This window comes from Dasypus novemcinctus, chromosome 18 (assembly GCF_030445035.2).
Source record: "Dasypus novemcinctus isolate mDasNov1 chromosome 18, mDasNov1.1.hap2, whole genome shotgun sequence".
NCBI lineage: Eukaryota > Metazoa > Chordata > Mammalia > Cingulata > Dasypodidae > Dasypus > Dasypus novemcinctus.
This window is the reverse complement of record NC_080690.1, coordinates 3,740,672-3,810,771: the sequence shown is the minus strand read 5'-3', so window position 1 is coordinate 3,810,771 and position 70,100 is coordinate 3,740,672. Positions and strand designations below refer to the sequence as shown.

Genomic DNA, 70,100 nt, shown 5'->3' with positions numbered 1-70,100 from the left:
TCCAAATCATTGTATGTATCGGGAGTTTGTTCCTTTTGAGTGTGTTGGAATCTATTGTGTGACTGTGCCACAACTGGTTTGTCCACTCACCCATCGATGAGCATTTGGGTTATTTCCAATTTTTGGTGATTATAAATAAAAAGCATTTGTATATAGTAATTAACGTGGCATATATATTTTTTTCTTTCTCCTGGGAAACACCTTGGAGTGGAATTGCTGGGTCAGACGGTAAGTTTATGTTCTCCTTTTCAAGAAAGTGCCAAAAAGTTTTCCAAAGTGGCTGTACCTTTTTGCATTCCCACCAGTTATGTAGGAGAGTTCCAGTGGCTCTGTCTCCCTGTCAGCACTTGGGATTGTCAAGCTATAAAATTTAAACCATTCTAATGACCATGAAGGGTATCTCATTGTGATTTTAATTGGTATTTCCCCAATGATCAATGATGCTTTATGTGCTTATTTGCCATAAAATCTATCTTCTTTGATAAATTATCTGTTCAGATTATCTGCACATTTTTAAAAAATTAGATTGTTTGTTTTCATATTATTGAGTTGCAAGAGTTCTTTACATTTTCTGGATACAAGTTCTTTGTCAGATAATATATGTTTTGCAACTATTTTCTGTGGCTTACATTTTTCTTCACAATGTCATTTGAAGAACAGAATTTTAAAAGTTTTGATGAAGTCTGGTTTTAATTTCTCTCTTATATTTTGCTCTTTTTGGAGTCCTCTTTAGGAAATCTTTGCCTAACCCAGGTCACTCAGATTTTCTTCTGTTTTTTTTTTGCTTTTGAGTTGCCTTGGCATCTTTGTTGAAAATCAATTGCCCATATATTTAGTCCATTTCTAGACTATTCTGTTCTGATTTTACTAGAAAACATAGAATTATAAAATAACATATTTATCTGGGATGCTGATTAAAATATTTTCATTCCCTCTGAGGACTGTTGTCTATTTTTTGTGCAGGTTTATAGTGTCCTTTGGCCAAAAGCATTAACTGGACCAAATTTAAATATTGTAACTTATGGGAACAAATATCAAAATGGTCTAATCCCTTCTGAGAATAAGATATAACAATCTGAAATACATACCTAGCATCTATTTCTGCATTTCTTTATTTTAGGCATCTCCCAGGTCAATGAGTATCCAAGAGAACCTCTGACAGAAACTTATAAAGTGTAAGTGCTGGCTTCAAATGCAGCTCTCTGCGTCTTTGCGCCTGAGCACCATTTCCCAGTTTCCAGGAAGAGTTTTAAATCCTCTTGGTGGCCCAATGTCAGGCATGAATTTACCTTGAATTTCTACTTTTTTACAAAGCATCACATCAATTCACAGACAGTTCAGACAATTCATCCATAGGCAGCTAATTTCTTGTTTCATGATGTGTCTCCCCCATCACATCCCCATGGTGGGGGGCGCACCCGGCGATGTGCAGGAGCCAGCCGAGAGGGCCAGCAGGACGAGCTGTGGGTGATCGGACTGCGAGATGTCCCTATGGGTCAGCGGTGCAGCAGGAAGGAACCTGAGCCTTGAGGGCTGGAAAAGGAGGAAGGGTGTGGCAGGTGAAAGTAATGCAATGAAGAAGCGATCAAAGAGTGGGAGAGCAGCGCTCTCGGGGACCGTGACAGAGTAAGATGGCGGGACAGGGGCTGGGGAGGCTGCGTGGGTCCTGCTTGGGGTCTGGGGAGTTCTGTGGGCAGTGGGAGTCACGGGAGTTTAAGCAACCCTGGGCGTGGGGCATCGGTGCCCTGCTCTCATTTCGTACCCGTGGAAGCCGGCGCTCCGAGCCCATGGCGCCCGATGGCCGCACTAGCCGTGGCGGACTCTGAACGCAGTCTCTGGTCCTCGCTGAAATGGGGAGGGATGTGCATGCCCATCTACCTTCTTCAGTTTACAGAGGGAAACTGAGGTCCAGATGGGAAAGAGAAGATGCTCCAGAGGCTTTGCAAACTGCTCTGAGCTAAAAATGAGACCTCCATTTTGTATAATTAATTGTGATCTAAACCAGAACTGTTCAGTGGAAATATAAGGAGAGCCATCCATGGCATTTTAAGTTTTCTAGTAGCTGAGTTAAAAAGTAAAAAGAAACAGGTAAAATTAATTGTAATACTATATATATATATTTTTTTAATTTCTTTTTTTGTCTTTATTTTTTTAATGTTACATTAAAAAAATATGAGGTCCCCATATACCCCCCACCCCCCTCACCCCACTCCTCCCCCCAAAACAACAACATCCTCCATCATCATGGGACATTCATTGCACTTGGGTGAATACATCTCTGAGCACCGCTGCACCTCATGGTCAATGATCCACACCATAGCCCACACTCTCCCACAGTCCACCCAGTGGGCCATGGGAGAACCTACAATGTCTGGTAACTGTCCTTGCAGCACCACCCAGGACAACTCAAATCACTGAAAATGCCCCCACATCTCATCTTTTCCTCCCACTCCCTACCCCCAGCAGCCACCATGGCCACTTTCTCCACACCAATGCCACATTTTCTTCGATTACTAATCACAATAGTTCATGAATAGAGTATCAGTAAGTCCACTCTAATCCATACCCTATTCCTCCATCCTGTGGACCTTGGAATGGCCATGTCCACTCCACACCTATATCAAGAGGGGGCTTAGATTCCACATGGATGCTGGATGCAATCCTCCTGCTTTCAGTTGTAGGCACTCTTGGCTCCATGGTGTGGTGGTTGACCTTCTTCACCTCCATGTTAGCTGAGTGGGGTAAAGTTTTATTATAATTTTGTTGCAAGGGAAAAGGTTTCTAATAGGTGAAATAAAAAATTTATTCTTGCTATGGAAAAAGAGAATGGGTAGATAATTACTGGGGACTCTGGGCCCAGCACCATGTGGGCAGGCCTGGGCGCCTCGCGCTCTGGGTCCCAAGCCCACAGGGGGCACCACCCCTGACTGCTCAGAGCCCCGCCGCACCCTGGCACTGCCGTCCACAGCCACCCAAGTTCTCCCCTTGCGTCTTCCTGGTCCCCGTGGAGCAGCCTCCAAGAGACTTGGGGGATGGGGCTGCGTCCCCCCTCGCGGGCTCTGCCCTCCAGAGGAGGGCCAGCCCGGGAAGAGACAGGGGGCCTCAGGGGTCACAGGGACCCTCGCAGGCCTCCCGCGCCCTCCTCCCAGCACGAGGCGGGCTGCGCTGCACCGCCCAGCTGCCCTCAGGTGCCGTCACATGACTGTCACTGGCCAGTGACCCGTGGGAGGAAGTGATGTCAGCCCGGCCCCGGGTGCTGTGGGAGCTGTCCCCACCAGGTGGGCAGTGGCAGCTCGGGGGGCCGCGTGCGGAGGCAGGATGGCATGGAGCGACCCGCTCACCTTTGACCCTCGGGAGCTCCCCTGAGCCATAGATCTTCTTGTTTGAAGTCCCGTTCGGTCGGGGGTTGTTTGTGACCACAGAATAAGCTGGGTCATCCTGACCCACACATCTGCTTTTGAGAAAGAATCAAATGTAGCAGGTGAAAGGATGCAAGGATGCCAGGGGAGTAAAAGGTATAAAAGCACTTGTGGGGAAGCGGACGTGGCTCAAGTGAGAGAGCTTCCGCCCACCACATGGGAGGACCTGGGTGCAGTCCCTGGTGCCTCCTGGTGAAAAAGAAGAGAAAGCAGGCCTGGGTGGCAAGCCAGTGCCTGCACGAGTGCTCACGTGGTGAGCCAGTGCCCGTGCATTGACTCCTGCAGCAAGATGATGATGCATCAAAAGAGAGACAAGGGGAGAGTCAAGGTGAAGCGCAGCAGGAACCAGGAACTGAGGTGGCGCAATTGACAGGGAACCTCTCTCCCCATCAGGGGTCTCCAGGATTGAAACCCAGTGAATCCTAGAGGAGAGAAATGAGAAGAGAAGACAACACAGACAGCAAAAACAGCAGGGCGGGAGGAGGGGAAGGGGGGAAATAAATAAATAAAATTTAAAAAAAGCATTCATGTGCAAAACCATAGTTGATTATCATACGTATAGAAACACAGATATTTTTCCATCGTATCTGTTCTAGCATATGTTTATGTTCTTGTAGATGATACATATACACCAGGCAGCGTGGCCTTGTCCAGGCCTTCCCACTTGTTTGTGTTTTAAAGGCCAGTGGGAAAAGGGAAAACCTAGGGGAAGAGGGAATGACACTTTAACTTTGTAACAAGGTTATTAAAAATGCCATCTACCATGTAATAGCATCATTATTCATAAAAGAAAGGATATTTTATCTCCCCAGATTATGAAGACTAGCTCCGACTGTCTTTCGTCCTGGAGCCTCCATTTGAAACTCACGGAAAGGACGTAGGGTTGAAACCAGACAGTCTCAAGTTGAAGTACAGTTTCTCTCCTTCTTCATTAAATTATTCTTTCTGAGCCTTCATGCTCTTATCCGACAGGTTTTAATCCCATCCCATTTATGAGTTGAAGCTGCTTGCATCTATTTTTTAGGTGAGGCAGAATATGTAACTTAAGGTCTGTCCTTTTTAAGTGTACCATTCAGTGGTATTAATTATATTCACAATATTGTGCAACTATCACCGCTGTCTATTTGGAAACATTTTCATCACTCCAAAAGCAGAAACACGGTACCCGTTAAGGAATCGGCCCCATTGCTCTCTCCCCCTGTTCCTGGTGACCTCAAATCAACTTTATGTGTCTGTGAATTTGCTTGTTCTGGATATTTTATATCTTGGAATCATACGCTGTCCTTTTGTGTATAGCTGATTTCACATAGCACAGGTTCATCCATGTTGTAGCATGTAAGAACTTAATGTTTTTTATGTCGAGTAATATTCCATTGTATGGCTAGACCACATTTTGCTTATTCACTCATCCACCGCTGGGCACTTAGGGCGATCCCACCTTTTGGATCTGTGAATAATGCTATGAACATGGGTGTGCCAGTGTCTGAATCCATCTTTCCAATTCTTTTGGTTATATACCTTAAGAATGAGATTGCGGGGTCCTATGATAATTCTGTGTTTAATTTTTTGAGGAATCCAAATGTCAGTTTGCTCAGCTTTGACCCACCAGGGTTGTGTACAGGAAAGGAGAGTGGCGCTCTGGGCCTGCCCCTCTGGCGGCCAATCTGCCCCCACAACCTCCCAGAAATGAAGGCGGCTGGTGGGCTGGGGCCCGGCTGAGGCATGAGCAGTGCCCCCTGCTCTTTTCTGTCCCGCGGAGGATCGGGCACGTGCCGGTGTCTCCGATTCTCCATCTTGTCTTGCTTACCCCTCCCTTAGCTCCACTCTTTTTCAGATGCATACTTTTGAACGCTCTCTTCCTTGAGTTCTTTGAGATCTTTCCCGTTTACCTAAAGAAAATCAGCCTCCTCCTTTTCAATCTGCTACTGAATAGAAACCCTTCATAAAATCCTTTGTCAGACTGATAAGCTAAGAGTGGTAATGATAGCGTGAAAGCTTTCCTTAGCTTTAGTGCTTTAGCCCTGCTGGGAGGAGACCCTAGAGAGAAGAGCCAACCAGTGACTACAATCATGGATACTCTGTTTTGTTTTTTTTAAGAGACATTTTGGGTTTACAGAATAATCTTGCCTAAAATACAGAATCCCCATATACCCACCCTATTACTAAGACCTTGGTGTGATGCATTTGTTACAATTGATGAAAGTACATTTTTATAATTGTACTATTAACTATAGCCCATGGTTTAACTTAGAATTCACTGTGTTGTGCAGTTCCACGGATTTTAAAAAAAATTATTCTAGTAACATATATACAACCTGAAATTTCCCCTTTTCAATGATGTAATTCAGTGCTGTGAATCACATGCACAGTTTTGTGCTGTCTTTACCACCATCCATTACCAAAGCTTTTCCATCGTCCCAAATAGAAGCTCTACCTTTTAAGTCGTAATTCCCTATTCTCTATCCCATCCCCATCCCTTGGTAATTTATATTATAGATTCTGACTCTGTGAGTTGGCTTATTTGAATTGTTTCATGTCAGTGAGGTCATATAATATTTGTCTTTTTGTTTCTGGCTCATTTCACTCAACATGATGTCTTTGGGGTTCATCCATGTTGTTGCAGGTAACAGAATTTCATTTTTTAAATGGCTGAATACTTATTCCATGGTATGTATGTATCACCTTTTGTTTATCTATTTATTGCTGGACAGACACTTTCGTTGCTTCCATCTTTTGGAAACTGTGAATAATGTCGCTATGGACATTGGTGTGCAAATATCTGCTTGAGTCTCTGTCCTCAATTCTTTTGAATATCTATCTACCTGTAAGAGGGACTGCCATGTTATATAGTAATGCTATGCTTAGCTTTCAGAGGAACTGCCAAACTGTCTTCCACATTGGCTGCACCATTTTACATCCCAACCAGCAATGAATGAGTATTCCTATTTCTCCACATCCTCTACAATAATTGTAATTTTCCATTTTTAAATGCCAGCCATTCTAGCGGGTTTGAAGTGGCATCTCATTGTGCTTTTGATTTGCATTTTCCTAATGGCTAATGATGTTGAACATCTTTTCATATGCTTTTTGGTCATTTGTATATCTTCTTTGGAGAAAAGTCTATTCAAGTCTTTGGCCCATTTTTAAACTGGGTTGTTTGTCTTTTTGTTGCTGAGTTGAAGGATTTATTTATATATTCTGCACTTTTGCCATGTTTTGATTACTGTGGTTTTGCAAAAAATTTTAAGATAGGGAAGTGTGAGTCCTTCAACTTCATTCTTCTTTTTGACGTTGGCCTTGGCTGTTCAGGGCCCCTTATCTTTCCATAAAAATTGGATAATTGGCTTTTCCATTTTTGCAGAGAAGGCTATTGGAATTTTGACTGGGATTGTGTTGAAACTATAAATCACTTTGGGTAAGATTGACGTCTTGACAGTATTTAATCTTCCAATCCATGAACACGTGTTCTTCCATTGATTTAGGTTTTCTTTTATTTCTTTTAGCAGTGTTTTTGTTGTTTTCTGTGTACAAGTCCTGTTATATCATTGGCTAGACTTATTTCTAGAGACTTGATTCTTTTAGATGCTATTGTAAATAGAATTTTTTCTTGAGTTCTTGCAGTTGTCCGTTACTAGGGTAGAGGAACACTGCTGGCTTTGGGGTGTTGATCTTGTACCTCACTGCTTTGCTTAATTCATTTCTTAGCCCTGGGAGCTCTGCTGTGGATTTTTCAGGAGTTTTCTGTATATGGGATAATGCCATCTGCAAATAGGGAAACTTTTACTGCTTCATTTCCAGTTTGGATGCCTTTTATTTCTTTTTCTTGCTTAATTGCTCTGGCTAGAGCTTCCAATACAATGTTGAATAATAGCTGTGACATTGACAGACACTCTTGAAAGGTGCAGATGTCCACTTGAAATCTTGACAAAATGACTGTGTACTTGCTTATCTTCCTCTAATTACATATTTTTTTCAAGTATTAGCAATTCAATAAATACTTGTGTTAGGCAGAATAAAGTCCTCCCCCCACCCCAAATGTCCATGTCCTAATCCCTGGAACCTGTGCATCTGTTACGTTGCATGGAGAAGGGGATTTAAGGTTGCAGATGGAACCAAGGTTGCACATCAGCTGACCTTATGATAGGGAATGTTTTAGTTTGCCAGAGGTGCTCAAAGCAGATAGAATAAAATGAGTTGGCTTTTAATGCTGGGGATTTATTAACTCTCAAGCTTACTGTTTGAGGCCGAGAAAAATGTCCAATTCGAGGCATCAGGAAGGCGAAGTTTTCTTCCTGAAGACTGACTGCTGTGATCCTGGATTCTTCTGACCCATGGCAAAGCGCGTGACACCATTTGCTCCCGGGCTTTGCTGCCTCCAGCTTCTTGCTTCCATGGCTTTCTCTCTTTGTCTGAATTTCATTCTCTTATAAAGGACTCCAGGAAGAGGCTTAAGACCCAGCCTGAATGAGGTGGGTCCCATCTTTAGGTCCTGCTCACCAAAAGATCCTGCTTCTAAGCGGTTCACACCCACCAAAGTGGATGGACTTTAAAAACATACTGTTCTGGGGTCCACACAGCTTCAAACCATCCCAGGGAGGTTGTCCTGGATTATCCATATGGACCCAATTAATCACAAGGGTCCTTAAACTGGAAGAGGGAGGGAGAGGAGAAAGATGTTGTGACTGTGGGAGGGGGCCAGAGAGAGACAATGTGGACTTTGAAGATGGAAGAAGCGGCCATGAGCCAAGGGGCACAGGCAGCCGCCAGAAGCTGGGAAACCAGGCACAGACTCACCCCTCGAGCCTCTGGAAGGACCTGACCTTGCCAACACCTTGTAGCCCAGTGGGACCCATGTCGGACTTCCAAACTCCAGAACTGTAAGACAATACGTTTGTGTTGCTTTAAGCCACTAAATTTCTGTTAATTTTCTATAGCAGTAACAGAAAATAATCTAATATTTAACCATTCCTTACTCATTTTTTTTTTCTGTTTTGTTTGGTAGGATGGCAGAAGAAATTGCATTCCAAACTTAGGTTCTCTTTTTGACTAGATGATATACCTATCATCTCAAAGATTGAGTTTACGGTTATAAAGCAACTGAAACAGAATTTTTTGGATGTAACCTATGATTATGGGCTTTCCAATTTTGAACAGAATTTTTATGGAATAGATTTTCTCTACCTAAATCTGTGTGATAATATGCCCTATTATAAACATCACTACACTTCGCTGCATACCAGTGAATTCACTGAATGTCAAAGAAAAGATGTTTAGATGCCAAAGAGAAGAGCTGTGTTCTCTTATTACCGAGGACAGGCCCCACTGGAGGTTTTTAATGTAAAATCGGAAGTGATTTTGTCTCAACTTGAGAGCATTTGCTAACCATTAAACTTATTAAAAAACAAATCACAAACAAACAAAAATTAAAAATAAAACCACACCACACCACACCAAACCAAACCAACTGCTTTATGAGATAGCAGATTTCTCAATACTGGAATAATGCGAAGAGGCCGTCGAGGGGATTCTTGCAGGGGTGGGAAATCGTGTTAGGTCACCTCTGTGGTTCTTTCCAACACAAACATGGTTTGATTTCACAATCTCATATACCTTGGAACTGCTGCTCAGTTTTCTTGATCTGATGGCCCAATTCCCATCCCAGCTGCTCGATTCTTCTGAAGAAATAGATCATGCAAAATTAGAACTGGAAGAGTCCTTCGAAATTCAATTTGCTCTTTTTACCGAAATGAAAATAAAGCCAAGGCGAGCTGATTTGTCGATGGCAGGAACAAAGCAGGACCTGACGTCCCTGGCTTTCTGGCTGCTTAATTGTCCGGGTCAGCCCCGGCAGTGTGTCCACCCTCTAGACTGTGATTATTTTCCTTTTCTTTGCCAGTCTTGCCATTCGTGTGGGAGCGCGAGGGAAAACGGGGCCAACCATCGCCCCCAATTCCTCGGCCTTCCCTTGATGGCACAGCTGAGCCCAGGCGTTGCCTGGTTTCCATTCTTCCAACACCCACTTCTGGTGGAGATGTGGGAGTGCGTTTGGGTCTGGGCCTCCGGTTTCTGTGTAAAACCCAGGAAGTTTTCCAACCTTTGAACTGAGATTTGCTGGGCCATGATCACAACTCAGTAAAAATGATGCAGGTTGAGCCCAGGAAGTGGGCAGGAAAGAGAAAAACGGTTGATTGTTAGGGTGGTGGTTGGGGACACTTGCTTTCTTCCTTTAACATTTTTCAGTGTTGGTGTGCTACTAATTTTTTTTTAACTCTTTGTTTTGAAATAATTTCAAATTTAAGGACAGTTTCAAAAATAATACAAACCCCACACAGAGAACTGCAGTATACCCCTACCCAGATACCCAGATGTACCAACTTTTAACATTTTGCTACATTTGCTGCAGCATTCTTTCTATCTGTCTGTCTGTCCACCCATCTGTCCACACACCCATCCATCCATCTGTTCTTCCATCCATCCATCCATTCACCCACTTACTACCTACCTGTTTTCTAAACATTTATGAGTAGGTTGTATACATCATGTTCCTTGAACACTTAATACTAACATATACACTTACTAAGAGCAACGATATTCATTTGTATAACCACCTTAGGTTCAGTTATTCAAGTTCAAGGACTTTAACTTTGACATAAACCTTACAGTCTATATTCCAGTAATGTCCTTTTGGACATGTTCTCCTCCATTGCAACAACTCCAGTCCAGGGTTGTTGATTGCATTTAGTTGTTACTGTCTCTTTAACCTCTCTCTCTTTCAAATTGTGGAAACATATATACAATATGAACTTTTCTACCTCAGCCACTCCCAAGTGTGCACTTCAGTGGGATTAATCACACACACACCACCCGTTACCAGAACTTTCCCATCTCCCCAAACAGAAATGTGCCATTAATTTTTAATTAATGGAAAACTCCTGTGAGAAATATAGACAAACTGTTTATGAGTTCTACTATTTATCTTTTAGGTCAGAAAAATGGTGCTTGAGAGAAGAAGGCTGAACAGCTGTTTCATCTGTTAGCTGTGAGTGAAACAAAGAAAATAAAAGTGGAATTACTTAATGTTGTTTTGGAAGTATTAGTCATGGTAATTAGAAAAGGGAAGTCAGACATCTCAAACCTGGAAAAGAACAGTGACTATTTATAGATGATGTAAGCATATGTATCATTATATTAATTAATAACGGATCCTAATAACCATAAGGGATGCCCACGATTGGCCAGTTACAGAAGATGTACTCTAAAATCAAAATCTTTCTTTTAAACCAAAATTGATAATTAGAAAATTGTAATGGAAAAAATACTTCACTCACAATAGCAATAAAACACATAAAAAACCTAGGAAAAATTTTTACAAAAAAATGTGCAGCACCAATAATAAAAAAATAGAAAATATTCTACTGAAAGTTCAGCATAAAAGACAACTTATCCTGGGGAGAAAGACTCCTGAAACTATGTCAATTCTCTATAAATTAATCTATAAATTCAACCATGGATCTGTTCTCTGTCCCTGTGGTTTTGTCATTTCAAGAATATCATGTAGGGAAGCGGACTTGGCCCAATGGATAGGGCGTCCTTCTACCACATGGGAGGTCCGTGGTTCAAGCCCCGGGCCTCCTTGACCCGTGTGGAGCTGGCCCATGCGCAGTGCTGATGCATGCAAGGAGTGCCCTGCCACGCAGGGGTGTCCCCCGCGTTGGGGAGCCCCACGCGCAAGGAGTGCACCCCGTAAGGAGAGCCGCCCAGCGCTAAAGAAAGTGCAGCCTGCCCAGGAATGGTGCCGCCCACACGGAGAGCTGACACAACAAGATGACACAACAACAAAGAGACACAGATTCCCGTGCCGCTGACAACAGCAGAAGCGGACAAGAACACGCAGCAAAATGGACACAGAGAACAGACAGCTGGGGAGGGGGGAAGGGGAGAGAAGTAAATAAAATAAATCTTAAAAAAAAAAAAAGAATATCATGTAAATAGAATCATACATAATGCAATCGTTTGTACCTAGCTGCTTTCGCTTAGTTTAATGCATTTGAGATTCATCCACGCTGTTGCATGTAACAGTAGCTTGCTCCTTGTTATCGCTGAGTAGTATTCCAGTGTAGGCATGCACACAGTTTATCTGTGCATCCACTGAAGGACATTTGAGTTGTTTCTAGTATTTGGCAATTACGAATAAAGTTGCTATGATTTTTGGGTACAGATTTCTGTGTAGCCATAAGTTCTTATATCTCTAGGATGAGAATGGACATCATTGCCTTATTCTTTTTTTTTTTTTCTTTGCCTTATTCTTGAACTTAGAAGTAAAGCATTCAGTCTTTCAACACTAAGTGTGATGTTAGCCGCAGGTTTCTTGTAGATATCCTTTTCAGGTCAGGTAAATTTCCTTCTATTCCTACTTTGCCAAGAGTTTTTCTTTTATTTTAATTTTTTTTATCACGAATGATTGTTAAATTTATTCAAATGCATTTTCTGCATCTACTCTGCATCGAGATAATAACGTACTTTCTATTGTGTATTACAGTGAATTACATTGACTGATTTTCAGATGTTGAACCTTGCATTCTGGGTATAAACTCTACTTGGTTCACGCTGTATTATCCTTCTTGCTGGCTTTGATTTAGTAATATTTTTTGTTGGACTTTTGCATCTGTGTTGAAGAGGGATAGTGGTCTGTAGTTTTCCTTTATTGTATGGTACTTGTCTGGTTTGGGTATTAGGGTAATGTTGGATTCATAAGATGACTTGTTCTGGAAGAGATAGTTTAGAATTTGTACTGTTCCTTCATTATATGCTTGGTAGAATTTGTCACGGAAACCATAGAAGAACCCAGAGTTTCCTTTCTTGGAAAGCTTTTAAAACTAGATATTCAATTTAAAAAAATAGGTACACATCAATTCAAGTTATCTATTTCTTCTTGCGTGAGGTTTGGTAAGAAAGAATTGGTCAATTTCATCTAAGTTGTTGAATTTATGACAGAGTTGTTCATAGTGGTCTCTTATTGTCCTTTCAGTATCTTTGGGATCTATAGTAGTGTCCCTTATTTCATTCCTCATCTTGGTCATTTTTACCTTTTCTTTTCTTTTCTTGGTCAGTTGATTAGAAATTTATCAATTTTACTGACATTTTCAAAGACCTAGCTATTGGTTTCATTGAAATTCTCTATTGCTTTTTTTTGTTTTCAATTTCATTGATACCTGTTATTATCTTTATTATTTCCTTATTCTTGCTTTGGGCTTAATTTGCTCTTCTTTTTCTAGTTTCTTAAAGTGGAAGCTTAGATGGATTATTTGAAAACTTCCTTCTTTTCTAATATAAGCACTAATGCCATACACTTCCTCTAAGGACTGCTTCAGTTGCATCTCACAAATTTTGATATGCTGTATTTTCATTTTCATTTGGTTAAAATGTTTTCCAATTTCCCTTATGACTTACTTTTTGACCCAGGGATTATGTAGAAGTATGTTGCTTAGTTTCCAAATATTTGGGGATTTTCCAAATATTTTTCTGTTACTGATTTCTAGTTCAATTACGTTATGGTCAGAGAATACATTTTTTGTGATTTCACTTATTTAGCCATTTTCAAGGCTTGTTACATGGCTCAGGATTTGGTCCTCAGTCCTTAAAGTGCCCCGTGCACTTGAAAATGTGTGTTTGCTATTGTGGGTGGAGGGCTCAGTGCACGTCAACGATGCCAAGTTAGTTTTGGTGCCCGTCACCTCTTCCCCATTCTTTTAAAAAACATTTTATTTACTTATTTATTTATTTATCTATTTATTTATTCATTCATTCATTCATTTATTTATTTATCTCTCTCCCCTTCACCCCTCCCCCTCCCCCAGTTGTCTGCTTTCTGTGTCCATTCGCTGTGTGTTCTTCTGTGTCTGCTTGTATTCTTGTCAGCGACACTGGGAATCTGTCTCTTTTTGTTGTGTCATCTTGCTGAGTCAGCTCTCCGTGTGTGCAGTGCCACTCCTGGGCAGGCTGTGCTTTTGTCGCATGGGGTGACTCTCCTTACGGGGTGCACTCCTTGCATGTGGGGCTCTCCTACGCGGGGGACACCCCTGCGTGGCATGGCACTCCTTGCACGCAGCAGCACTGCGCGTGGGCCAGCTCCACCCAGGAGGCCCGGGGTTTGAACCTTGGACCTCCCATGTGGTAGGTGGATGTTCTATCCATTGAGCCAAATCCTCTTCCCTTCCCCATTCTTGACGACTTTCTATCTACTTGTTTTGTCAATTCTGAGACAGCGAGTGTTGAAGTATCTGAATATAAATCTTGAATTTGTCTCTCCTTTTGGTTCTGTCATTTTGTTCTTCCTGTATTTTTGAAGTTCTGTTGTTAGGTATGTAAACATTTAGGATCATTGTTTTCTTGATGAACTGACCCTCTTTTATCTTTACATATTAGCCCTCTTTCCCCTGGGTAATTTTCTTTGTTCTGAAACCACTTTGTCTAATATTAAGGTAGCCACTCTATCTTTCCCTCTTTTTTTCTCAGAAAGATGACTTTATTGAGATACAATTTCTTTGCTATACACCCGTTTAAAGTGTACAATTCATTTTTCTTTGTATCATTACAATAAATTTTATGACACTTTTGGCTCCCCTGAAAGAAATTCTCTACCTATTAACAGACAATCCCATTCTCATCCTATCCCCAGTCCTGAGCAATCACTAATCTACTTTCTGTTTCTATAAATTGGCCTATTCTGGACACTTTATATAAATGGAATCATACAATATGTGGTCCTTGGTGTGGCTTCTTTCACTTGGCATCGTGTTTTCAAGGGTCACCCATGTAAAACTTCTAATTACTGAATAATAGTCCACTGTTTGGAGAGACCACATTTTGTTCATTCATTCATTGGTTGATGGACATTGGGTTGTTTCTACTCTTTGGCTTTTATGAATAGTGCTGCTATGCACATTCATGGACAAGTTTTTGTGTGGATGTATGTTTTCATTTCTTCTGGGGATGGGTCTAGGAGTGGAATTGCTATGTTACGTGGTAACCCTGTATTTAACTTTATTAGTTGCTTTCTGCACATAAGTGTTTTCATGATGTACTTTTTCCTATCTTTTAACTTTTAACTATTACATTTATATTTAAAGTGGTTTTCTTGTAGCATTATAGTTGTATACTGTTCTTTATCCAATCTGACAATGTCCATCTTTTAATTTGTGTTTTGACTAGTTACATTTTTTAAAAAAGATTTATTTATTTCTCCCCCCTTCAACTCCCTTCCCCACCCCACCCCCCCGGACCCTTTGGAGTGGGAGAGAGGCGATCATTCTCTTGTACCACCTCAGCGCCCTGATCTGCTGCATCTCTTGCTATCTCTCCTCTGTGTCTCTTTTTGTTGCATCATCTTGGCTGTGCTAGCTCTCTGCATGGGCCAGCATTCCTGCATGGGGCAGCACTCCTGCGTGGGGTAGTACTCTGTGCAGGCCAGCACTCCACACAGGCCATCACTCTGCATGGGCCAGCTCACCACACAGGCTAGCTTGCCTTCACCAGGAGGCCCTGGGCATCGAACCCTGGACCTCCTATATCATAGACAGGAGCCCAATTGCTTGAGCCACATCCGCTTCCCTTGACTATTTATTTTTAATATATTTATTGATATAGTTGAATTATGTGTACATTATTATTAATATTTTTCCATTTGTCCCTCTTTTTCTTTCCCTATAACCTTCTGTTGGATTGCTTGAATATATATTTAATATTCCATGTTAATATGTCTATTGGCTTTTTTTTTAAAGGTGAATAGACTTTAATATTTGGTCCAATTGTAAGGTAAAACACTGTAAGAGGATTATCTAATACATAAAATAAAGGTGTGAACATTGAAGAAAATGCAGAAAATACTTTGAATTATTAAAGAAAATAGAAATATGCTACCCATTTTTGATAGCTTTGTGGTCTTCTAAGCTAATCTTATGTATGTGTGTGTACATATTACATATATATATAATTTTGTCATCATTTTCTATTTCTCTTTTGAAGCTTTTGTGTTCTACTCATCACTGTAACTTTTTTTATCCTCCCCCTGCCCCCCATGGCTTTTTGGTGTGCTCTCTGTGTCCATTCGCTGTGTGTTCTTCTGTGTCTGTATTTATTTATTTTATTTCCCCTCCCCCCTTGTGGCTTGCTTGCTGTCTGCTCTCTGTGTCCATTCGCTGTGTGCTCTTCTGTGTTCTCGCTTGTCTCCCTTCTTTTTGTTGCGTCACCTTGTTGAGTTGGCTCTCCGTGGCATCTGCTGGCTGGGCAGCTCTCTGCAGCGTGTAGGCGAGCCTGCCTTCACAAGGAGGCCCCGGGACACGAATCCCGGGCCTCCCATATGGTAGACGGGAGCTCATCTGATTGAGCCACAGCCACTTCCCATCACTACAACTTTTTAAAAATTCCCTTGGCATTTAAATTTGGGAGACAAATGTTTTCTTGGCCCATAAGTGTATTAGTCATGGTTCTCTAGGGAAACAACAGAAATGTTTGCCAATATGAGATTTTATAAGAGTCCCTCACATGGCCGGGGGGATGCACAAGTCCAGGTTCCACAGGCAGGCTGCAAACCAGGGGCTCTGATGAAAGTCCAATGAAGGTCCTTGATGAGTTTCCAGGAGATGTTGCCTGTCCAAAGACTACCTGGGAAATTCTCTCTGAATGCTGAAATCACTTCCTCCTCCTTTTTTTTTTTTAGCTAAAATTTTTTGATTGTCTTGAGCAATCACTCTTTTTGTTACACTCCAGATTGATGTCCAGAAGCCTCCTGCTTTGTGGGTTCCCAAAACAGCTCACTCTGGCAGGACTTTGTTCCTGCTTAGCCAGTGTTCTGTAGGATGGATGATGAGGGGCACTTACTCTGACATCATCTGGCCCTGCCTCTCTGTCCATGACTATATTTCTTTGTGTAATTTCTAGTGGTTGCTCTAGGGATTCCAATATACATACCTAATTTTTCACAGTCTACTTAGGGTTAATATTTTACCCCTTCAAGTAAAATATAGAAAACTTATGGTCATATATAATCCTTTACCTTCCCCCTCCATGGCTATGTAAAAGTATCGAATCTGCATATATTGAAAACCCCAGCAGATGTTACCATTTTTGCTTTCAGCAGTCATTCACACTTTAAGAAGTTAAGAGAAAACTAGTGTGTGATATTTACCCCAATATTTACCATTTCTGTTGTTCTTTACTTATTCCTCAAGTTCCAAGTTTACCTCTGTCACCATTTCCCTTCCACCTGAATAATTTCTTTGGCATCTTTTTTAGAGAAGGTGTACTGGTGGTGAATTATCTTAGTTCTGCTTCATCTGAGAATGACTTTATTTCGCATTTATTTCTGAAGGATATATTTTACTGGATTCAGAATTCTGGGTTGCTCTTTCCTTCAGCACTTTAAAGTGCAGGTCCACTGTCTTCTGGCCTCCAGTGAGTCTGATGAGAAATCCGTGTCATTCAAACCATTGTTCTCCATGGGCGATGTGTTGTGCTTCTCTGACTGCTTTCCATGATTTTCTCTGAATCTTGGTTTTCAGTAGTATGATTATGATATGTCAGGGTATGGATTTCTTTGGGTGTATCCGGTTAGGGATTTATTATACTTTCTGGATATGTGGGTAAATTTATGGTTTTTTTTTTTTTAACCAAACTTGGGATGTTTTCAGTCATTATTTCTTTGAATGATGCTCTGATTTATTTCTCCTGCCCTTCTGGGACCTCAGTGGCAGCCCCACAGGCTCCTGTGGTTCTGTTTATTTGTTTCAATGTTTTTTTCCTCTCTGTTGTTCAGCTTAGGTCCTCTCTGTTGATCTGTTTTCAAGTTTACCAACTCTAACTCTGTCATCTCTGATCTACTATGGAGCCCCTCCAGTGATTTTCAAAAATTTCTGTTATTGAAGTTTTCTGTTTTAAGATTTCTCCTGACTTCTTTCTATGGCTTCTCTTTCTTTGCGGAGGTCTTCTTTGTTCCCATTTGTTTTTTTGTCTTCTCCCTTACTTCCTGGGGCATGGTCACGAGAGCCACTTTAAGGTCTTTGATGGTTCCGGCTTCTGGGTCAGGTTGGGCGAAGTCTATTGATTGTCCTTTCCCTTGGGAGTTGTGGAGATTTTCTTGATTCTTTGTGTGCTAAGTCATTTTGGATTGCATGTTGGATATTTTGAATATTATGTTATGAGACTCTGCTTCCTGTTCCATTCTTCCGGAGGATATTTGTTTTTCTGTTTTAGCAGATTACCACCTGGTTATGCTCAGCCGCTAAGAACGGGCCTGCCTCCTGCACGCTGCGGTTCCAGCGTCTGCCTCATTTCCAAGCCTCTGCAGTGTTGTCTGGCCACCTAGTGGCCAGCCTGGGGTGTGGTTAGTGGTTTACACGGCAGGGCAGCTCTGCAAGCCTTGGCGTTGTTTCGGGTCAGCCCTGCACCTGTGCAGCTTTGGGGGTGGGCCCAGGACTTCACACACAGATTTAAAGGGTCCCTTTCTCCAGCTCCCTCCTCTCCGAGATTCCCGCCAGACTCTCCTGCTCCCAAGGACCTTTCCCCGGTGTTCTGGTTGGAAAGCTGGGGTTTTAGCTTCCCTGCACGGTGACACAATTCCTGCAGCTGGGTCTGCCTTGGGGCAGGGGAAAAAAAGAGAGAAAATAACGAGAATTCCGTCCACAATCCTGGTCTACCAGGCTCTTTCCTGTTCGCCTGGTCAGAGAGGAGTTTCTGAGCCTGAGTTGTCTGCATTTCTGCCACCGCCACCCCCTCTGGGGAGAAGTTTCGTGACTGGGCCTTGCCCTGGATCAGGGCCAGGACAGTGGAGAGAAAGAAAACGGAAGGGGATTTCCTTCCCTCGGTCCCCGAGGAGCCCCCTTCCTGCCCCCTGGCCAGAAAAAGAGGGTTTCTCCTGGAGTCACCTCGGTCACGCCTGCTGTGAAGCGCCCCCCCACCAGCCGTGCTTTGACTTTTTATCTCCTTCCCCACTTCACCTGCTGCAATTTACTTTCCCGAGTCCTCAGGGAGTCGCTTCTCGAGGACTCCTTGGCCGTCAGCAGGGGGAGAGCGAGCGCAGAGCGGGCTGCCTCCACCACAGCTGGGTGGGAGGTGGCGGGACACGTGGTCCAACGCGGCAGGAATTCAGGTGGTGTGGACAGGAGCACAGGAGAGCCTCCTCTACCCAGTCGAGCTGCTAGGGGGAGGCTGTGGGAGACACAGAAGCCTTTTCCGGGTTTGAGCTGGGGCAGCTGGCTGGCCTTTGGGGTGAGCAGGCGGATCCACAACTTACCCCAGAAGAAATTCAGAAGGGAGTGGGGTGGTTCCATGTAAAACACAAACCCTGAACTTCCTAAGGAAAATTTGGGTGAACTTTTATAATCTTGGGGTGGAAGAGTCAGTAATGAGCGTGACAGGAAATCTAGAAGCGCAAGAGACAAGACTGATGGGTACGATTCCAAAAAATAAAAGTTCTGTTTAGTGAAACTAAAGAAAACGCCACTAGCAAAGTTAAAAAGACAAACTGAGAAAGCATGTTTGCAATATATAATAAGGAATGAACGAAGCTATTCTAAAGCCCTATAAATTAATAAAGGAATAGATACATATTCTAATAATGAGCGAAGCACATCCAACAGGGAATTCAAATAAGAAGAAATAAAATGACCTGTGTTTATAGGATTTGAGAAAATGTTCAACCTCACTGCTACTCAGAAAAATGCAAATAGCGACAACAATTTATTAGGTTTTGTAGATTTTATTGGCAAAGATGAAAACAATGTGACAATGTGACTGTTGGCAGGAGCCTGGAATGATGGCACGTTGACGAGAGCATAAAATTCCACGAAGTTTTTGGACAGCAGTTTGGAAATGTGTTCAAAACTTTCAGGGGCATTTTCTTTGACAGGTAATCCTGGACCTAGAAATTTATCATAGGAGGTAACTAGACAAGTTCCCAAAGTTGTATGAGTAAGGATGATTATATCTAACATTGTTTTTAAATAAGAAAAATGGAAACAATTGAAATGTCCAACAGTAGGGGATTGGTCAAATAAATTATGGTTTATCCCCACACTGGGAATTAACCAACCTTTAAAAAGGATAATATATGTATGTGTTCTCATTAACATGGCATGACCTCCACAACATCTTGCTGAGTAAAAAAAGAGCAAATACTTTATTAAGGTAAACCTGTAGCTGCCTGTCTGTTTATCCATCTATCTATCCATCCATCCCTGTCATCTGTCGATACTGATTTATATCATTTCTCTGTCTATCCAGTATCTATCTCTCTATCTGTATCTCTCTAGTCACCTATCATCTCTCTACTTACCTATCTGCCAATCTAACAACCTAGTTTATATCTCCAACCATTGGAATAACAAGGAGTTTGGAGAAATGTTAACTAAATATTGATGGCAGTTTTATTGGGTGGTTGAATTTCAGGGAATTTTTTTTTTAACTTGTGCTTTTCTATATTCTGAATTTCCTACAGGTATATGTATTTTTTATATAAAAAGGAAAACCAACTTTAATAGAGGGCTGCTTTTTAAATAAATCAATAGTGAAGAGCGGGGAGACGAAAAAAGTGACTGAAAACGAGCACTTGACAGGATTACATGGAAATTGTCTTTATAATCTTTCTCAATTTGTCAACATTTTTTTTTCAGAACAGGTTAACCTTTAATTCTCCAGGAAGGGAAATGCATTTACATTCAAATTCATGTATTTTGTTTCTGCACGAGTTCAAGCAAATATCACTTTCATTTTTCCCCCACCCTACATTCCTTGGTTAGCTGGAATTGGAAAGTTATTATTTTCATAAGATTAAAACTTATCATTTAAAGAGTACAGACAATTGACCTTTAAAAGGTATGAGTCAGAGAAAGCAGCCTTGGGTGGGGGTGGAGGAAGGGGGGTCCAGGGAGTAACCCTCCACCTTTTATTCTGAATAGAGGATGTGCTCAGGCATAGCCACACAGAGGCACCCATTTGAATTACTGGCAAGGAAAAGTTTTAATCAGAATGAAAACGTCAAAGTTTCCACGGCAGAGCTCTAACTTTTATAACCGATTATTTCAGGAGCACTACAGCCTCTTGGTACAGCGTTTGGAACGGGAGTGGGGCACTTTCTCTCTTTCGACCCGGAGTCACCCTTGCTTGGTCGTGTGACGGGGCTCAGAGGAAGCACATTCTCCCGGGTCACCCTCGGCCCGTCGCAGGATGGACAGAGCGAGCCCGGCCCCGTGCTGGAGCCGCCGTGTGGGTCAGTGAAGCCGGCGTCTTCGGAGCAAGTTGCTTTGAGAAGTAACGAAGAGTGACACGTGCTACCAAAGACAAGCTGAGGACGGGTATCAAAGCGTGACCCCAGAGACCCCCCCTGCCACGACACTGTCAGCCTCTGCCCACCGCCCGCCAGAACGTCCTGGGCTGGATGAGGCTGGAAGTCCGAAACCCTGGTCTCGGCCGGGCTTGCTGTCCCCCGGGGCCTGGTGGTGTGGCGCTGGCTCGCGGCCGCCAGGGGGTCCTTGGCTCGTGCCTCCGCCTCCCAGCGCCCGGCCCTGCTCTCCCGTTTCCCCGGACGGGGACAGGTGGCCGCGGCTCCTCGGCGTGGCTCCAGGTCCTTCTCTGCTTTTTTAGGATGCCAGTCACGTGTGCAAGCCCTCCCCCCTCCCCGGGGCCTTGGGCCTCGCCGACGCTCCGAGCAGCGTCTTCGGAGAACCCTGTTTCCAGGAATGTGACTTCACATTATATATCCTGCCATAAACTACTGAATGGACTAGGGGAGAGTGAGCTACAGGGTAAACTGTTACCCACGTGGTGCAGCAGTGCCCCAAAATGTGCTCACCAAGTGCAATGACTGTGCCACAGAGATGGGGGAGGTTGTTGGTGTGGGAGGAGTGGGGTGGGGGAGTGGGGGGTATGCGGGAACCTCCTATGTTTTTTAATGTAGCATTTTTTGTGTGTGATATATATATCTTCAAAAAAATACAATTTACAAAATGATGGGGTGGGGGGGGTGGGGAGTGGGTTATATGGGAACCTATTATGTTTTTGTTTTCTTCTTCCCTTTTTTCCGGTTCCTTTTTTTTTCTTTTCTCTATTTTTTAAAAAATGTTACGTTTAAAAAATAAAGAGGTCCCCATATACCCCCCAGACCCCCACCCCACTCCTCCCACATCCACAGCCCCTTTCATCATCGTGGCACATTCATTGCATTTGGCGAGTACATTTTGGAGCACTGCTGCGCCGCATGGATAATGGTTTACACTGTAGTTTTAATGTAATGTTCTTTGCGATCTATTAACTTTAATTTAAAAAGCGTAAAAAAAAAAAAGACTGCTCCTTTCACCGGGGGCACAGGTCAACCGGCCACCGCGGGCTCGGCGGTGATGATGGCCGCTCTTCTGAGTCTATGGGACGAGTTCGGAACCCAGTGTCCTCCACCCAATCACCAGCGACTTGTTCAGGGCCTAACGTTTGTAAAGAAGGAAGGCCCCGTAGCCGTCAGCTGAAAGGGGATGCTCAGAGTGGCAGCGGCAGGTGCGCGCTGGCTGCTGGCAGCAGGGCAGGTGGCCCCATCCCTGCCGCCCCCGCGTGGGCCGGGGCTGGCAGCTGCCGAGGGCCTGTGCCCTTCTGCTCCTGGCCGGGCTCATGGGCCCTGGTGGACCTGCAGTAGCGGCCACAGCCGCGCCTTAGCTCTTCGCGGGAATCCAGGGGCTCAGGGCTTAGGGGCGCGTTTACAGGAAAGGAGCTTGTTTTGGGGGCCTCTCCCTTCTTTTCTTTGATGCTTCCTGAGGTGTCGTGGAGGGGCCTCTCGTATTCTCAGGGGAGACCCCGCATTTCAGAATTTCCGCACAGGCCGCCTGATCGCTGTGGGACAGGCCTGGCTTCCCGGGGAGCACAGCCAGTGCCCGGGGCCCAGCTTGGGGGTGCCCGCGCAGCCCAGAGGGGGCCCCGTGGGCGGGCTTGGTCCCCGCGGGCAGGACCCCTGCTGGAAACGCACACCCGCGCCGTCCTTTGGGACCGGGACCGGCGCCGCTGGACCGGCGCCGCTGGTTGTATGCGGAAACGCTGTTCTCTTTGTCAGGTCCCATCCACAGGCGTCAGAGGCTGGTCGGGGACATAGCTTTCCCGGGGCACCGTCCCCACTCAGAGGCCGGGACCCGGGAGCACTTACGGAGCCGAGCCCTGTGGTCGGTGCCCTGCGCCGCGGAAGCTCCGGCCTCAGGGTGGAAGAGGAGGCGAGCTTTCTCTCCTGAAGGCCTCTCCGCGGGGCTGAGTCCTGGTGGTGACCGTCAAGCGCAGCTTTTAACCCTCCAAAGCCTGCTCAGGAAGCCCCCGGGCGGACAGCGGCCCCCGAAGCCCCCAAGCGGACAGTGGCCCCCGAAGCCCCTGAGCAGAGAACGTCCCCAATAGCCCCTGTGCAGACAGTTGTCCCTGGAATTATCCTGGGCAGACAGCGTGCCCCAAAACCTCTGAGCACACAGCGTTCCCCAGAACCCTGCGCAGACAGCGTCCCTCATAAGTTCCTGCGCAGACAGTGCCCCCCCAAGCCCCTGCGCAGACAGCGTCCCGTGTCCCCTCCAGTGAGCCGCGCTCCGGCCTTTCGGCAGCAGGAAAGCCCCGGCGCGCTGGGCTGAGGCGGGTGGGCCCCGGGCCCTGCAGGCCGCCTGGAGCAGCCGCCCACGTCCCCTGCCCGCCTTCCCCTTCTCCCGGGACCCGAAGCCACCGCTCCGCCAGGTTTCGCCCGAGTTCCGCAGTTTCCACCCACTTTCAGCCACATGACTGGAGCCCCGGGGCGCTCGGGCCTGAGCTCGTCGCCGCCTCCTCCCGGTCGCCCCCGGGCCTGGCTGCCGGCCGGCCTGACACACCCACCGAGGGGCGAGCAACCAGAGTGCCCGGGGTGACATAATTTCTAAATTTCCTCAAGTAAAAACCAAAAGAGAGAAGTGGGAAACCTCGGATGAAAACCGTGCCGTTCGACAGCTTGCGATGTGTGGAGAGCAGCGTTTTGGCGATTTTAATTTTCATGTTCACGTCTAAGTTTTCTGAAACAGCGCGGCAGTTAAGAAGGTTAACCACCTGCTCAGCTTCGACGGGCTCCGTTCCTAGACCCGCGGCTTCTCTCCCCCTCTTCGTGGAGCTAGAATTCACACCCCCCAAGCCCACCCTGCGGTGGACAGCGGGGCGGGTTCCGCTCTGTCCACAAGGGTGACCCAGGAGGTAGCGGGGTGCTTAGGTGTTGCAGAGGCAAAGAGTTTGCACATCTCTCCCCATGTGGAATTTGCGTAGGGTTTATTAAGGTGTACTGTATCGAAACCACATTTTTTGAAAAATTGAGGATATGAAAAATTAATGTTTTCTGGTTAGGGTCCACTAGGTTTCAGAGAGGTACATGTGAGGATGAGAAGGGCCCGAGGCTGTGTGGAGCTGGACAACAGAGGGGGCCCCCCCGCCAGGAGTGGCCACGGTCTCTTGGGAAAGCCCCGGTGTCCAGGGTCAGGAGAACAGCCGCCCACAGACGCTTCTCTGCAGGACACGTGCGTCGTCCTCTCCCAGGACAGCCGACTCCCACCGGCTCCCTTCCTGTGGGCTGCCCGGGGGCCCCCCAGGCAGCACATGACTCAGGGCCCCCTTCCCGGTCCCCTGCTAGGAGAAGCTCCTCTGTCCCCAGCCCATGTGCCCCACGCGCCGTCTCGGGGACGTGCTCCGGGTGCCTGTGGCGCCCTGCTCCGCGGAAGGCGCAGGCACGTGGGTTCCAAGGAGAGAACTCCCTGCCCTTCCCCGCCTTGGGGGTCCCCGGCATCTCTATGACCCTGCGTGGGTCTCTTCCTGTTCCACCTGGGAAGGGCCGCTCTCAGCCCCTCTCCGACGCAGCTGCCTCAGGAAGTCCGCCCTGATCTTCCCTCGAGGGTGACCTCCCCGTGCTGGGGCTGGTCCTGTGCTCCCCAGCAGTGGTCCTGGGGTTCTCATCGTCCCCGTCCTGCCCGGCCGAGGCGTCTCAGCCACGCGGCGTGTGAAACGCGGGGCGCCTGGGAGCAGCATCCCTGCAGGGCTGGGGGGCTCGAGCCCATGGCCATGGGCGCTGTGAGAGGATGCACCCCTCTCCCCGAGCGGCCCAGCCTGGCCGTGCCGACGTCCGCCCAGTCCCAGCGTCCCTGCACCTGCCTGAGCCGCCCGAGGGGAGGCTGTGCCCCTGGGGATGTAGCACCCTGCCTTCTCCACGGCACCAGGTGCCCAGATCGAGGGCCACATCTGCCTTCCAGCCTTGCCCTGATCTCCCTGTGTGCTTGCCCTGCTCTGTCCCTGCAGCGCCCTGGGTGCTGCTGCTGGCTGCGCGTGCCGGCCCGCCCGCTCCCCTCCTGGCTCCGGAGGCGGCCCCTCTGCCTTCCGGCTTCTGGTTTTACCTGCTCTGACTCTGGCTCCCGGGCACCCCCTGCCTGAACGCTCCGGGGGTCTGGCTGCTGGGCGCCCCGGCTCAGCTGTGCTCACCGGTTCCCAGGACCCTCCCCATCCTGGGACCCTTAGGGCCGGGCGTCGGTAGGGGGTCTTTCCTGCCCCCGCCCTGAGGAGTTCACCTGTCTGCCTCTGCGTTCGTTTCCCGGGTGTGTGCTCGTGTGAGCGCCCACGGGAGCCGCATACCCGGGTTCCGCCTCACAGTGCCGGCTGGGGTCTCCTCACTGGCCTCTGTCGACTTCTTCCCGGAGCGGATGGGCCATCGTGAATTCAGCGTGTATCGTTCCCATCCCGTGTTATTTCTGTTTCTACGTGTGTGTGACTCCATAAACAACACGTCATCCTGTTCATGTTTTAAAACCTCATCTGAGTGACATGGCATTGCATGTGTTTATTCCATTGCTTGTGGTTTTGATTAAAAGTTGCTTTTCAGGGTTATTTATGTCGGTGCTTGTGCCTCTAGTCCCTTCATTTGACCTGCAGTGAGGTGTCCTGTTGCTACGACACCCTTTATCCTCCACCCCTTGACGTGTGTCAGTGTTGCTTCCCAAGCTTCACCATAGCAGACACTGAAAGACTCATTTTTAGGTCTTTGCTGAGCAAAAGTGTGAGAGTTTCTCCACAGTCCTTGCGTGGACATAGAGTATGAGCATCTTCAACTTTCTTAAAACATTGCTCAAGTTTTTTGAGGTGAGTATCTCAATTTTCAGTCCACCAGCACGTTTGATCATTCTTCTTTCTCTGTTTTCTTGACAGTGCTTGGTATTGTTAGACATTTTTTTTTTGGAGATTTTTGCTGATATGAGGAATAGGAAGTTATACCTCATTGTCTTGACTGGCGTTTTCCTGATTACTACTGTAGGTGAGCTCTTTTTTGCACGCACATTGGCTGTTTGACTTTTTCTTTTCAATGATTATCCATTCAGATCTTTTAATACATAGATTTATTCTTGAGATAGGATTCACATCCCATACAATTCATCAATTTAAATTACACAATCCAGTGGTTTTTTAGCGTGCTCACCGCATTGTTCAGCCACCACCTCAGTCCATGTGAGAACATCTCTGTCACCCTAAAAGAAGCTCAGCACTCATTAGCGGTCTCCCCCATCGCCCTCCAAACCGCCAGCCCTAGGTAACCACTAATCTCCCTACTCTGTCTACCAACGTTGGACATCTCACATAAATGGCCTCATGCAATGTGTGGTCCTCCGTGCCTGGCTTCTTTCACTCAAGGGTCAGCACGTTACAGCATGTATCAGGACCTGATTCCTTTCTTGGCTGAATAGTGTTCCGTTGTATGGATATGCCCTTCTTCGTTTATCCATTCAACAGTTAAAGACGTTTGGGTTGTTCACACTTTTTGGCCATTATGAACAGTGCTACTATGAACATCCGATGACATTTTTTGCATAAACGTGTGTTTTCATCTCTCCTGTATACTCAGGAGTGGAATTGCTGGGTCATACGGGAACTGGGTTCTGTTTGTGTTCTGTGCATTTTTTTTTTGTATTTAGTTGTTTGCCTGTCTCTTACCAGTTTTAAAGGAATTCCTTATACTTTCTGGATAATACTCTGTACTGCTTGCTGCAAGTAGTTTTGTTTACTGTTTCTTTTTTCATGGTATAGAAGTGTTAAATGGATCAACCATTTTCTGTGTTTCCTTTTTTATGTAAGAAACCCTTCCCTACCCTGAGGTTACATTGTTATTTCCCTATTTTCTTCTGTTTTTTTTTTTAATTTTTATTAAAGTTAATAGATGACATAGAACGTTACATTAAAAAAAACATGAGGTTCCCATATAAAGCACACCCCACCACCCCACCCCCACCATTTTTGTAAATTGTATTTCTTTGAAAATACATATTTCACAAAAAAAGTTATAGAAGAGGTTCTCCCAGTAAGAACCAGGAAGGAATGAGGGTCCAACAGTGAACCCCTGATACTAATGACTATGCTTGTGAGCCTATACACCTGAAATAAGAACAAGGCCTAGAGCAGCATTGTGCCTGGGAGTTTCCTCCTGACAGCCTTCATGTTGCTCAAATGTGGCCAGTCTCGAAGCCAAACTCAGCATGTAGATGCAGTGCATTCCCCCCAGTGTGGGACATGACACCCGGGGATGAGCCTCCCTGGCACCGCGGGATCACTGCCAGGTACCAGCTGATGATGCAACTAGAAAATGACCTTGAGGGAAACGGACTTGGCCCAGTGGTTAGGGCGTCCGTCTACCACATGGGAGGTCTGCAGTTCAAACCCTGGGCCTCCTTGACCCGTGTGGAGCTGGCCCATGCGCAGTGCTGATACACGCAAGGAGTGCTGTGCCACGCAGGGGTGTCACCCGTGTAGGGGAGCCCCACCCGCAAGGAGTGCGCCCCGTAAGGAGAGCCCCCCAGCGCGAATAGAAAGTGCAGCCTGCCCAGGAATGGCGCCGCACACACGTAGAGCTGACACAATAAGACGATGCAACAAAAACAGACACAGATTCCCATGCCACGGACAAAGAAGATGCAGCAAATAGACACAGAGAACAGACAACTGGGGTCAGGGGGAGGGGAGAGAAATAAATAAATAAATCTTTAAAAAAAAAAAAAAGAAAGAAAATGACCTTGAATTAAAGGTTCAACATGGACCAGCAGAATATCCCTGTCTACATATAATAACAGGAGTTTAAAATGCTGTTTGAAAAAAAAAAACAAAAACAAACAAACAAACAAACAAAATAAAATGCTGTTTGACCTAATGTAAGGGGGAAATGGAAAGGAGAAATGAGTTTATATGGCTATGAGTCTCTAAAAAAGAGTCTGGAGGTTGTTGGAAGGATTGCCCTCATGCACACCTGAGCAGAGTCTCGGACAGATAAAGTAGATACAACCCCAGGTATTGGTTCTTTTGAGGGCTAAAGAGACCCACGGGTTCTATGGTCATGGCAGATGGGGTTCACTGCCATGTCAATCGGCCCTTCTTTGGAGCTGGTGTTTCTGTGTGATGGAACTGGACTCAGATGGGATCTCTTTTCACAAGCCTTTCATGCTACTTTACTGGAATTGTAGTTGGTGCTGGGGTTTAAGATATATCTAGGGGATTTGAATCTCTGGACTGACAATATGATAGCCACGCCCTGAACCTCAACAGACTTCAACTCCTACACTCTGATTTATTGGACTTACCCCACTCAGCTAACATGGAGTTGAAGAATATCAACCACCACACCATGGAGCCTAGAGTGCCTACAACTGAAAGCAGGAGGAGTGCATCCAGTATCCATGTGGAATCTAAGCCCCCTCTTGACATAGAAGTGCAATGGACACAACCAATCCAATGTCCACAGAGAAAACGTGGCATTGGTGTGGGAAAAGTGGCCATGGTGGCTGCTGGGTGTGGGGAATGGGAGGAAGAGATGAGATGTGGAGGTGTTTTCGGGACTTGGAGTTGTCCTGGGTGGTGCTTCATGGACAATTACGGGACATTGTAGATTCCCCCAGGGCCCACTGGATGGAATGTGGGAGAGTATGGGCTATGATGTGGACCATTGACCATGAGGTGCAGCGATGCCCAGAGATGTACTTACAAATGCAATGGATGTGTCATGATGATGGGAGAGAGTGTTGCTGTGGGGGGAGTGGGGGGTGGGGGCGGTGGGGTTGAATGGGACTTCATATTTTTTGAATGTAATATTAAAAAAAAAAATGAATAAAAAAAAAAAAGTTCCCGTATACCCCCCATCCCCCACCCCACTCCTCCCACACCAACAACCTCCCCCATCATTGTGGCACACTCATTGCACTCGGCGAATACATTTTGGAGCACTGCTGCACCACGTGGATAATAGTTTACTCTGTAGTTCACACTCTTCCCCGGTACATTCAGTGGGTTATGGCAGGATATAGAATATCTATGGGGTTTTAAATGTTGCTCTTTACAATTAGATCTTTAATCTAGTTGAATTTTGTTTTATGTTTGTTGTAAAGCATAGAACTAATTTTCTTTTATTTTCACTCTGGATAATTGACATTCCTCTACCACTTATTAATCAGTCTGCCTTTCCCTAATAATTATTATTATTTTTATAAGATTTATTTTATTTATCTTCCCCTGCCTCGTTGTTTGCCGTCACTGTCTGCTCTCTGTGTCCATTTGCTGTGTGCTCTGTGCCTGCTCGTCTTCTCTTTAGGAGGCACCAGCAACCGAACCTGGGAGCCCTCATGTGAGAGAGAGGCGCTCAATCACCTGAGCCACCTAAGCCCCCTGGTTTGTTGTGTCTCTCTTTGTCTCTCCTCTTTTGTGTCTCTTTGCTTGCATCATCTTGTTGCGTCAGCTCACCGCACCTGTCTTCTCCAGGAGGCACCAGGAACTGAACCTGGGACCTCCCATGTGGTAGGCGGAAGCCCGATCACTTGAGCCACATCCGCTTCCCTCCCCAGTGATTATTAATGGATCCCCTGTCACACACTGAGTTTCTAGGCTGACCATGTGGTTCCATTCATTTCAGTCTCTAATCTTGTGTTGCTGTCACACTCACTTAATTCCAACTTTAGCTTTGTTCTAAGTCTGGACATCTGGGAGGGCAGTTACTCCACACTCTTCTTCAAAATCGACTTGGCTATTCTTGGGATGTTGTGTTTTCCAGTCCGTGAACACAGTGTCGTCTCTATTCAGCCATGTTTTCTTTTGTAACTTCCAACAATGTTTTGCAGTTTTCCCCATCAAGTATTGACTATCTCTTAGTAGACTGATTTCCAGATATCTAGCAAAAGATTTTTGCCATAGGTTTTTGTGAGATGCCTTTCATCAAATTAAGGACTTAAGATGACCATAGTGTGTTAGTTTCCCCACCGCTATGACAAATACCACACAATGGAATGGCTTGAACAACAGGAATTTATTGGTTCCTGGTTTTGGAGACCAGAAGTCCAAGTCAAGGCATTGGCTAGAGGGCTTCTTCCTGGCAGGCAGTCCCTGCGCTCTTTGGCTTTCCCGTCACATGGCGGTGTCCTCTCCTTTCTCTTCTGGGTTCCACTGGCTTCTTCCTGGCAGGCAGTCCCTGCACTCTTTGGCTTTCCCGTCACATGGCGGTGTCCTCTCCTTTCTCTTCTGGGTTCCACTGGCTTCTTCCTGGCAGGCAGTCCCTGGGTTCTTTGGATTTCCCATCACATGGCAGTGTCCTCTCCTTTCTCTTCCAGGTTCCACTGGCTTTCGGCTCCTGCCGTGGCTTTCTTTCTCTAGTTCTCAAATTCTTCTGCTGGTTCAGGTGGGTCACACCTTAGCTAAAGTAACACCTTCAAGAGGTCCTGTTCACAGAGCATTCACACCTCAGGGATGTGGATTAAGATTAAGGACCTGTGGCTGCTGGGGTACAGGGTTCAACCTACCCCAAGGATTTTAATCAAGAAGGAAAGCTCCAGAGGCTGAACCCACCTCTGAGTCACTTTCAGTCTTGCTCACCAAATTTTCTGGTTAATAGCACGATAAACCTAAGAGGCTCTCTCCCAGGGGTGGGGGCCATGGAGCATGCCTCAGATCTCTGGGTACATAATTCAATCTGCCACATGTGGATTTCCTCCTTTAGTCTGTGAATGTGGTATATCACATGCATAGATTTTCTAATGATAAAAATCTTGTGTTCTTGGGGCAAACCCAACTTGGTCATGATTTAGAAGCTGCAGTGCCAATTTGATTTGCTGATAGTTTAAGGTTTTGGGATCTATGAGATTGGTTTATAATATTCTTTTTAAAGTATTTTTTTTAAAGATTTATTTTTTATTTATTCCTCTCCCCTCCCCCCATTATCTGCTCTCTGTGTCCATTTGCTGTGTGTTCTTCTGTGTCTGCTTGCATTCTTGTCAGCGGCACTGGGAATCTTTGTCTCTATTTGTGCATCATCTTACCGTACCAGCTCTCCGTGTGTATGGCGCCACTCCTGGGCAGGATGCACTTCTTTCATGCAGGGCGGCTTTCCTTACGGGGTGCATTTCTTGCGCATGGAGCTCCCCTACGTGGGGGACACCCCTGCATGGCATGGCACTCCTTGCGTGCATCAGCACTGAGTGTGGGCCAGCTCACCACATGGGTCAGGAGGGTTTGAACCCTGGACCTCTTATATGGTAGGCGGACGCTCTATCAGTTGAGCCAAATCTGCTTCCCTATAATTTTCTTTCTTTGAACATACTTGTTTGGGTGTGGTATCAAGTTTCTGAAAACCTAAGTGAATGAGATGCACACTCATCTTTCTACAGTCCAGATTCAAGGAAGTTGTAGATGCCACTGCAGGAAATGCGAGGGGAGTAGTGGATTGATAAGAACGCAGCCATAAATTCACACACGAGGTTAATCATTCAAGGGTATTTATGCATCAAACAGTAATAATCCCAGCCAGGCAACAAAGGAGGAAATAAAAGTATAAACAGTTTTTAGGGAAAACATCTAGCAGTCGAGCTTAAGAGGGTGACGGAGCAGGGACCAGGTGCTGCGGGGGAAGTTTCAGGGTGATGAGCCGCATGTGTGGAGTGAGCTAGGCAGATTTTCAACGTACTGGAATCTGAGGAGGAGTCCCTGGAAATCATCCTGCAAAGGATAATCCCAGGACCTTAGGGTCCCAGCAGCGACCCAAGAACTGGAGCTGACCCAGGAAAGAGATGGCAACATCACACGAGTTTGATACGAACTTAATGGGGAAACCCCTTCTGGGAGCCGAGGGTGCAGTGGGGATCAGGCACACGTGTCTCTAGCTGCCTCGCAGCCGATGATGCATCTATTTGCATGAGTGGGTGCCAGGAGAGAAAATGAAGAGCGCGGAACACGACGGCGGCCAACAGGAAGGAAGTGACTAACTCGTCCTAATGCGGAAAGACGTTTCGACCATTTGTGTCCTGTGCCTCGCTTTCCCCAGCCCCCAAGTTCCTGTTGGCTTGCTTTTAGTTTGTGGAACGACCCTGCCTGGAGAGATTATGTAGACTCACGGGCTTTGGGGTCTGGAAGTGCTTACTCCTACGAGCCTTTCGTTTCCTAAGGAGGAAATGGAGGCACGTGCCCCCCGCCGCTCCTGGCTGCAGAGCAACGCACAGCGGTGGACAGAGCCTGGGACTTGACGTCAAAGGCGCCAGCCCCCCGAGCCCCGGTTTTCCCATCTGATAAGTGGGGGTCATCATACCGTTTCTGAGTTACAAGGTTGTTCTGACAACCGAGTGAGAAATTTTAAGTGAGCGTCTTTTGTCAAAGACAAAGCAACTGCAAATTCAAGTTGCTATTTCCATCTCAGTCCAGATCACCTGGCCAAGTGGTTCTCTCAGTTTCCTGCACTGAGGCTTAGGACGCGGTGCTGGGAGCCGCAGGTGCCTCGCTGATCTCTGCTGCTGGCTCGTCTTGGCACCCTGCTCCACTGTGCGTTCTGTGGCACGTGGCAGCGCCTGGGGGTTCTGGCAAAGAAACAGCACGGGCTTAGCTGCTTCTCTCTGGGAAGATTTCATTGCAGACCCACTAGGCAACAAAATTGAACTAGAATCCCAGAGTGATTAAATTGGAAGGGATGTGGATGGGGGATTAAATAGTGCACTTTCCCAAATTACATAGGCCACGCCGCAAACATTTGTTGCGGGTGATCACGCGGTCGCTCCTTTCATGCTTTCCGGGAGAGGCAACTCACCATCTCCCCAGGTACCTATTTTTACGTTTAGGAAGATGATTACTAAAGGGACTGACGTAAGCCAGGGGCACATACCCTGCCTGCTGGCCCTGCACCACCTATGCCACCAAAGTCTGAAATGAAGATTATTCCTTGATTGCTCTCCATTTAACAAAGATGCAGGGTTGTTTGTAAGTACTGGTGTAAAGATGGAGTTCTTGGAGACTTAAAATTAAGTATTGCTTTTATGTGTATACTTATTTTTATTGTGGCAAAATCCACAAAGCGTAAGTTGAATATTTTAACTATTAAAAAATAGTGGCATTGGGAAGCGGCTGTGACTCAATCAGCTGGGCTCCCATCGATCACATGGGAGGCCCTGGTTCGCGTCCCGGGGCCTCCTTGTGAAGGCAGGCTTGCCCACGCGCCGTGGACAGCCGTTGACCTGCAAGTGCGAGGAGAGTCGACTCAGCAAGGTGACACAACAAAAAGGGAGACAAGTAAAAACAGAAGAGCTTGCAGCGAATGGACACAGAGAACAGACAACAAGCAATCCGCAAGGTGGGGGGAATAAATAAAAATAAAAAAATGTACACAGAAGAACACACAGCGAATAGACACAGAACAGACAGCAAGCAAGTGGTAAGGGAGGGGGGAACAAAAAAAATTGCGGCATTTAGTACATTTATCGTCACCACTAATAATTCAGGAACATTTTCATCACCCCATTAGCAGTCACCTCCCGTTCTCTCTACCGCCCAGTCCCTGGCAGCCACCTAGCTGCTGTCTGGCTCCGTGGATTTGCCTACCGTGGCTGTTTCGTGTAAGTGGACTCATTCAACGTTGTGGCCTTCGGGGCCATGCTTTTTGCTCCTCGCATTGTGTGAGGTCCACGTATATTACGGGGTGTGTCGTACCCCACTCCTTTTTCAGGTTGAGTGATACTCCCTTGCAGGCATAGGCCACATTTGGCCTAGCCATCATCCGTCGAGGATCTGGGGTGTTTCTAGCTTTTTGGCAATAGCGAATAGAGCTACTGGAAACATCAGTGCACAGGCTTTTGCTTGGCAGACTGTTACATTCATTTCTTCGAATATATATTAATACCTAAAAGTGGAAATGCTTGGTATTCTATGGTAATTCTGTGTTTAGCTTACTGAACAACTGCCAGGTGATTTTCCACAGTGGCTACATCATTCTACGTTCCCACCAGCAGTGTGTTGGGTGTTGAGTTTCTCCACATCCTTGCCAACACTTACTTTCCATTTTTATTTCATAGCTATCCTAATGACACCTCATGGTTTTGATTTGCATTTCTCTTATGACTAATGATGTTGAGCATCTTTTCATGTGTGTGTTGTCTAATTGTATATCTTTCTTGGAGAAATGTCTCTTTACCCATTTTCAAATTGGGCTGTCTTTATTTATTGAGTTGTAAGCATCCGAGTTCTTTATATATTTTGGATCCTAGACCCTTATCCGATATTTGATTTGCAAATATTTTCTCTCCTTCTGTGGTTTGCCTTTTCAGTTTCTTGATAGTGCCTTTTGATGCAGAAAAGTTTTTAATTTTGATGGAGTCCAGTTTATCTATTTTTTCTTTTCTTTTATTGCTTATGGTTTCAGTGTCATGAATCTGATAAACCACTGCCACACCCAAGAGGATGGAGATTTAACCCCTAGGTTTTCTTCTCAGGCTGCAGTGTTGGCTCTTATTTTTCGAGCTGATTTTTGTAGATGGTGTGGGGCGGCGGTGCACCTTTATTCTTTTGCACGTGAACCTCCAGTGTTCCCAGCACCACTTGGTGAAGAGCCTGTTCTTTCCCCGTCAAGTGGCTCAGGATAATTACCATGCTCAACCTTTGTGGTTTTAGTTGAATGTAAATAATTATTGTTGCACTAATTTCTTTTCCTGTGCTTCATCCAGACATCTTCTATAGATGGATTTGCTGTATGTCTGCACAGGTAGCTTGGAGATGGATATAGACAACTTTGTTCTGGATTATTTGGCATTGCTTATTTAGTAAGCACCCTGGGCCCCATCCCAAATGCACTGAATCAATTGGGGGGGGGGGTTCCTCCTGGAATCAATGTCTTTGTAAGTGCCCCAGGTGTTTCTTATGTATATTCGATTTTTAAAAGTATTCATCTTCTTTACCTAGCAGAATTTATATTTTTGGTAAACTGGTATCTTGTAGCAATAGCCTCAAATATTATAGGTATTTTTGATTTGTGCTTAGCACCTACCTATGCTCTGAAGGGCTGTACTTTTCCGGGACTGTTTCCAGGTCTTCCACTGGTAATAAATATGAATAAAATTTACATCTGAAAGACAAAGGAAATTACTGAATGCTTAATGCAATTGTATTTCTTTACATTTTTAAATGCTGTGACATCCCTTGGAGGATGGTTTTGATTTAGATTTATAGCTCACTTGAAACATTCACTAAACGAATGAACAAATGAACTTAAAAGTAATGAATTAAAATATAAACAGATTATCTCATCTCAGCTTTTTACTAGTTATTCTTCCAGAGTTGGGAAATAGATTGGGGCAACATTAGCAGCTAGTAAGTTATCATATAAACCCACCTTGAACAAATAGAGCTAACTGACTCAGTAAAAAAGAAATTACTGCTAAGCAGATGGGGACAAAGTTCATGTCTCTACCGCAGACATATTTTTCCTAGTTTCTGAATATTTCTGTTGCCAAGGCCCTGGAATCAGCCCCAATTCACTACTCCAAAGAAGTCTCACTTTTACTGGAGGGCAGCCTCTTACATGGAACGGTAACACGCACATGTATATGGTAGTACCCCATATATACACACACATGCACGCACACATGTGCACACACACATGCGTATCCGGTGTATCTAATTGCCAGATAATCTGTGGCCATTCATTCCGTGATGAACGGATGTGCCTTTTCCTTATCTGCCAGTATAAACTGTCAACTTTCAAATACTAAGTGGGCTCCCAGGTGAGTCACATACGTTCCTGCATCTGTGGGCCTAGGGCTGCCCGTGCGTGGTGGGTCTTGAGTCATGGTCTAGAGAAAATACATTAGGAGCCTGTGGTTGAGCCGATGCCTTTGCCAGGTACCCTTGTTGTGTTCTTTGTTTTTTTTCAAACTTTTAATTTTATTCATTTATTTTTAACTTTTCATTTTGAAATACTTCTAAACTTTTCAAAAGTTATAAAAATAATACAACCCCCATTGAGAGAAATCCAGCATCCCCCTGGCCATCCCTTTGCTCTTGTATATCGTTAGGTGACATGTTGTCCTGTGGCTATCCCACCGCCTGCTCATCCATCCTCCTGCTGATTTGACCTTTGGGCTCTTCCCTCTTTGGGCTTGTAGGAACGAAGTGGGTATTCAGTGGACTGCATGCCCTCATTTCTTTTGGAGCTATGTCTAGGAGTGGAAGCCGGGCCTGGAATGGGCTTAGGTTTCTCCTGTGCTTTCCAAAGCGGCTGTGCTGATCTGTATTCCTGACAGCTGCCTCGGGAAGTCTTTAGCATCTGCACCTTTCCCAACATTTTGTCTTGTTGATCTTCTCCATCATGGCCATTCTGCTGGGGTGTGTCCTTCAGTTATGTTCTTTGGCGCAATCCCTGTTCAATCCATTTTCTTTTTTTCCAATATTACAGTGTTTATTGATAGAGGCAAGAATATAAAACTAGAATGTGCCTGGATAAATAAAGTAGACCACGTTTCAAGGCTGTGATGAAAGGGACCAATTCACATTTCCACTGTTTGTTTTGTGCCTACAAAAACCACTCCAGCGACACCAGTGGTCTTTCAAATCTGCTTAGTTTTGTGCAAGGAAGTCAGGTTTCTTTTAAAAGGACTTGTCCCTCTCTCAGTACGTGCATGGGTAAAGCTGTGCTGCACCCGAACGGTGGAGGATTAAGCAGCGATCAAAACAAACCAGCCATCAAGGGGGAAGAGACGTGAGGAGGCTTGAAGGCGCGGTGCTGGGTGGAAGAGGCCTTCTGAGCAGGCTGCACCCTGGCTGGAGCCCAGGCCATTCTGGGGGCCTCGAGACTGTCTCGTATGAGACTGTCACGGCGGGTACTGACAGTACGCACTTGTCAAAACCCACACGACTGTCTACACCAAGACACCACACTAACGCAAGAAGTTAATAAGAGGGGAAATCTGGGGTGGGTGCGGGAGCTTCTGGACGATCTGCTCCGTTCATGTATAAACCCAACGCTTTAAAAAATTGTCCATTAATGATAATAATAAAAAGAGACTTATACACCTGCCCAGGCTCGAGCTCAAGGATGTTAAGCCCTGGGATGACAGCCAAAGGGCATTTCTACTGTCTTCACTGTGGCTACTGAGTTTTCTAAGATAAAGTATATAGACAGTACCAGGCAGCAAGGAATCTCCACGCTGTAGGATTGGGGATATGCCGTTACTATCTGCTGGTAATATGATGAGACAGTTCTTACTGATTTGTAGGAGTTCTTTTATACTCTGGATGTGAATCCTTCTTTGAATACATGTGTTGAAAATATCTTCTCCCAGTCTTGACTTGCTTTTGCACTCTTATTTACTTATTTATTTATTTTACAGATCCATTCAGAGTGTACAATCAGTGGTATTTGATATGATCAGCTTTTTGGCCTTTGCAATCTTTTTTTTTTTTTAAGATTTATTTATTTATTTCCCCCTTCCACTCCTCCCACCCTGCTGTTTTTGCTGTCTGTGTTGTCTTCTCTTCTCATTTTCTCTCCTCTAGGATTCATCAGGATTTGATCCTGGAGACCTCTGATGGGGAGAGAGGTTCCCTGCCAATCGTGCCACCTCAGTTCCTGGTTTCTGCTGCACTTCACCTTGACTCTCTCCTTATCTCTCTTTTTCATGTGTCGTCATCTTGCTGCGTGACTCACTTGCACGGGGCACTGGCTCACCATGCGGGCACTAGCGCAGGCACTCGTGCAGGTGTTGGTTCATCACGCGGGCAAGCACATGGGCACCGGCTTGATGTGCGGGCACTAGCGCAGGCACTCGTGCAGGCATTGGTTCATCACGCGGGCACGCGCACGGGTACCGGCTTGATGTGTGGGCACGCTTTCTCTTTTTTTCACTAGGAGGCCCCAGGGATCGAACCCAGGTCCTCCCATATGGTAGGCGGAAGCTCTATCAGTTGAGCCATGTCCGCTTCCCCCTTTGCCCTCTTAATAGCATATTTTGATGAATGCATGTTCTTAATTTTAATGAAGTTCAATTTATCTGTATTCTTCTATGGGTTGTGCTTTCTGTGGCCTGTTTAAGAATCTTTGTCTACCCCTTTCTTGCTTTCTCATCTGTTAGATTTTCTCATAACAAATATCTGGTTTTGTCTGCTTTGCATTTCTGACCTCCAGCTTGACCCGTCTGCAGCAGAGCTCTGGCTTCTTTGGAGCCTGACTCACGTCTCCTACGAGGCGATCTGGCCTGACCGCCTGCCCCTTCCTGTGTCCCTGGCGCATCTGCCCAGTCTTCTCAGCTCTCCGCATGAGGACTCGCCTTGCAGCTCACCCAGGTCTTCCTCTGCTTTGGAGCTGCTCTTCTTGGGGAAGAGGCTGAATGAGATTGCGCTCATCCGGTCTTAAGCAGAAAACAATTTAGACTCGACTGGACACGACACTCAGGACCAATCCCATTAGACTGGCCATTTGTTAATAATTTGTGGAAAGATGCAATCTGTAAAACTTCCAAAAACTCGCACGCGTCTTATCCTTGTATTTATCCTTGGAGGGCACTGAAATCTAACTCTGGAACTCGAGACGCGGGAGGAGCACATCGGGATGCAGTCGGCTGACAAAGAGCACGCTGGGACTGGGCGATTTGGGGAGCTGGTCAGATGAAGAAGGTGGCCCTGGACGAGAAGGAGGATCTCCAGCCCTCTGCCCTTTTGGCCGCTGATTAAGCCTGCGTGAGGTAGTAGATGGCAGAACCAAGCCTTTGGAGGCTGCGCCGGAGACGCCCTGCCCTGGGACAGGCTCCGTCTCCTCCCCACCCGTCCTCTGAAATGCCGTGTGCAGTGGCACCTTTGTCCTCAGGCCCATGAGGCCCGGGAGAGGACCGCTGACCTTGAGTTCATGGCAGGAAAGGGGAGCCACAGGCAACTTTGGGGCAAGCACAGCAGGTGCTGCATGCCATAAACCGCCTCAGCTTGTGGAGGGTGCAAGAGGAGGGCTCGTGCAGGGCCAGCCCATGTCCCTGGGGGGCTGGTTGGCTTTGGCTGCCATCTGGGAACCTAGATTTGGGGAGACTTCCACCATTCGCTGGCCAGAGGGGCTCCCTGTGTCTCAACTGCTGGATGAACAGAGTGCTTTATGCTCAACACCTGCTCTCCTGGGAGTCTGGAATTTTGGTGGGTGTCAGAGAGGGTGTCTACATGGCCAGCCCCCAACAAAACCCCTGAGCACAGAGTGGGGTGAGCAGCCCCCATGTGGCCCTGGCTGGCCGGTGGGGGGAGTGAGCTTGTCCTGTGGGTTCCACTGGGAGGGGTCTCTGGAAGCTTGCACCTGGTCACCCCCACACTCACCCTCCACGCCTCACTCTGCTCACCGTGCTGCGTGTGCTTTCGCTGTAAAAACACGGCCCGTGTGCTGAGTCCTGGAGTCCTGCCGGTGTGTTGCCAACTCTGGGGGTGGTCTTGGGACCCCTGACCCAGAGGAATATAAGAAATGTCACATTTTTAACCTACAGCATGGAGATGAACAAATGCTCTCCAGCTTTCCCTCCTTTTGCTGCCTTGAGATTTTCTCCTGCAATGAACTTACTTGTCTCCTGAAGGCACCCCTAACTCAGGGCTGCTGCAAGCAGGAGCACTGCAACAGAATGCAATTTTACCCCTTATTTCAAGAAGTCAGTGAAATAATTCAGAAACACGTACCTTAAGTCTTACGCCAGAGAGTAGAGAATTTCAGTGTGGCTAGAGTCCAGTTTTAAAAAATGGGATCAGCGGAAGAAGGCGGGGCCTGAGCTGGAACACAGGGGGAGCCTGGTGGGCAGGGCACTGGCCTCCCACAGCTGTCCTCTGGCCTGGAACCTGGGGTGTGTCATGTTACACGGCAAAGGGGGACTGGGGTTGCTAATAGGTGACCTTGAGACGGGAGTTGACCTTGACCATCTGGGTGCCTCAGTGTAACCACAGGGTCTGTAAACCCGGCAGAGGGAGGCAAGAGACGGACAAAGGGCTACGGTGTGGCGGGCCTGGAAGGTGGAGGAATGGGCCGTGGGCCCAGGCACACGGGTGGCCTCTCGAAGCTGGACAAGGCCAGGGAACACACTCTCCCTGGAGCTTCCAGGAGGAACCAGCCCTGCCGATGCCTTGGAGCTAGTATCAGCTCGGGACCATGCCGGACTTCGGACCTCAGAGCTGTAAGGTGATAAATGTACGTTGCTTTAAGACACGCAGGTTGCGATAATCTGTTCCCGCAGCAGCAGGAGACCGCGGGGTTTTTGGGTGAAGCGCAACGGGGAGTCGGGCAGAAGGAAAGGGCGAGTGTGGAGGTGCCCTGAGGGGGTGATCTGATGTGCTTTAATGTCACGCCAACGTGCGCAGGGGCCGCCCCGGGTGACGGCCACACGGGGGAAGCCGGCGCCAGAGTGCTTGGGGAAGTGTCTTGGCCCCCGCCTGGTGGACGGTCAAGCTGCCGCCCCTTCAGGCACACTCAGGGCACCTCGGGGGTCCCCCAGTTCTCTCTGGGCCGCTCTCTCCTGCCTGAACCCCAAGGGGTTTCTCTTCCCCCTGCTGAGTCCCAAGCAGACCCTCGGAGCCAGAACCCCACACTGGCCCCCTCTTGAGGGGCATGGGACACCCACACGTCCTTCTGGTCCCCTCTCAGTCTGGGCCACGGGTCCCCCTCTCTGCACAGGTCACCAAGGGCTGCTCGTCCTGTCGGTTTCCAGGGAGGGAGTCACACCCGGTCGGTCGGCTTTCCCGGGGGTGAGCCCGGCACCTGTCCTGTGTCTCCCCGTGGCACCTTTCAGAGCTTGTGGAAGGCCCCTCACCAGGCCGGGCAGTGGTCGTCTTTCCGCTTGAGCCCCTTTTGTGCCTGATCTGGAGCCAGGATTCAAGGTTCTTGGACTTTGGTCCCTGACAGACTGAACTGGCGCCTGTGGAAGCAGAACAGGGACAATCCAGTATCCTCTCCCACGACAAGTTACTGAGCTTTCCTTTCTGCCAGATTTGAAAGGTGGGATTGGAGGGTTTTCTAACACCCTTATCCCCTCTTGAAGGTGGGCACCCTGTTTCTAGACCAGGGAAAGCCTCGGCAAAAGAAAAGTGGAGAGGGGAGGGCCTCTTGGCTGCCCGGCTGCTTGTTTCCCGTGGCCACCGGGCACTGGGAGACTCGAGGGGCTCCTAGGATTTGGTGTCGTTCACCTCCCCATCTGCCCCGCCACGAGGGAAAGAAATCGGGTGGAACAGAAAGAGTGACAGCTGGGGCTGAAAACCTGGTGGCAGAGGCAAGACCAGAGGGGGATGAGGGCAAACACGGGGGTTTCTGAGCTCAGGAAATTGGGGAAAGGGAAAGGAACCCATGAAGAGGCGAGGGTTCCTAAAAACCTAGGGGACGAGCGACCAACAGAGCAGCCGAGGAGGTGAGAGCCAGGAGTGACCCCATGGCAGAGCTGGTGGGAGGGGCAGGTGGAGGGGCCCGGCCGGTCGGGGAAGTCCCTCCTAGCCTTCACCCCAGACAGAAGATGACCCGACTGCCCCTGGCAGCCAGAGCCTGGAGTGGAGACTTCTGCGTCCATTTTTCTAGCCTGGCCGACAGGAAGCCGTTTCCTCCTGCCCTGATGATAAGGTGGAGTAAAGGGCTCCCCCACACACGCTGCGCCCTCGGTAACCTCAAGGTGCAGGAACGACAGGTGGAACTCTAGAAAACTGCCCTTGCTGGAGGTCAGAATCAGGGGAAGATCGGCAGTTTCACATAATCCAACCTAATGTGATCACCAGCGTCATTTTACAGATGAGAAAACTGAGGCTTGGGAAGGCTACGTGGTTTGTTCAGTGAACGGCGGAGCTTCGATTTGAGCTGGGGCCTCACTCCAGTCCTGCTGTGCCAGCTGCCGTGGGCTGCTGCCACCCACGGGAACTGGGGTGATTAGGGCGGATTTGTCTGCCCTTAGGTGCCAGGACGGGCCTCTGGACCTGCCGTGACAGGTACCGGCAGGGGAGCGACGAGCTGGCGGGTGACCCCAGCAGAGGGGTCGTGCTGTGGGCTTCGCAATAAATCGATGCTTGGTGAGCACAACTAAACAGGCGGTGAGGACTGGCGCCCGTGCCCTGAGCAGTCCCCACGATGACAGGATGGGAAGGTGACGAGCCTGCTGGGGGCAGCTCCAGTCCCGTTGGCAGTGACTCCTGCAGCCTGCGGCGCACGCCGGAGGCAGGGTACCCCCGCCCGCCTGTATTCACCCCCCCACCTGGGTCTGAGCGAGCACGCGTGGGGATCTGAGCACCCGTCCTGGTGCTGTGGAAGCACCGGCAGGTGTGGACGCCCGTGAGAGGACAGAGCTGGACGCAGGGCAGGTGTGAGCCTTCTGAGACCCGAGGGGCTCTCCCACATCCCAGCAAACATATTCAAACCCACCCACAGGAGCTAAATACTCTCAAAGAATTTGAATTTTAAAAAATAATTTTCATCTGAAATTAGCAGGACTGATCGGAGAACTCATTTATGGTTGCGAGGACTTCCTGGCAATCACTGTATTCAAAATTCTTACCAAGTGATTCCTGACTACGGATAGATTTCAAATCTAATGAAATGTGTATCCCTTAATAAATTACAACTGCGAAATTGACGTGTCATGTTTTGCCCGTCTTCATTTGAACACTTACTCAGTTTGGCAGCGGACTTTTGGTATTTTGGGGCCCCCTACAATTTCTTTTTCAGTCTCAAACGTCTTCCCGGGTCCCCGCTGCCTGGTGTGCTTCTGCAGCGGGAGGAAGGGACCCACCGGCTTGTTTCCTCCACCCCAAGACGCCCGGGGCCCGGCACGGGAAGCGCCTTTTCCCCTCGGCTTCCCGCCCTTCCTTCTCAGACCTGGCCCCTGTTCACCACGAGAGCCGGGAAAGCGGGGACGGGCCCGCGGCACCTGCACCCCATTCCTGGGGCAGGGAATTCAGAGGACAGGGCGCGGAGCCGGGCAGACTCGCGGGACCCCCGCGCTCCCGGGCCCCTGGGGCATCGGGGGCGCTGGCTCGGGCTCCCCGCCACGCGGCCCCTCGGGCCCCCGCCCGGCCTCCGCCGTCCGACCCCGGCCCGGGCCCCGACCCCCGCCCTCGGCCCGCCTGCCGGACGCGCGCCCCCGCGGCCCCCCGGGAATCCCGGCGGGAAAGCCCCGCCCGCGCCGCCCCCGGGCCCGCGCCGCCCCCGGCCCCGCGGGGCGAGCTGAGGGCGCGTGGTGGCCCCCGCGGCCTGGCCCGGAAAGGCCGGGGACCCTCCGCGCCCCCGCGCCGCCGCCGCCTCGACGGAAAGTGATTTCTCGGAAAAGCGCGCTCTTCGGAGAAGGCGTCCCCGGCGGCGCGCGCCCCCGGGGCGGCCCCTGCGCGCCGCGCGCCCCCGGGGCGGCCCCTGCGCGCCGCGCGCGCCCCATTGGCCGGCGGGGCCGTCGCTCGGCGCGGAGGCGGGGCCGCGGGGCCCTGCTCGCCTTAAGCCCGCGGCGCGCGGGGGCCGGGAGCCCGCATCGCCCCGAGCGCGGCGGCGAGCGTGGGAACGCGGGCGGCGGGCGCGTGGCGCGGCGGCGGCGGCAGGTAGGGGCGCGCGCGGCGGCCCGGGACGGGCGACTTGGGGGGGGTCCCCGGCCCGGGGCGCGGGACCAAGCTGCCCGAACGGCGCCCCGGGCGCGGCGCGGGGCCACCGCCCTCCGCGTGCACTGTCTCCCGAGGCCACCGGGTCTGCGCCGAGCCGGACTCGCTGGTGCCCGCGCGGCCGCGGCCCGGGATCGGCAGGGCGAGACGTTATAAACTCTCCTTTCCCCCCAAATCTGGCGTGCTTGCAAAGCCCTGGAACGCGGCTCGTTTAATGGGGGAGAGAGCGGTCCCTGTGCGGTAAGTGCCTGCCCGCGCCGCCGAGATCCTCCGGCGTGGGTGAAGCTGGCGGGTTCCGAGGCGTGGAGCTGCCCCGCGGTCGTGCGCGCAGGCCCGCCTGGAAGGGACAGGTGAGGCTTTGACTGCCTGCTGCCCGTCCTGACGGCGGACCGGGTTTCTGGGGGGGCGCTCCAGGACCTCCGCGCCCGCCGTGGACCGGGTGCCATCCTGTGCAGGAGGCGCAGCCGGCAGGGGCACCTGGGGGCAGGGCAGCCCTTCCTGAGAGGGCGCTACGCCCACCAGAGCCGTCAGTCCTATGAATGGAAAGTCTAGGCTGAATTTCTCAGAATTCTAAGCTCTTGCCTGGTGCCCCTCCTTTTTAAGCCGCCCGTAGGAGCCAGCCGCTCAGCCGTCCTTCGTCCTTCTAAGCCTGCCCTTTGGGCTATGGCACCTCCCTGGGTGAAAAGAACTGGAAATGGTTTAAGCACCTCAGGAAGGTTGGGGCCGCAGGGAGAAAGGGTGCTGATGATTTTTGGGACCGTGGCGAGGGGATTGGTGGCCTCCGGGACAGGCACCCAGAGACCCCCACTGGCCCCGGGGATGCCCTCCCCAGCACATCCCAGAATCTGTCCGGGATCTGGGCTGGCCCAGGGAAGCTTCCAGGCACCTCGCTGGGAAGTCTGAACCCTCGGACAGGGATGCAGACTGGCTCCAGCCAACAGAGAGAAGGATTACCTAAAAGTCAAGGAAGAGGAAGTTCTGAACATGTGACCGGCTTGTGAATTTTTCCTGGCTGGGCATTTGGTGGGATGAATTTGTTAGCATTCGGTAAATCATCACGGTCACCACTGCAATGGAATCGAAGGCTCCGGAGCCTGCCTAGAACCCGGGGGGTCGTCCCAGAGAACGTTCAGATGGGGCTGCCACGTGCCAGGACCCAGTAACTTGAGCCGTGGCTTTTCTCTAAATCCTGGGTAAGACATGCCTGGCACAGATCTGCCCTTGGGTGGTTGCTGGGCCCTCTGGGCTCAGGTTTCTCCTCTCAAACAGATGGGGCTGAATTGGATGATTTCTCAAGTATTTTCTGGCTTCCAGTCTATGATGGGCTCTTCCTCTTAGTGCTTTAGTTCTTTCTTTCTTTTCTTTTTCCTGTAAATCACCAGGGCAGCCATCCTTAGCAATCTGGTGATTGTGAGTCCTTTAGGAATCCTGATAAAAAATGCCCTCACACACAAAATTTTGCTCTTGATTTCAGGAGGTTCACAGACCATGGATCGTACTTTGTAGTAAAGGTAGAGGAGAAAGTTCTGCAGAGCAGAAGCTTCTCGTTTGGAGGCACCCGCAGATGCAGACCCCTCCCTGCCCTGGCCCCCCCAAGCTAGGGGCGAGTCTCCTGTGTGCCTTCCTTCTGGCGGAGTTTGCACCCTGCTCGGTCATTTTCTGGGGGAGCTCTCATGAGGTGCCCCTCCCAGAGCAGTCCCTGGATGTTCAGAATCACGAATTCTGGGACTTGAGATACGTTTCCTCACTTTACAGCTGGGAAGAGCCCCACAGGGGTTCTGTGGCTTTCCCAAGGTCTCGTTAAGAAAGAGCCTTTGCTCTTTGTCCGGCTTCCAATTCTAAGTCCCGTTCTTATTTCACGCACCACACCCGGTTTAAAACCCACAGTGGCGCAGCTGAGGTTACTGGAGGCCCACGTTAAAATTGGCACTTGAGGGACCTCACCCCCTTCTCGCCGGACCCCGCTTACCCCTGCAGCCACCTGCACCTGGCTGGACTTCCCAGAATGCCTCCTTCTTGCAGAGGTGGCCGGTGGTGGTCTTTGCTTGATGGCCCAGTGTGGCTGGGCCTGTGACCGTTCTTGGGAACATGATGTCCTGTCACTGCTGATGGTTTCGAACCAGTTCGCCCGAGGAGGCCACGTTTTAATCGGAAGCATAGTGATGGCTGTTTCTCTGGGGGTGGGCGTCTGTCCAACTGCAGAGGGGATTTCCAGCGCTGTTCTAGTAAATGATGGTGCTGGTTGCCAGGGCATGACCGGCCCCTGTGCTGTTGGGAAGGCTGCCTGCTCCGGCAAGACGGTGCTCCCCAGGGATGGCTTCGGGCATGCCCTGGGGCACGCTGCCTTCTGCACAGCCTGTGCTTAACTGTGCTCCGTGGTGGCCGCAGTTATCAGCTCGCCCTTGCCCTTCCTCTCCTGGTTGGTCCTGGGAGTCTGGAGGAAGAAAGGTTGGATGTAACCGCAGCTGTTACTTGGACCCGGTTCAGGTGCTTTGGAACACCAGCTCCCGTTCTCAGCCACGCGGAGAGCGGAACCGCCCGTTGGCGGAGGTGCTGCGGGGCTGCGTGAGGACCCGAGGCCACCCCGCTGGGAGGCGGCAGGCCTCGAGGGGACCCCAGCCCTGCCCGCCCCTGTCCCAAGCCCCTGCTCTTATCCCTAAACCAGCTACGAAGAAACATCTAGAAGGGTCCCCCCCGGGCTTTCCCTCTGTCCAGGAGCTCGCACTCGTGTGGCTCCGCCAGTGGAGCTGGTCACCAGGTGGTGGCGGGGCCCTTAGGCCACGGGCTCCTAACCGAGGGTCCCGCACCCCAAAAGGGCAGCGGCACTGCTGGGTGACGGTCAGCGTTGGGGGAGAGCTGGAGGACGGGGAGGCAGAAAAGGCGGCCCGAGCCGGTTTCCATTCTGGTCTGGGGTCGTGGAGGCGAGCGCTGGCCCCCCTGGCGCAGTGGCCCCCCCGGTCCCTGGGCCTGGCCAGCCCCACCTTGGATGCGCATTTCTGATTATCCTGCTGGCACTTCTTGGCTGTTACATACACGAGTTTTGTGACTAATGAGGACATGTGCTGAGATCACGGCGTGTGTGTTTTTCTCTCCCAGGATGTGTGACCGAAACGGCGGACGGCGCCTCCGACAGTGGCTGATCGAGCAGATCGACAGCGCCATGTATCCAGGGCTGATCTGGGAGAACGATGAGAAGAGCATGTTCCGGATCCCCTGGAAACACGCCGGCAAGCAGGATTATAACCAGGAAGTGGACGCCTCCATTTTTAAGGTAGAGACCCCAGCCCCTCCCCGTGGTCTCGGTCAGCGCGGCTCTGCATTCCCTCGTGGGCCGGCAGACGTGCTGAGGGGCATCTTTCTTAATTATTTAAAAGTCAGTCTGGTAAACGGTTAAGTGCTGCATGTATCCCAAAATACGTATACTGAGGTTTCCCTCTATTATACTCTTCCATCGCTTTTGAGGTTATAGTATGATCAGCGTTTTCCCAGTGGGTAAATCGAGGGAACCTGCTTCCCCTGCTCTTTTCTTTTGCATGGGGACTAGTAAACTAAAGAAAATATTTCTTTGGGGGCCCCTACACTAAAACCTGGAGCCCCCAGACTGCTGTCAGGGTGAGAGGGTAAACTGGAAAAGACGTGAGCCTTTCCTTCTTTGAGAGGCTCCTGGCTTCTGCTCGGCAGGGTGGGCCGTCTGGATGTGTCAGATGCGAGGCTTGGTGCTGTGCCCTCAACTTGCAGCGGGGTCTAAAAATAGTCTTCTCTCCCTTGAGAATAATGTGTGCCCCAGGCGCTAACCTTGCAGCTGGGTTGTCATTTGCATGGTGACAGCAGTGCTGCGGGTCTGTGCCACCAGGACTGGCCCCACACGTACTGTTTTGTGTACTCTCACCACGGCCTGGCGCTGTAGGTGCTGGTGTGGAGACGGAGGCGACCACCAAGCTCGTGCAGCCTGTGTATGGTGGACCCAGGATTCGAACCCAGGTCGCCCGGCTGCCATCCTGCACTCGGAGCCCCTGACACCACTGATAAGCTGAGGGACAGGAGCCAGCGCAGCCCAGCTGTGCAGCCTTTATCAGGGACACCTGTGGCTTATCAGTCACCTGTGGGTTTTTCTAAGGCTCTGGGTATCCAGGCCCCACCCTGGCAGATTCAGAGCCCAAGGTCAAGGCTGAGAGCCAGCTGCCACATTTGAGCACAGAGCACAGACGCAGTGTGGGGGGTCTGGCCCAGAGCCAAGGTTGCACAGCGCTGCTCTGCCTGCTTCCTTCTGGGGGCATTTGGGGGCAAGGCCCCGAGGGGACAGTGAGTGTGGGGGAGCGGTGCAGAGAGGCAGGCCTGGCCGCATCACGGAGGGCGAGACCCCAGACGGCACGGGGCGCGGGCGGCAGCGAGGCCCTGCAGGGCCCCCGTGTTGGTGCTGGACTCTCAGCCGGGACGGCTGTCCCCTGACACGACAGAACAAGGTGATGGACATCGCAGCTTGACCCCGGGTGAGGAGAGTGGGTTGGCGATAGCCACCGCTGGCTTGGGCTGCATTTTGGCCCTTGCTGTTCCTGCCCGTGTTTTCGCGCTGTTGATTCTGTCGCTGGGCTGTGCTTCTCCGAGAGCCTATGCGGCTGCTTATTATTGCCCCAAGAAAAACGGGCGCATTGGAGCGCCGCGTACGCATCTCCAAGGGCCCTTCTGTGGTCCCAGTGCCGCCAGATTCCTTCCAAGCAGGGGCCCCAGGTCAAGACGCCTTGGGCACAGCTGGGGGTCAGGAGGGCTGGCACCACCTTCTCCTTCTTAGGTGCCTGTGGAGTCCTCTTTGGCTTTTGAGGGTAGCCTTTTTATTTTTCCCTTTTGCCTTTGGCATCATGGTGAGCTTCCCTTGGGAGTGACGGGGGCGAAGTTTAAACAGTTCCCAGTTCCCGTCCAGTCGGTGGGGACGTTGGGGTGGTAGATGGCTCTCGGCCGGGGCTACTCGGCCTCGGCCCCGTGGACGTTTGGGGCCTGGCCACTCCCTGCCGTGGGGCCATCCCGTGCAGCGCGGGCGGTTGAGCAGCTCCCCTGGCCGCCGCCCCTAGAGGCCACAGCGCTGCCCCCGGCGCTGAGGCCGGAACTGTTTGCAGACATTCCGAATGCTTCCCTCCCCCCACCGCATGGAGAAACCGCTCTGAGCGGACCGTGGTGTAGACAGGCGTCACGGGCCTGAGCAGGGCCCGGGCGCCACGGGCCCAGTCGGGGTGGAGCGTCGTGCAGCGTCTTGGTGGCCGAGACGCCGGGCCTCTCCCTCTCTCTGCCGCCCGCTGCAGCGTCCGCTCGGGCAGGAACGAGGTAAAGCCCCAGATTTATGTGTCTTAGGCAATGTTCTTCATGGCAGTTTCAACAGCGTTGAGAAAAATGTGCAAGATTCCCAATGTTTCCGTTGATTGCGCAGTCGCACAGTGTGGCAATCTGAAATGAGCCCACAATCTCAGCAGGAATGGGGTGGGGGAATGGTGACGCCCACCCTGAGACGGGGGACAGCGGGGGCGTGGCAGGCCTCACCCCCCTCCCCTGGGCCGCCCCGGGGCCGCCGGTGTCCCCAGATGCCGCTTCGCCGTTGGCAGGAGCCGGTGGTCAGGCCCGGCTCGGCCGGCCGAGAGCTTTCTGGTTTTGCAGAGGACGCTGCTGTTTCAAACATCCCAGGAAAACCTTTCAGACAATCGCGTTGAGGAAACGCTCCCCGCGCCTGCTTCCTCGCCTTCGCCAGCGGGTCACGAGGAGTGGGTTACGCCACGGCGCCTCGCTTGTCTGCAGGCGTCCTCTGGAGGTCTGCTTGGCGGAGGGGAGCAGGGAAGGGGTGGTGGAAGCAGGCGCTTTGCTCCGTTTGTTCCCGTCCTGGACCCACGACGTGCCCCGAGATCAGTGCGTCGGATCTATTTTCGAAAATCCAGTATCTGTTAAAAAGACCAGGTCGTGTTTCCTTTTTAAAATTTGCTCTGCCTCCTTCTCGTAAGGACGAGGGAAACGCACAGACCCACGGTGCGTGTGCTGGAAGAAGGGAGGGTGGGAGGCACGGGCTGCTTGTCTCCCGGCCTTGTGACGGCCCCCACCCCCACCCCGGGGCCAGAACTTCCCCTGCCGGCGGGTCGTTCAAGTTCGGGGGGCCTTCGAGGGGAAAAACTGGCGTTTGCAGTTTTTCAGACAGAATCTGAGACACAGGTGAGGCCGGCAGGCGCCGGCGGTCTGGGTGCCGAGCGGGGTGGAGGCTGCTGGGGTGCACCTTGGGTCCCCCCTTGTTTCTCAAGTGGGTTCTTCGAGGCGCCCTGTGGCCCCGCCTCCCCACGTCGTGTCCTGGAGCCGGGGCGCCACGCAGGCCGTGCGCTCCTGCGCAGGTGCCAGCTCACAGCATTGCCTCAGGGCCCATGTCTTCCAAGGCCATCTGTAGTTTGGGGTCACCCCGGGGTCTCTTCTGGGGCGATTTACACCCCCCACGGACTCTTCAGGATGTGGAGACTCTTTGGTTGTCTTCCCCGGGGGTGCGGGGAGCTGTTGGCACCCAGCAGGTGGGGGCCAGGGATGCCACTCAGCCTCCGACCATGCACGGGACGCGCCCCCAGAAAGGGTGGTCTGGCCCCCCAGTGTCGAGTGCACCGAGGCCGAGACCCGGACCTAAAGGAACGATGCTTTGAAATTTCTGTTCCGTTCGTCCACAGCTTGCTCCTGGATTTCTTTGGGGAAAAAACACCAGTCAGTGCCTAGCCTGTGACGCAATTAACAGAGGGATAGAAGAACTGAAGGCCATTTAATTAAAAAAAAAACTTCTAAAGAGGAGTTTTGCATCCGCGTCAGGAAAGGAAACTATGGCCCTTGCTTATTAATAGGAATGTGCTTCAGCTTTTTTTTTTTAAACAGGGGCTCAAAATCTGAGCGCAGAGGCCCTGCAGAGTCGAGCCCTGACTTTGAACTCCCTTACTAGAGAGAGAAAACCTCAGGCTGTTTTAAATGGAGCTGTCCCTGGGGCAGTGTGGGATTTCAGAGTCCCTGGGTGCTCGCTTACGGTGCACATTCTGGGCCCTAAGCCACACCCGCCAATTAGACTCTTGAGGGGCAGGGCCCGGGAATCTGCATTTTAACAGTCCCCCCCCGGGGATTGCAGGTCGAGTTTGAGATGCTGGACCGTAGCGTGGGACGCCGAATGGGAAGTCTTTCGCTTCAGAAGCCGCCACAGCTGGTCTTTAATCCCACACGGTCACCCTGGGAAGGTTTCTGAACCTCCTGGAAATACATTTTCCTGAATGCGGCTTGAGCCCTGATTCTAGCAGCATTTTAGTCACCACAGAGGCATCCACTGAGGCCTGGAGTATCAGCATGAAACGCAAACAGTCCTGCCTAGAGGAGGTAGCCAGGTCAGCAAGCATCCCGCCGTTAGCTGGAGGTCACCCGCAATGCTCCTAAAAGCAGAGGTTAATTTCGCTTGACAGTAGTTGCCTCCTAAGCAGTGGGTGTGCCTTCCAGTTTCAAAACCTTAAAATATGCCCATTCTTGTTTTACTTAAAAAAAAAAAAAATACAGTCAGAATCCACACGTTGGCTTTAATTTTCCGGCTTTGAATTTTTGGTTCCTTGTTCAGATCCTAGGGTTTGGAGAGGTCAGAAAACCGAGCTATAAAAAAACCAGCAGAGGGAAAACATTTCATTGAATTTTAAACAGTGACCTGGGGAGAAAGAGCTAGAATAAACACAAAAATGCAAAACAAATTTCTATTAAAAGTAACAGGGCCCGGATGACCACATTCAGACTTTTTGCATCGTGTTCCCTTTTCATGCTAAATTTTTAGCCAGGGGTTGGTTTGAAACAGCAGCAAATTGTTCTTTGTTTTGGACATTCTAGTGAAACCATGTGTAACTTCCTCTTTGTGCCGCTTAACCTCAGCCTTCTCTGGGCCGTTGAGTCCAGGGAAGGACTTGGTGAACAGGCGTCCTTGGGGTGGTGTGTGGGATGGGCCTTGGGCCTGGGTTCGAATCCCAGCCCAGCCGGGCACTGGCTGGGTGCTTCGGGGCAGTTCCTTCCCCTGGGCCAGTCTTTCCCCCCGCTAGAGAAAGGGTTCTGATTGCGGGTTCTCTGAGTCCCGAAATTCCTCGAATGGAGACCTACTGCCCCAAACTGCTTGCAGGACAGTCAGAAGTGTGCCGGCTCCCCTGGCTCCCCATGGCGGCGACGGAGCCTGGCTGAGCCTTTAATGAGCTTCTTTTTCTCTCTCTTCAGGCCTGGGCAGTTTTTAAAGGGAAGTTTAAGGAAGGGGACAAAGCCGAACCAGCCACTTGGAAGACGAGGCTACGCTGTGCTTTGAACAAGAGCCCAGATTTTGAGGAAGTGACTGACCGGTCCCAGTTGGACATTTCCGAGCCATACAAAGTTTACCGAATCGTTCCCGAGGAAGAGCAAAAATGTAACTATCCTTGATAGGCACCGCGTCTTCCCGAGGCCGCTCGGGTTCGCTGCCCTTGCCCGAGAGCTGGGCTCTGGGCTGCAGGCCGTGGCGCATGGGGTCTAGAGCAGGTGGTTCGTGTTAAACCAAACAGTTCTTTCCTTTGTGTAAGCAGAGGCCGAGATGTCTTTCTGCTGACCTCACACCCCATCTGCTGTCCAAGTGGCCACTTCCAGTTGCGCCTCAGAGGAAAGGGCGGGGGCCTGGACACTGGGCTGCAGCCCGGCTCTGCCGCCGCCGCACTGCGTGGCAGGAGCGCGTTGCTGAGCTCAGGAAGGCGCCCGGGGGGAGCAGGGGCCCTGCAGCAGTGAGTGCCGGGCACTCCTTTTGCTTTCTAGCTACTCTCTGTGGGGTGACATAGCATTTGGGGACGCCACGTCTGATCGGGGTGGAGGCGAAAGTTCCGGCCACGAAGCCCCTCTACGCTGTTAGGTCCTGATGGCCCTTTGGGAAGTCGGGCATTTGAGAATCCTTGAGGTCTCTTCCAGCCCTCAGATCCCAGGAAAGCCAAACCCGCCGTGCCTCCCCCTGCTCCTGATTCCGAGGTTTCGGTCCGAGTTGGACCTGGCCTCAGGATCCCTTTCAAAATCATGTGCTTTGCAACTGTCAGGAAGCAGGGCTGGCCCATGCCGTCAAATCTACTCCCTGTCACTGGTTTGAAACAGTCTTTCAACACACTGGGCTTTTTTTTTTTTGGTCATTTGATGTGGCAATGAGAATATTGGCATGGTATGATTTTCTCCTTAGAAGCTTACTGGGAATCCCATAATGGCCAGAAGACATCGGAAAGCTGCTTGGGCTGTGCAGAGATGCTGCGTTTGGGCTTGTCCCACTGTGCGAGTGCTGCACATGTCCGAGGATAATTTAGAAAAGTTAAGATCGTGACTCAAACATAGCGAGCCTGGGTCAGGGAAGTATTTAGCTTGTGATGACAAAGCTTGTCTGGGAGGGAAGAGGAGACGGTGGTGTCTGTGGTCAGCGAAGGACCGGACAGCGCGCTCCGGCTCCAGGCCTGACGGCCGGGGCTGGGAGGTTTTCTTTTTTATGGTCCTTTGCACGAACGGCTGCCAGTTCAGACCTTCCTCTGCTGAGTCTCAGCCCTCGTCCTTCAGAAGACAAACCACGGGCCTTTCCCTGGAGACTCGGTGGCCCGTGGGGAGACCCGTTAGATCAAAGCCACGTTTCTACCTTATTTCCCAGTTGAAGATAAGTTTTTGTTGCAAGAAAATACACCGGCTTGCTCCAGTCTGCCCCCACCTGCCACCACGGGGCTGTGCTCCCGGCAGCCTCACTGAAGGAACGGCAGGCTCTAGGCCCGCTCTGCGCCCCAGAACCCGCCGAGCCTAAACTGGCAGGGGAGCCGGGCTTGTTTACAGCTCAGCCTCACCTGCCAGTGCAGGTGTAAAGAGCCCCGCAGGTTCCCAGGGCCTACGAGGGCCTCGTTTGCATAACGTCCATGGCCCGCAGCCTCTGTCCTTTACTGCTTGGCTGCCCCTGGCATGCCTGGCAGCTCCTTCTCGGGAATCCTTGATTCTCTCAGAATTGTGTCCAAATCCAGTGAGGATTAAGTGGAGGGTGGCATCTGGAGGTCACTGGGACGCCTAAGTCCCATGGGGGCTTGGCTAGGACGCACCTCAGCTGGCATCTGAGCTCCCTGAGCGTCTGCCCGGAGCAGGCAGGGGGCCGCCCAGCATCCCCTGGCGGAAGCATCTGGGTGCATTGGGCAGTTCTGTGTCCAGCTGGTGTGTGGCCCCCGAGTGGGGTGTGCGCGGGCGTGTACGCGCAGATGCACGCTGCATGTTTGGGAAGGCCAAAGAGAGATTTCCTGCTGATGAGTTAGTGCCACCCAGCTGCAGGCACTTTGACGGGAAATCTTGGGGTGTCTGCAAATGCCCCAGCTCGTAAATTTAGCCTTTGTAGGGTGCTAAACACCTGGCATGAGATGTAGTTGATACAGATTTATTTTAGATGGTGGCAAGTAGAAGGAAGACACCAAAGTGCTTTCTTTATCCTCTAAAAGCATTAGGGGAAAAAAAAAATACCAACAACCAACTTCTCTCTTTTGAATTTGCTGATCAGGTGACTAAAGCATGGGAAAGAATTTCTGTGCCTTTCCCAAACCAACGAAGAGGCTCACTCGCTTTTATTTCCCTTAAACGCAGCATTAAAAAGTCATTTGCAGGACTTGGAGTTGTCCTGGGTGGTGCTGCAGGGACAGATGCTGGACAGTGTATGTCCTGCCATGGCCACTGGGTTGACTGGGGGAGAGTATAGACTACAGTGTAAACCATTATCCATGGGGTGCAGCAGTGCTCCAAAATGTAGTCGCCAAATGCGATGTATGTGCCACGATGATGAAAGAGATTGTTGATGTGGGAGGAGTGGGAGGTGGGGGGGTGTATGGGGACCTCATGTTTTTCGAATGTAACATTTAAAAAAAAATAGAGAAAAAAACAAAAAACAACAACCCTTGATTCCGTCCTGGAGGAGGCTGTGGCTCCTCAGTGCCGTTTGCCATGGATTTCTCTCTGGCTCTCCTTAGGCAAGTTAGGCGTGGCGGCCCCGGGCTGCGTGAGCGAGGTCTCGGACATGGAGTGTGGCCGCTCGGAACTCGACGACCTGATTAAGGAGGTGAGTGGGTGCAGCGTGCAGCCCCGTTGGCCGTGGACGCCGCACGCTCGGTATTGCCTGAGCAAATCAGGCAGAAGGCTCTCGCAAAAGGCAGTGTGGGTGCTCCGTAAATTCTTAAGAAGAGCGCAGCAAAAATAGATGCCTTGTTGTCCTGGGTGGTGCTGCAGGGACAGTTACCGGACATTGTATGTCCTCCCATGGCCCACTGGGTGGACTGTGGGAGAGAATGGGCTATGGTGTGGACCATTGACCATGAGGTGCAGCGGTGCTCAGAGATGTATTCACCAAATGCAATCAATGTCTCATGATGATGGAGGAGGTTGTTGTTATGGGGGGAGGAGTGGGGTGAGGGGCGTAGGGGGTATATGGGGACCTCATATTTTTTTAATATAATATTAAAAAAATAAAGACAAAAAAATATATACGCCTTGGCAGTGGCACGGCTGCCAGAGGACTGGGGGGCCAGTGGCGCCTCTGCGGGGCCGCCCCTGCTGCGGGTGGTTGCTGGTCGGTTTTTGGTGGCCTTTGGGAATTCCTGGCCTCAGGTCTCTGCAGCAGTGCCGTGTTTTCCATGCAAGGCCTTCTGTCGAGAAGGCGTGATGACCGGACTGCCACCCCAGGAAAATCCGACCTCAAAACATTTCGGAATCGCATTTGTTAGCCTCTTTTGAGGAACGGGCCAGAGATGGGAAATCTGCACGTGTCTCCCTTAGCGGGGCTCGTGGCACGCGGCGTGGCTCTGCATCTCTGTTCCTCAGTGAGCCGGGACCAGGCTGCGGGTAACTTGGCCCATTTGCTTTTGCCACAGACAGTTCCACGGAAAGGCCACTAAACCTGCCAGCGGCCCCACAGAGGCTCATGATTCGAGTCGCGGGTCTGACCTCTGAGCCCCCAGACGAGGGTCTTTCGAGGTGCAGAGTAAAACCGGCTTTTTGCCTCACGAGATAAAGGCGACAACAGGGCCTCAGAGCAGCGTAAAGCCTGGAGACCGCTGGGGGGTTGGTGACCGCCTCTTCTCTCTGCCCCGATTGCGCAGCCCGCCGTGGACGACTACATGGGCGTGATCAAGAGGAGCCCTTCCCCGCCAGAGGCCTGCCGCAGCCAGCTCCTCCCCGACTGGTGGGCGCAGCCGCCCAGCGCAGGTGAGGCGGGCCCGAGCCCGGCAGCCCCAGGTGGGAGGGGGCGCTGCCACCACCCCTGTTGTGGGGCAAGGACCTGAGCCCAGAGCCGTGAAGCCCCCACGCCTGGTTGAGGGCGATTCCGGGGTCCGGCGTTCCAGCCCCAGGGCAGCCCGGCCTGCCCCGGCTGGCCCCCCGCCCCCCAGGAGGGCACCCTCTGCTCTTCTGGCGGGGACGGCCTGTGGTTCCTTCCCCACCCCCCTGGGGCCGCAGCGTAGAGGGAAGGCGCAGCTCTCGGGCATCGCGCCCCTCCCCTGGGCTCTCGGGGGTCTCAGCCAGTCTCTTATGACAGCGAGGAGCCCCTCGGAGCGCTGGAGGGGAGAGGGGGGACAGGAACTCGCTCGGGGTCATGGATCCGAAGCCTCAGTTGATGCATCTACAAAGCAGAGGCCCCGGAGCTCCCCCAGGGGCCGCGAGGGTTCAATGAGGCATCGCAGGACCCGGCACCCAGTGGGTGCTTTGCCCACGCCCCGGCCCCTCTGCTTCCCCCCTCGGCTTCCCCCACTGTCCCTGTGGGAGAGCAGCTGCTGACAGCTGGCCCGGCAGGCCCCAGAGGGTGCCGGGCCGTGGGGTGGCCTCGTTGAACCAGGGCTCTGGGAGCTCGTCCGGAGCGCCGAGGGCCCCGCGGGGTCAAGCCTGGCCGGGGGCACCGCTCCACTGCTGTTCTGGAGGCAGGACCTCGGGGCGGGGAGGAGATGTGGCCTCGCGGTGTCCCACACGGCGGGGAGGACGTCTCCAGCTCCTCTCTGCCGCGGCCGGGACCTGGTTTTCTGCATTCCTGAGACCCGGGGCTGCTGGAAGGGCGGCAGGCGAGTGTGCCGGCAGCCTGTGGTGGGGCTCAGGGCGCGCCGTGGTGCGGGCAGTGGCGGGGTGCGGTCCCCGAGCGGACACCGGGCTCGGGCTGAACGATTCTTCTCTTCCCCAGCAGCCTTGCCGCTGGTCACGGGGTATGCGGCCTACGACACACACCACTCAGGTAGGTGGGACCCCGGGCTGCTGGGGGTGGGGGGTGCCCTCTGAAGACCCTTCGCGAAGCCCCGTTGGGCACCAGGGGTCAGCAGCCAGGTCCCTCTGCCTCGCAGTTTGGCTCAGGAGCAAGCAGGGGCCTTGGCTTTTTGATCCTCTGGTGGGATTGGACCAGTAAGGGGATATAAAACTCTTTGGGGCGTAGCTGCAGGAGAAGGAATATGGGGACAGATAGGCTGGTGGCCCAGTTCTACCCCTCCTGTGCAAACCCAGGGGGAGTCCTTGGACCTCTCAGAACCTCAGGCTTCTCGTCTGCAAAATGGAACCAGTAGTCACACCCCTCTCACAGTAGTGCTGTGAGGAGTCATCGTAGTCAGTGATTAGGAAAACTTTCTAGCAGGGGCGTAATTGCTTAGTGAATGCCACCGATGGCAGTTTCCTTTTACTTCTTCCTCCTCCCAAGTCTACAGTGATGATGATGGTGGTGATGGTGGTGGTGATGGAAATGATGGTGATGATGATGGAGGTGATGATGATGGTGATGGTGTTAGAGGCGATGGTGGAGGTGATGATGATGGTGGAGATGAGGGGGGAGGTGATGGTGATGGTGCAGGTGATGTGGTGGAGGTAATGGTGGTGGTGGTGGAGATGATGGAGGTGATGGTGGTGGCGATGGTGGTGGAGATGATAGTAGAGGTGATGGTGGAGGTGGAGGTGGTGGAGATGATAGTGGAGGTGAAGGTGGTGGTGGAGATGGTAGTAGAGGTGATAGTGATGGTAGTGGTGGAGGTGGAGGTGATGGTGGTGGCGATGGTGGTGGAGATGATAGTGGAGGTGATGGTGGTGGTGGAGATAGTAGAGGTGATGGTGGAGGTGGTGGAGATGATAGTGGAGGTGAAGGTGGTGGTGGCGGCGGCGATGGTGATGGAGATGATAGTGGAGGTGATGGTGTAGATGGTGGACATGGTGGTGGAGGTGGTGATAGAGGTGGTGGCGGCGAAGGTGGTGGCCGACCGTTACTGAATGCCAGCTGGGTGCTGGGGTCAGTGCTGGACTCTTCATGGCCGCATCATCTCAGTAGCCCCCTCCCCCCAGCAGTGCTGTCCTTCTCCCGCCTCACAGACTCAGAAGCTCAGGGTCACGCCGTTGAGGGGGGCAGAGCTGGGCCCAGCCCCAGCCCATCCCGGCCGCCCTCCTGACCTGGGGGGTGGCTCTCGTGCGTCAGGTGCCGGTGCCTGGCTGTGCCCAGGACCCTGGGTGAGCAGCTTGGCCCCTGGCTGCTGTTCGGGACCCGCGGACACCATCTTGTGAGCTGCGGTGGCGCCAGCGTCTGCCCCGGCATCTGTGGGTGCGTGAGGAAGGAGCCTGACTCATCGAGACGGCCGCAGAACGTTGGCCGGGGCTCGGGGCCTCCCCGCACAGATGAGGAAACGGGGCTGGGAGAGGAGAAGTGTCTTGCCAAGGCTGGCCTGGATGGGGGGCTTTCTGGGGGCGGAGGCACAGGTTGGGAGGAGACGGCCCCGCACCCGGGCGCTGGGGGCTCCGCTTGCCTCCATGGCGGCCCCAGCAGCAGGGGGCTGGCGTCGTCGTGGCTTCACAGATGAGGAAACTGAGGCTTAGAGCGCACCACTTGCCACGGGAAGCTGCGCAGCGGGGGTGCCCCAGCCGACCCAGCACCCGCCCAGCTGCGCGCCCGTTCTCGGGGCCGCGGCCCGCCGTGCAGCCCCCCGAGGCCCGCGCTCCGGAGGGTGTGGGCAGGGAGGGCTCTCGGTGATGGGGCCCGGCTGCTGACCTGGCGAGTGCCAGGCCGTGACCCCGGAGCCTGCTGACCGCTGCTTTCTGTGGGTGAGAAAGCCACAGGGTCCGGCGCTGCGGCCATCTGAGCAGGAGGGGAAGATGCAGCCTGAGGAAGTTTTCTCGTGTGATCCCGGAGACTCAGGCCCCCGCCTCCTGCTGGGAGTCTAGAAGTTGTGGGCTTTTGGTAGCCCCTCTTCAGCCCCTAGCCTCACATCCCTCTGTAAATAAGCTGATGTCAGGACTCCCTAAATCTTCCTTCCACGGGGACCAAGTGACACAGTGAGGGAAGTGGACAGGTGGAAGACAACAGGGAGTGGTGGAGACTATGGCAAACTGGGAAGCCTGTGCCCCAAGGGCTGGCCCGCCAGCGATGTTGCCCTGTGGGCTTGTGCGCCAGACCTCGGTTTCCATTTTTTCTAGAGAAGCCAAGGTTTGGCTTTTCAGTTGAAGTCTTCCCAAATAAAACATCAGCACTCACTCTCTGTTAACCACATGCTGTAGCGCGGGCTGGTCCACCCTGTTGCACAGCTGCCAGGCGGGGCTCTTGACTGTGCACGTGAAATCCTTCGGGTGAAGGACAGTGTGTTACACGGACCGTGTGGCTTGGTGCATGGGGACGTGGGTGCAAGGCAGCCTGCCGGGGAGCGGGTGCAGGCTCCATCTCTCTAGCCTTGGCTTCCTCGCCCGGGAAGTGGCTTGATAACGCTACTGCCCTCCTCCTGGGCTGCTGTGGGGACTAAAGGTGCTCAGGGACCGGGGCAGAGCCCCCGCACACCTGTGCGGCTGTGGGGTTGTGAGGCGCTGCCGCAGGTGCCGCTGCGATGGTGGTCGTCTTTGGCAGTCACCCCGATTTCCTTAACCACTTGTGGGGTGCTCATGGCCCAGGCACAAATACGAGCTCACCCCGTCCTCACAGCAGCCTGACAAAGTGGTGCTGGCATCACCCCCACTTTACAGATGGGGAAACCGAGGCGGGGCGCAGTGAAGCCGCACGTCCCGGGCTGCAGCTGGGCAGCGTATGCTGTGGTCACGAGCCGGTGGGGTCTCTGGAGTCGGCGCTCGCGGCCCTTCTGCTCTGCGACCGCCGTGGCCAGACCGTCCCCTGGCTGGACCATCCCTGGCGGGCGAGCAGCATCTAGGGGCGCTTAGCATTGCAGAAGGGGCACCCCCAGTCGCCTGGGGGGACCCTGGTGCTGCTTCTCCTCCTGGTGCCTCTGTCCTCACCCGGAAGGGGAGCAAGCCGTCACCGAGGTCCTTCCAGGGCCAGCCTTCTCTGGTCTTGGACCTGCATGCTGGGAGGCGCCGGCCCTGTGATCAGGCCCCAGGAAAGAGGGCAGAGGGGCGACGGGTCAGCTGGAGCCTTCCGTTCACCCGAGACCAGTGCGCAGCGTCGTCGCGGGGCGGAAGGAAGGGGCATGAGTTGCGTCCTCAGGGGACACAGACGGCACCTCCTGGGGAGGATGGTGGGCGGGGAGACGGGGGTCTCCTGCCCTTGTCTGTGGCTGCCTACTGCCGAGGGACCCCAGCAGGGCCTCAGTTTCCCCAGATGTCAAATAAGCGGGTTGAATGCGGGCACCTGCCGCTGGCTCCCTGCTCTGCGTGAGTCTAGAACCTCCTTTGGCTCCAAAGTGGGTGAAAATGGAACCCGTGACTGGGAGCGGGAGTCTTAAGGTTTGTGGGCGCAGCAAAGGTTGACCACGCAGAGCATGGCCGGGGGCCCTGTGGACTCCAAGGTGCACAGCAGCACTGACAGGTGACAGGGTGCAGGGTCGCTCAGGTCAGGGGGCGCACGGATGGGGCAGCTCACGGTGCGCGCCGCTCCAGGGGCTGGCCCTGGACGCCGGGCTCGGGGTCCTTAGAAGGCGCCCCAAACTCGCCTTGCGTGCGGTGGGTGCGTCTGATTCTTCTAGTTGACGCCTGCTCAGTGCCCTTCGGCCCGTCGAGCCCCTGTGTTTAGCGCCCGTCTCCAGTCCCACCTAGTTCAGGGTTCCCAAACTTGAGTCCCCGAGCCCCTCCTTGCACAAGCCGTTCTTGTAGCCGGGCACCCCTGGGCTCCTCCGGACGTCATACCTTCCTCCCACCCCGCTCGCTTTTCAGAGCTGGTTTGTTTTCCACGGGCGCCCTCTGCTCTGTCACAGGGAAACCAGCCTCCCGGCTGTGAGTCGGTGAAAACGCGCGTCACGGCGGCGTCAGGAGGCTCTGCCCAAGGCCCCGAGCGCAGGCCCTTTGATTGAAAAGGGGTGGCCGAGCGCGGGCGGCACGGATCCGCCAGCCCCTGGGGAGGCCCTTGGAGGGGGAGGACACTGAGGGTGCCGTCAGCTCAGGGCGCCGTGCTGGGCCGCCCCGTGGTGCCGCGGCCCCCCGGAGCCCAGGGCGGCATGTGGGGACGCCCTGCCCTCGCCGGCGTGCTTCTCGGACTCTTTCCTGAGAACGGGTTGGGTGGAGGGTTGTGCGCAGGCTCTTCACCTGGAACCGGGGAGCCCCGAGGGGAGCGCAGGGGCGAGAACCTGCCGGGGAGCTTCACTGACCTTGAGTGGAAAGCCAGCGTCTCCTTCCCGCGTGGCGCTGAGGAGGCAGAGCCTGAGCGGCAGGATTTCAGAAGTGGCGGCTGCGGGGGCATCGCCCGCTCCTGCGTGTCAGGAGTGGGAGACCTGGCGCCAGGCAGGGCCCGTGTTAAGGCAGCAGTTAGGGTGGCTTCAAGTAATGCCTTCCTGGTGTTTCTGTGTGTTCTAATTTTTTCTTTTTTTAAAGATTTAATTTTTAAAAAAATTTATTTCTCTCCCTCCCCTGTCCCCCCATTGTCTGCTCTCTGTCCATTTGCCATGTGTTCTTCTGTGTCTTCTTGTATCCTTGTCAGTGGCACCAGGAATCTGTGTCTCTTTTTGGTGCATCATCTGGCCGCTTCAGTTCTCTGTGTGTGAGGCACCACTCCTGGGCAGGCTGTGCTTTTTTCATACTGGGCGGCTCTCCTTACGGGGCGCACTCCTTGCGCGTGGGGCTCCCCTACGCAGGGGACACCCCCGCGTGGCACAGCACTCCTTGTGCACATCAGCGCTGCGCATGGGTCAGCTGCACACGGGTCAAGGAGGCCCGGGGTTTGAACCCTGGACCTCCCATGTGGTAGGCGGACGCTCTGTCCGTTGAGCCAAATCCGCTTCCCTATGTGTTCTGTTGATGCGTCAAAAAACTCTCCTCCTACAAGGGGGCCAGGGCTTCCCCAGGAAGCCCCAGGGGCACGACCCCAAGTCAAGACGCCCCGTCGTGGTGAAAGAAAGGCGCAGGGTTTGTGCAGAGGCCGAGGATGCCCGGCAGGCGCCCGCCCTCTGATGCTGGCCCCCCCTTGACCCCGCAGCCTTCTCCCAGATGGTCATCAGCTTCTACTACGGGGGCAAGCTGGTGGGCCAGGCCACCACCTCCTGCCCCGAGGGCTGCCGCCTCTCCCTGAGCCCGCCCGGCCTGCCCGCGGGCAAGCCGTACGCGCCCGGGGACCTGGAGCTGGTGCGCTTCCCGCCGGCCGACACCATCCCCAGCGAGCGGCAGCGGCAGGTGACCCGCAAGCTCTTCGGGCACCTGGAGCGGGGCGTGCTGCTGCACAGCGGCCGGCAGGGCGTGCACGTCAGGCGGCTGTGCCAGGGCCGCGTCTTCTGCAGCGGCAACGCCGTGCTCTTCAAGGACAGGCCCAACAAGCTGGAGCGCGACGAGGTGGTCAAGGTCTTCGACACCAGCCAGTTCTTCCGAGGTGCGTCCCTGGGGACCCCCCCCCCAGCCCGAGCCTTGTGGATCCCTCGGGGGCGGGGACGGGTGCACACCAGGGCCCCGCCTGGCTTGGACCCGGCCCCTGCCCTTCCCCGCTGGGCGAGGCTGGGGCACCTGGCGCCTCGATATGCGCACGCGGGAAGCGGGGGTGCTGGTGCAGCACTCCTCTTGGGGTTCTCGTGACGTCTGGGGGTGTCCACTGGGAACCACCGCCACCCTCTAGCGGCTGGTTCGAAATGCAGACTCTCAGGCCCCAGCCTGGGCCTCCGGGGTCGGAATGACATGCATCTTAACAGGGTCCCCCGGGGGCTCGGGGGCACATCCCGAGGCTCACGGACGTGGTACGTGTCCCGACGGCGGCGCTGGCTGTGAGTTAGCATCTGTTACCTGTGAGGCGTGGTTTAGGGTACAGCCCCCACACCTCTGCGCCCATTCTGGAAGGTGGAGATATCGAAAATCCCTAAATCCCGCCACCTCAGAGGTTGCGTTCCAGCCCCCTTGCTCCCGAAGCTCTCTGCTCTTCTCCCTGTAACGCACGGGCCGGCTGGTAGAACCCCGGGCGGCTTCCAGGAGGAGGGGGCCCGGCAGGATGGGTGACGTGGGAGATGGGGGCCCAGGCAAGAGAGCACAGGGGAGCCGGCCTGGAGAAGGGCGAGGCCAGGCTCCTCACTCCCGAGCCTGCAGCAGCGGGCCCCACCCCCGGGGCCTCCAGCTCCAAGGGGTGCGGCCGGAGAGTCTGCATTTCTCCCGAGTTCCCAGGCGCGGGTGCCGCTGCTGGTCTGGGGTCCCCGCCTTGAGAGCCACCGGCCTAGGGTGTCCGATCAGGTGGGGCTGCGCCTCGGGCGCCTTCGGGGACCAGAAGCCGATGGGCGTGCCCCTCCGAAAGGGGCGCAAACCCAGGGGCTCGGACAGTCCACCCCTGCCTGGAGGGGGCCTCGCAGGTCCCTGGCCCGGGTTTGCGGCCAGCCCTGCGGCGCCCTGGGCGAGAGCAGCTCAGCGGGAGCAGAGTGCCAGCTGCCCGGCTCCCCGCTCACCTCCCGCCCCCAGCCCGCGCCTGGCGGCCCTGCGCTCACCTCCCGCCCCCGCCCTGTGCCTGGCGGGCAGCAGGCCCCTGGGCTGCGTTTGTGACCCCCCCCCCCCCCCCCCCCGCCTGTCTTCCAGAGCTGCAGCAGTTCTATAACAACCAGAGCCGGCTGCCCGACAGCAGGGTTGTGCTCTGCTTTGGAGAAGAATTCCCCGACATGGCCCCTTTGCGCTCCAAGCTCATTCTCGTGCAGGTGAGGACTTCCGAGGCTCGCGTCCACATCACCTGGCCCTCGTGGGAGGATCAAGTTCACGCTTGGGCCGGAGAAAACGGAGCAAGGGCTGGGGCTGCTCCGCGGGTGGCAGAGGCAGGCCCTGGCAAGGTCTTCGCGGCGGGGGCACGGGGGTTCTTGCCGTCTTAAAACCGGCTTTTCGTATTCTGGGGCTCACAATCTGTGTTTTGTTTTTCCTTTCCCGGTTGACTTGTCTTATAAAAACTCAGAACCTCCTTTCGGGGAAGATTCCACTTGATGGGATGCGTTAAGTTCTAAGTGACAGATGAAGGCTTTATGTGCCTTTATTTGATGATAGTCACAGGAATGAAACTCTAATGGTGGAATTCTGGGCACTGACCCACCATGTTGGGACCCTATCAGGAGGGTATCTAGGGGAGTCTTTGCGGAAACACCACCTGCCCTTTCTTCACCCCCTGCCTATTCTGGTTCATTTATATGGCATTCACACAGAGGTGCAGGGAAGATTGCTCTGGACGGGGGTAAGCGGAGAATCTGGGAAGAGTGGAAGAAAGTCCCACTTCCCTCCCCACTTGCTGACCTCGCTGTGATCCCTCCAGGTTGAGCAGCTCTACGTCCGGCAGTTGGTGGAAGAAGCCGGGAAGAGCTGCGGTGCCGGCTCCGTCATGCAGGTTTCCGAGGAGCCCCAGCCAGACCAGGTCTTCCGGATGTTTCCCGATATTTGCACCTCACACCAAAGACCCTTTTTCAGAGAAAATCAACAGATCACCGTTTAAGGCTCTCCGCATCCGCCCTGCCCGCGTCTCACGTTTCTGTTGACAATTACTTACTGTCGGCCTGGGACGGGGTGCCTGGCTTTGCTCTTAATTTAGTGGGAGCATTCTTCACGAGTGAGGTTTAAAGTTGTGCCACGGCTCTGCTGTTTAAGTGTAGACGTTGGGAACTGAGACCCCAATGGTCTGGATGCTGTAACCAAAACCTGTGATTAAAAAAAAAAGTTCTCTGCGTTTTTCCAATTATCATTAGTTCTATGATTCATTCTGCATTTTGGGATAATTGACGTTTCTGAACACTTGGCATACGTTATTGTTAGCAAACAGCTGCTTCAGGGAAAGGCAGGTGGAGGGTAATTTTACCTTTGTGAGGATCAGGGTTGTTTTTGTCTTTATTTTTAGTTAAAGCTATAGGTTTATAATTTCATATGCTTGATTCTATGCAAAGTGTCTTTTTACTTTTATGCATTTTAATGAGATTTAAAAATATTTAGACACCAGCCTCCATGTAATAAGTGAACATAAAACTCTTGGCTTGTCGGAAGAACGTTTATTCTTTCCAGAATTCAGTGCCAGAAAAACTTCTCCATTGCCAGGTGAAGTGCTATGCTTTTGCCTGCAGACAATAAAAACTTTTGTGGCTTTCTGGCCAGGAAGCTTAGAACTAAACTTATGTTTTCATTTCTGTAATTAAGTCATCCCAGATCTCTTTTTTTTCTTCCTAAATGGTTTTGATCTGCTTTTTTTTTTTTTAACTTTTAATTCTATTTTACATGTCCTATTGTAAACTACTTTGAATCCTTTTTTAAATGAAGTGGCCAGGGTAGAACCCCCAGTTGATAAAGTGATTGTGGCTTCCATGAGCATTTTGGCAGTGCCTTCGCTGGGCCAGGCCACCCTGGAGCTCTCGGTGTTCTGGCCTGTGGGCGTCCACCCAGCAGAAGTGGACTGGGAAATGGGAGTGGGAGTGAGGATCACCTGGTGGTCCGTGGCAGGTGGCCCCCAGCCCCTAATCCTCCTCAAAGTTCTAGGTGGCCCCACTCTCCGCCAAATTCATCTTGTCAGCAAAAAGGACCTACTGGCTCCAGTGAAGGCCCAGGCTAGTGCTGATGGAACCTGCTCTGTTCATTAGCAAATAAGGTGCTTAGCCCCTGGAAGGTGTGTCGATGTTTTAAAAATCCTAAATCATATACTTATCAAAAGCAGGTGCAGAAGACTGAAAACTATGGCTTGGCTTAATGGCAGAGGGCAACTCCCTTTCCAATATGTGGTATAATCTCTCTCCAAAACCACTGGAAGGTCACGTTCAATGTGGACATGATTAAGGAGTCCTTGGCCTTTTTTTCCTAAAAGAATGTACTTTGTTAGCTCAGGGTGCGGGTTACCGCCGGTGTGTCTGTGTAGTCCACCTGGCTGGCAGAGACGGGGCAGACACCCGTGTGACTGCTGGGTGCCTCCAGGGGCACCCCTTCCTGCCAGGGGTATGAGCCAGTGTAGACTTGTTGACTTGGCTGTGTCCCTTCTAAACGCAGTGTAGACGCCATTCTGCTCTCACCTGGGTGAGGAGAAGAAGATTTTCTGTCATTTTTCTCCCTGATAACCCAGCCTGGGTCGCCACCGTCCCTTACTCAGAATCTCCCCAGAGCAGGGCAGGAGGGCCTTGCCAGTCACGCTGCATTTTGAAAAGAGGGGGAAGCGTTGAGGTGTGAGGACAGGCCTGGTGGCCTGTAACCATCGGTGGAGTCTATTTAAAACCTGGCAAACCAAAGAGGGCCATTTCCTGCTTCCCTTTGCTGATTTATGACGGTGACGCAGGTGTCCATGTCATAAGAAGCAGGAGTCCTAGATCCTTCGGGTGTGCATGTGTTCACATTTGAATCCAGGGAAATCCCAGCAAAAGTGGCTTTTCCCCTGTGGTCAAGCAAGCAAGCATTACGTTTTTAAGGATAACAGACTTATTTTTGAAGTGTTTCTAAGATAACAGGCTTTAGTCTCCAGCTCAAATGAATGTTAAAGCACACATCTTTAATATGGCGAATGACTATTTATTTTTGTATTCATTTAAAAGGTATATTGATCTCTTTTATTCATTATTAAAATAAAATGCTCTTTTTAAAAAAGTGAATGTGCACTCCTTTTTTTTTTTCAGTCGCCATCAGATCTTTTATCATTTTCACCAGAGTTCGGGTCCTCTGAAGGGGGAATTAAAAAGCAATCTGCACTGTGGTTTTAAAGATATTTTTTATCATCCCCAAAGCGATATAAAAAAGGTATAGAGACTTGCACTAGCTCCACAGAATTTCCTGGAGAAAGGCTCCGGGTTGCGGGGCACACCCCGTGTTTATTAAAAACCAGGGCCCGTCTAGGTTTCTGTGAGCTGAGTGACGAGTGCCCAAAGGACGGGGCGGAAGGACGCATTTGGCGTGGATTGTGCTCTCCTGGGAGCTACTGGAAGTGCCTCTGGGTGGGCCACCCAGGGAGGCACAGCCGCCGGTCACGGGGTGCCCTTCGGTCCCAACACGCCTTCCTTGAGTGCTCAGTGCGGCCCCCTAGGCACGGGGCGGGGGCACGCGGGGCCCCCGGAGGCTGCCGACAGTCCAGTGGGACGTGCTCAGGGCCAAGCGTCCAGCGGCAGCTGTGCCCAGGCCACCCAGCACGCGCCACCCGCAGCGCGCTGCGCATCCTCCCTTACCGTCCTCACGCAAGCTTTGTGTTCCTGGCTTCCAGATGAGGAAACCGAGGCACAGGCCTGGGCCCGACTGACTGTGGGCTCCCGTGGCCCGGCGCTCCGGCCTCTTAGGATAGACCTCGGGATGAGCTCTCACGTCAGCGCTGGAGCTTGGGGGGCTTGCTGACGCCCCGGGGCAAAGGGCGGCGGCGGGGGTGCACTGGCTTTCTTAGAAGATTTGGCAGCGAAGGGCGCGTTAGATCCCACACTCTGCAGGGAGGAATTTTATTTATAAGCAAGCTCTTTTCTGTCCTGAGGATTCAGGGCCTAATATGGAAACGCGATGGAGTTTGCGTCTCTCAAGAGGTCACCGCTCTTGGGCAGGCAGTGGACAAATCCCGCCTACTCTATGTCTCGCAGCCCCCTTGGAGAGGAGGGGGGCTAAGGGGTTTTCACGTACAGAGGAGGGGGGTCGGGGAGGAGCTGCTCCAGGAGCATCCGGGGCCTGTAGGAAACATCGCCAGGGTCCTAGATGAGAACCGATTTTGGAAACGGTGGCCCTTCTCTGGACAGTTCAGCTCCTGCGACCCGGGGGGAAGCCGGGGAATTCTGGGGAGGGAGCAGGCTCCACTCTCCTTTAAACGCATTTTCAGAAAACGAAGGTCTTTCAGCAATCCCTTTCTGAGTGACTGCGTGAGATCGCTGCCATCTGACTTGCTAAATCCACCTGAGATGCAAAGCTTGTCTTTTCCTTTGCAATGTCTGAATGGCTCAAGGTGATGATCCTGGGGCAAGAGCCCCAAGATCTCCCTGGGCCCCGGGAAGCAGGAAAGCCCTTGGGGCAGGGGCCTCCAGGTCTGCTCTGGGGACACTGTTTCACCACAGGGACGCGATTGTGGGAAACAGGAAGGAGTTACTCTGTGAGTGATTCACATTCTCCACTAAAGAAAGTTTTGCAATTTGGTTACTCAGAAATATTTTCACCACCCTTTCTAAAGATGATCTATAATCGATGGCTATTTTTAACGACTCAGTGGGCTCAAGGGAAAACCGGGCTGCGTTTCTAAAGGGAGGAGGAAGAAGTGCCTGTCCACCTCAGGGCGCAAAGGGGACCTTTCTGCTCTGACAGGTGCGCTCTGCACGCCCGCTTCAGGGTCCCCCGTGGCGAGAGACTCGTTTACTCCAGCGCTTCCCCAGCTGATTGGCTGCGCCGGGCACTGCACCCACGGGTGGGGGAACAGCCGGCACCTGGAGAGCCTGTCCTCAGAACCCAGCCAGGGCACCTTGGGGGGAGGTGGGAGCCCAGGAGCTGCACCCTGGTGGGGTCCGCGAAGAGAGTGAGCCACTGCCAGGGATGCCCCCAGGGCAGAGAAGGCCCGAGAAACCCCGGCAGGCACCCTTCTCTGCCCCAGACCCCCCCGTGGTGAGTACCACTGGGTTCGGCTCTCGAGGGCGCTGGCTCCTAGACTGGCAGCAGCTGGTGCCTGCTGCCCTGAGTCAAGCAGGGCAGGGTGCTCACAGCAGGCACTGCCTCAGCTCCCAGGACATCCGTGAGCAGACATGCATAATGCTGCGTGACCATCACCGCTACCTAGTTCCAAAATCTTTTTATTTTTAAAGATTTATTTTTTATTTATTTCTTTCCCTCCCCGCCCCTTGCCCCAATTGTCTGCTCTTGTGTCCATTTGCTGTGTGTTCTTCTGTGACCGCTTCTATCCTTTATCAGCAGCACCAGGAATCTTGTGTTTCTTTCTGTTGCATCATCTTGCTGTGTCAGCTCTCCGTGTGTGCGGCACCATTCCTGGGCAGGCTGCACCTTCTTTCGCGCTGGGCGGCTCTCCTTACGGGGCGTACTCCTCATGCATGGGACTCCCCTACGCGGGGGACACCCCTGCGTGGTGCAGCACTCCTTGCGCGCATCAGCACTGCGCATGGGCCAGCTCCACATGGGTCAAGGAGGCCCGGGGTTTGAACCATGGACCTCCCATGTGGTAGGCAGATGCCCTATCCTTTGGGCCAAGCCCGCTTCCTAGTTCCAAAATCTTTAATCACGCCAAACCTAGAGACATATTTTCATTGAGGGAGATGGAAGGAGAGGAGAAAGGGGGTGGTGGGAGGGAAGGCTGGGACCAGAGGAGATGATCCCCGGACAGATGGACATGTGCCAGGAAGGGAAAGCTGGAGCAGCCCGCGGGCACACACCTGCACATGCACACCTGCGCACACCTGCACACATGCATGCCCCACACACCTGCACACACCAGCACACATGCCTGCACATGCACACCTGCACTCACATGCACACATTCATATGCCCCACACCTGCACGCACACTCATACGTACACACACGTACACTCATCCAGTAGAAAGGTGCTCTCTTAGTGCGTCACAGGTCAGTGAAAATCCCCGGCAGAGGCCGTGCACTAAGCCCGCTAGAGCCACAGGTGTTCCAGGGGGGTCCAGACCTGGGGGACGGGGGCGCGGGAGTGAGTGGAGAGGGGAGGTGGTGGAGGAGCTGGGGGAGCAGAGCAGAGAGCAGCGTGGTCCGTCCTCCTGCCTAGGAGCCAGCGGACCCCTGCTAGGGGTCCTGGCCGGCCTGGGCCTGGCGCTGCTAGGAGAATTCGGGGAGCCCACGTCCCTGCCTCACGCCCGTTCCAAGGTCCTGCTGACCCAGCCCGGGGAGGAGGCCCCCGCAGGCCAGACCCGGCGTGGTCCTCCTGACGGCTTGCCGGAGGCAGGGCTTCCTGGGGCAGCAGGGAGAGGCCCTGGCAAACCTGGACACGTTGCTCTTCCAACTCGGTGCCAGGGCAAGGCGAGCTGCCTGGCCGAGCCCCTGCCCGGGTGGGGTGGGAGTTGCCGCGTGCCACTTCCAGGAGGTGAGGTGCGGGCCAGTCTCCTCCCCAGCCCCGTCCTCATCCGTAAAATGGGAATGACAGCTCAGGCCTCAGAGCCTGGGTGGGGGGTGGTGGGGGGTGAGCAACGGCAGTAAGGGCGGCGGGCGGAGCGCGCGCTCTCCACGGCAAACCTCGCACGGGAGCCTCCGGTTTGCTCTAAAATGCACGGGCTTCCCCCAGCCTCCAGCCTAAGCTGAAGAGGTGACGGATGCAAATTCTGCCCTGCAGCCCCTGGTTGGTGCTCCGGCGGGGGAATGGCTCCTTGCCACGTACTTAGTGGACATCCTCGTGCCTGCTGAGCTGCCTTCGCCAGGACGTCTGTCTCTTCCGTGTGGATTTGCAGGACTCCTCGTCCAGGGATGGGAGCCTGCGCCAACTCTGT

At 52.0% G+C, this 70,100-nt stretch overlaps 1 protein-coding gene across 4 annotated transcripts; it reads left to right on the top strand.

Moving 5' to 3' along the window:
- The first annotated feature begins 43,193 nt into the window (after window positions 1–43,193).
- IRF8 (interferon regulatory factor 8) lies at window positions 43,194–66,275 on the top strand. Of its 4 annotated transcripts, none has more exons than XM_058279614.1 (9): window positions 43,194–43,265; window positions 46,419–46,593; window positions 51,555–51,738; window positions 54,320–54,408; window positions 55,445–55,550; window positions 56,515–56,562; window positions 61,702–62,088; window positions 63,267–63,382; window positions 63,982–66,275. In XM_058279614.1, exons 2-9 carry the CDS (start codon window positions 46,420–46,422, stop codon window positions 64,156–64,158), a joined length of 1,281 nt encoding a protein of 426 aa, XP_058135597.1. In that variant the 5' UTR covers window positions 43,194–43,265; window position 46,419; the 3' UTR covers window positions 64,159–66,275. The 4 variants fall into 4 exon arrangements, with proteins under 4 accessions (XP_058135597.1, XP_004478075.1, XP_004478072.2 ...); XM_004478018.4 differs by having other exon boundaries at window positions 56,512–56,562; XM_004478015.5 differs by lacking the exon at window positions 43,194–43,265 and adding an exon at window positions 44,368–44,515.
- The last annotated feature ends 3,825 nt before the right edge of the window (window positions 66,276–70,100 follow it).

Coding starts and splice junctions, on each gene's coding strand:
- IRF8 (XM_004478018.4), top strand. CDS start 46,420: ATGTGTGACCGAAACGGCGGACGGCGCCTCCGACAGTGGCTGATCGAG. Junction 55,551..56,511: donor GGCGCAGCCGCCCAGCGCAG/GTGAGGCGGGCC, acceptor TCTCTTCCCCAG/CAGCCTTGCCGCTGGTCACG. Junction 56,563..61,701: donor CTACGACACACACCACTCAG/GTAGGTGGGACC, acceptor TTGACCCCGCAG/CCTTCTCCCAGATGGTCATC.